A 70052-nucleotide genomic window follows, 5' to 3' on the forward strand; every position below is an offset into this window, starting at 1 on the left:
ATAAAAAAAAGGGAGTTAGTTACATGATATAAATTAAGTGCACAAGAAAAAATAGAAGAAGAGATAATTTAAATGGGGCCCAGCCCATTTTTAAGACAGGCTGTTGTGATCCGTTCACGCTATTGGGCTTTGGCCCAAAATTCATTTATTTCTTTTGAATATATGCTGCTGTATATTCTGTCCTTTGGGCCTTGGCCCATCATCGAATGCGGAAGAGGAATGAGTCCTCGGACTCGTACACGAGTTTCATGCATAAAAGAAAATGAAGGAAAAGGATTAGCATATGATCAATAAGGTTAAACATGTAGAAATATAAATTCAAACACCTCTATAGATCATATGTATATATTACATATACTCAAGTATAATCCATGCATACGCAAAATAGCCACTACATACATATAAACAAGCAATACTCAAACATGGGCAAAATCAAATGGTGTGGCATTCATTGTTCTTAGACGTTTATAGAATTTGGACATCTGCAAAGGCTGGCATACCTATAATATTCAGAGTATACTTGATATACCTGAAAGGTATACATTAATGTGCAACCCTGGTATACACTCAGTGTATACTAAGGCTCATGTAATATGTATACTTCGAGGTATATCACACCACAAACAAAAATGGATGAGGAATAGAAGGAAACAAGTCAACGTGGGCAGATTTCAAAGAGAGAGCACGAAGTGTATAAGATCACAGCAAACACAAAGGGAACATGTCTTGGATTCATTTCAGAGTATTTCAGATAGGCCTTAACCCAAATTGAAACAAATGTTCAATAAACACTACAAATATTTAGTAAGCAAAAGTGAATCATTTTAACTGTGACTAAAATAACATGACAGATCAATTTTTCAAGACAGAGTTTCAAACATACAAAGTGGGAACCAAATAGCCTTCTGTTAATAAAACCTCTACATCAATTAATTTTGAATAAAGCAAGGCTAGAGAACTAGTTCATGGAAGGCATAAAATCCTACAACAAACATAGAGGTGTAGCTAGTTATATTGAGATGCCAATAGTTATCAACTTATGCAGGAATTCCCATATTCGTTCAAGCTAACTAAACCAGGGACAACATTAACCTTTAAATGCCCTCAAACAAATGATGTTTCATGCTTATATCCAAATGAAAGTTAAAACAGCTACTTGACACAGACATTTTAATATTGATCCATACTAGAATTAGTTTTGAAGGCCTGAACAAAGGATCAAACATGATTAAAGTCATCTATAGTCACATCCTTAATGGCAAAAGGGGAAAAAAAAAGTTACAGAATGCAGACAGATTCAAACCAACAGAAGCAAAACAATTATCCAAACCTATATGTAGACTAGTATTAAATATCAACAAATCAGGACATTTGTTTTTGACGTTCATGATTTATTTACTTTTTTACATGCTGATTTTACATGATAAAACAAACCCTTAAGGGGTGCCACAAACAGATATTAAACAAGAAGCACTGCTATTTATGTATTCAGCAAGGTGAACGATCTTTTCTTTAAATGTTAATAGATTGCCACAACTATTTCATGCTTGTTTATAGCAAATAAAGTGTAGGCAGATTCAAACAAGCAAACTTCTACAACTGCTAAGAACAAGCAAACAACTACATTTTAATTCTGTAAACTGAGAATGAAACGAGGGGAAGTTTTCATACATGTCCAGATTCCAACTCAAAATATGCTCAACAAGAATTACCCCATCACCTCAAACATGATACATTATAAATTTCTGTGGAAAAGAAGCAGGACTTTTGTTTACTTGAACGTACCAAAAGACAACAACAAACAAATACTAAATCTGCATATAAGCACATATCATATTCTCACAAATCAGTAGATTCTTCCTTTTAAATTCATAGCTTCTATCGGTCATCCTTCATACTAATTTACATTAGAAATAGGAACATCGTACACTAAAGAAAATGACTAAAACAGAGGATTAGCCAAGCGACGAGGTTAAACACATATTTGATGAAATTAGTCGTTTTGCACTAGTTTATAACAAACAAAGAGAGAACACATTCCAGCCGACTAAACCAAATAAACGACGAGAAATACTTGAACGACTACCTTTCTACTTTTACAAAATTAAAGACGAAGTGAAGAGGAGTGTGATTACCTTCTTCGGGTGCAGCGAAGTGAAGCTTTGAGTTTCCGATCTTACCCTCGAATACTCGCTAAATCCAAATTTGCAATATTCAAATTCAAAACACGACCAACGCAAACGAAAACAAAACGACTGGATTTCGACTCGATATTCAGAAATAAGACCGACGAACTGATATTGCTTAGGTGATTTTACTACTGGAAAAACTTGTTATTTTTTAGAGAATTTCGGGGTTTTAGATCTGTTCTTGTAAGGGGATTTTTGGGTTTTCAATCCCCTCCCTTTTTTATTTCCGACCACAACTATTTATAGGGATTTTGTGTTGAAGAAGGAGAGAGAGGAGCGGGGGGGACAAGACGAATGTGGGGATGGCAGATGAGTGGAGAGAGAATCAATGGTGTGGCAGTGGGGGTGGTGTCAGAGATATGGTGGAGGCGACACAATGAAGTGGAACGGCAGTGAAGAGTGGAGGTGAGCGTGGGAGATGGCAGGTGAGCAGTGGGTGTAGGAATAATGGAGGTAACGTGGGGTGTCAGGGGTAACGTGGGGAACAGAGGAGGTATGGGTGTAGGTGATGGAGGCGACGGAGTGGAAGGTGGTGGTGCGGAGAAGGAAGGCGGGAAGCGATGGTGGAGATGACGATGAAAATGGGGAGGGAGACGAGGGAGTTGCGGCGGTGGTATGGAGGAAAGTGATGGGGAAACCCTAAAAGGGTTTCCTTATTCAGCTGAAAAATGAATTGGACCCGGTCCATTTGTGGACCGGGTCAAATTTTAGACTGGGTATTAAAAGAACGGACCAGTAAATTAAACATGGATTATTCTAAAAAATTGAGACAAGGGATACGGACTAGTCCTAAAATTACCAAGAGTCAATCGGGCTTTAATTTGGAGTCCGGTAAGTCAAAATGCGGACCGAGTGCAAGAAATAGTTTGGCTTTAAATTTGAATAAAAGACCCATTTAATTAATGAATATACCGAGGGTGACAAAATATTACTTAATACCAAAAAATGTGTGATTATTAGACTCGGGTAATAAGATCATATGGTGTTATGATAGCCGTGTAATAATATGTATTATTTTTTCTTCGAAAATCCGCACTAAAATAAATACTTTTTATTTAATTATGCAAAGATAAATGCGATGCGTGCGCGTAAGCTGGTAAAATGCCGAAATGATAAAAATTGTGAATTATAATAATAGTAATAAATAATGAATTATAATAATAGTAATAAATAATGATAATGATAATAATAATAATAATAATAATAATAATAATAATAATAATAATAATAATAAATGCGGTAATAGTAATAAGAATAATTGATAGAATAATGTAATAGCGGTATTGATAAGGGCTAATAATTATAGTAAACATAATATATATATTTTTTATTTTTCCAAAAATATTAGAAGCGCAAATAGGTATTTCGGAGGAGAGACGGGACAAAATTGGGTGTCAACAACTTGTCCCTCTTTGCCCGGTAATGATGAAAAGAGTTGTCGGGCGAAGACGTTGACTCAGTAGCCTATTTTGTCCCGGCTAAAGGAAACTTGAGAGGATTATGACCGGACTCCGGTCTCTGAGTTGCCTACATATCTCGGGCTATACGAGAATCAGGTCGAGTGTAGTTCTGGGACAATTACGACACTTGAACCCCAATTGGCGCGAAACTTGCAAAATATTGTCTCAGTGCTGAATTATGATAACACTGGGTATTGTGATAGAAACTTGAGAATTCTGAAAATTGAATTGTTGGAACGCAAGAGAATACTTGTAATTAGAGACGAGTGTTCGAGGTAGATCTTTGACCCGTGTTGGGAAGTCTGATTATCCTTCCCGACAAATTGCCCCAGTTCGCTGCTGAAGAAATAGTTCCACGATTTGATGTGTGATGCCAACTTTGATATTGTCAAAAGCCATCAGCTAAAAACAAGTGTTAGCAATAAAGAAATATATGTAAATAAGACAGGGTTGGAGAAGTTACACTTGCAACCCCTGCTTCGAAAGTTGAATCCACATTCGGAGGTGGATGCCGGAACTGAAATATAAGATTCCCGCATTCGGAGGTGGGTGCCTGAACTTGAATATAAAATACCCGCATTCGGAGGTGGGTGCCTGAACTGAAATATAAGATACCCGCATTCGGAGGTGGGCGCCTGAACTGAAATATAAAATTCCCGCATTCGGAGGTGGGTGCCTGAACTTGAAATATAAGATACCCGCATTCGGAGGTGGGTGCCTGAACTTGAAATATAATATACCCGCATTCGGAGGTGGGCGCCTGAACTGAAATATAAGATACCCGCATTCGGAGGTGGGTGCCTGAACTTGAAATATAAGATACCCGCATTCGGAGGTGGGTGCCTGAACTTGAAATATAAGATACCCGCATTCGGAGGTGGGCGCTTGAACTTGAAATATAAGATACCCGCATTCGGAGGTGGGTGCCTGAACTTGAAATATAAGATACCCGCATTCGGAGGTGGGTGCCTGAACTGAAATATAAGATACCCGCATTCGGAGGTGGGTGCCTGAACTTGAAATATAAGATACCCGCATTCTAAGGTGGGTGTCTGGATTGAAATTGACATACCCGCATTCTAAGGTGGGTGCCTGATTTGAACATTGAAATACCCGCATTCTAAGGTGGGTGCCTAAATTGGAAATTGACATACCCGCATTCTAAGGTGGGTGCCTAATTTGAACATTGAAATACCCGCATTCTAAGGTGGGTGCCTGAATTGAACATTGAAATACCCGCATTCTAAGGTGGGTGCCTTGATTGAAATTGACATACCCGCATTCTAAGGTGGGCGCCTAGATTGAAATTGACATACCCGCATTCTAAGGTGGGTGCCTGAATTGAACATTGAAATACCCGCATTCTAAGGTGGGTGCCTAATTTGAACATTGAAATACCCGCATTCTAAGGTGGGTGCCTAAATTGAAAATTGACATACCCGCATTCTAAGGTGGGTGCCTAATTTGAATTTTGAAATACCCGCATTTTAAGGTGGGTGCCTGAATTGAATATTGAAATACCCGCATTCTAAGGTGGGTGCCTGGATTGAAATTGACATACCCGCATTCTAAGGTGGGTGCCTGAATTGAACATTGAAATACCCGCATTCTAAGGTGGGTGCCTAATTTGAAAATTGACATACCCGCATTCTAAGGTGGGTGCCTAAATTAAATTTTGAAATACCCGCATTCTAAGGTGGGCGCCTAAATTAAAAATCGAAATACCCGCATTCTAAGGTGGGCGCCTAGATTGAAATTGACATACCCGCATTCTAAGGTGGGTGCCCAAATTAAATTTTGAAATACCCGCATTCTAAGGTGGGTGCCTAAATTAAAAATCGAAATACCCGCATTCTAAGGTGGGCGCCTAAATTAAAAATCGAAATACCCGCATTCTAAGGTGGGCGCCTAATCATGTCCACTTCCCATGGTGCAAAATGTAAATCCATGCCCATTTTTCACGGTACAAAATATAAATCCACGTCGACTTTCACGCCTGTATTATACGGTGCAAAACAAACCTATATCTACTTTCACATCCGTATTATACGGCGCAAAATAAATCCACTTTACTTTCGAAAACGTAAATCTGTATCCACTTTCTACAATTGTAGGTATATTTTCCGTAATATAATTCTATTTTCACTTCCATGCTCGCATCCACAATGTAAATGTAAATCCACGTCCACTTTAGAAATAGTATTGTAAAAAGATATCCACATCTTAATCCCTGTCCCGTTGTGACGGAAATTAAATCTATAATTAACCCCACAATTTGATATACGATGCAATATTTAGATCTTGCTATCTTATTAAAATACCTCATTTTAAAAGAATTTGATAATGATTTGAATATGTATGAAATGATGTCGAAATTGAGGAATTGTAACCGATAACAGGTGATCAAGGTCAGTGTCCATGATTATATGTATTCGACCCATCGATGAATGTCACGAGCTAAAACAATTGTTAGTGATAAGAATAAATAGTTGGGTCTGAAAGAATTATACTTACAACCCTTGGATGAAAAGATGAACTTGTGTCCCCTGTTGCAATCGAAATTTCGTGATGAGTGGAACGATGTCCGCCGTTCGGCATAAGCTACCTTTGCATCCACGTTGAAGAATATTTGCATTTTGAAGAAAGTTAACTTTTTGATCACGCTCATAATTTAATACATGCACCGTGTTCATGTTAATTGGACCTGTCTCAACAAAGAAAAATTGTGAGTTTAAAAGAAAATTGGTTGACTTGTGCATGTCGGGGAACTTGGCCCTTGAATTGACTTTTGTCTCGGTCGCGTCCACGTTCTTCGATGTCTCACCACATATCTTGCTTTGCCGGGGAGTTTCAGTTATAAAAAAATGTATTTTGAAAATAAAAGTAATAAGATTTGGATGACTTTGAAAGGAAATACTTAGTAGCTCTAATATGTAACATGATTAAGAAGACTCGATTTTTGAATTTACTCACATTTTAGAAATATGGATGGACTTTTGTTTAACACCACTTTTATGCTACTTCTAAAAATTTGTCCCAGTTTCAGTCTTAGAGATGCTTGATTCTGGACAATTGAAAAATAAGAACTTATAATGAAAGTTTTCGAAAGTGATTTGACCGACTTCGAAATTTGTCCCAGTTTCAAGTCCTGGAAACGCTTGGTTCTAAACGATCGAAAAGTGAGAAAATTGTAATGAAAATTTTTTTGAGAGTGATTTGACCGATTTCAAAAATTTGTCCCAGTTTCAAGATACTAAGACACATGAATTTAAGCGGTGGGAAGACCAAGTCTTGTATAAAAATCCTTATGTATTTTATAGGAACCAAAATGTTTGGACAAAATGAAGATAAAAATTTTAAGATAGAAGGGTCGAACCCGCCTCGGGTTGCCTACGTATCCCAAAGGAATCAGGCCAGACGTAGTTCGTGATGAACATAAAGATTTTTGAGTTTGTTTTGTTTTTTAATAAAGGGGGGGCCGAACCCGATATGGGTTGCCTACGTATCCAAAAGGAAATCAGGCCACACGTAGTTCCACCCATACAACAAAACACTGAAATATTTTGAAAAAGTGGCCGAACCCGATGTGGGCTGCCTACGTATCCAACAGGAAGTCAGGCCAAACGTAGTTCGTTCAAACAAAATGACAGAATCTTAATTTAAAAAGGCCGTAACAAAACATAGAGGCAACATGACAAAAGGAACTAAATGTTCTAGTTGATACCTCCGGCCTACTACAAAAGGAAATTTAAACTGAAAATACTGAAACTCCCGACGAACCGGGGCTAAGATAGAAGTTCAATTTTGCAACTCAGGTCCTGGCTCAGCAGCCTATAAAGTCAATATTTCAGCAAAGTCTTTGATTATCGCAGCATGATCATTTTCATCTTCCACGAACAGGTTCTTGACTCCCTCCACGATATAATCATAGGCAACTTCAACAATCAGATCTGAAGGTTTTGAGAAAGTTTGATCAATGGTAGGAATAGGTTTTGGCAATGCAATCTCCTTCCTTTTATTCTTTCGTGCTTTCTTCACTTCTTCCTCAGTTGGCTCATATCCCAAACCGAATGTAAATTGTTGCGTAGGGAGAACGACTGGCTCAACCCGCCCATTTAGTGTTTTCCCTAGCCCAAATCCAGGTTGGTACCCATTTCTCACCATTTCTTTTGCAACCATAATTGCGGCACATGATCTTTTGAACTCTTGAGTTTGACATACTTCACTCTCCTTAGTGACATTCACAACCTCCCAAGCGTGGTAAGCTGCTCCGTCGAACCCTCCTTCTGCCTCGACGAATGGGGTGGATTGCTCTAGATAGAAAGACGTGTCTCCTTCTCCGTGTATACATATTTGTTGCTGATCCCACTCGAATTTGACAGTTTGGTGCAAAGTAGATGGTACGGCCCCAGCCAAATGGATCCACGGTCTACCTAACAGCATGTTGTATGTCGTGGAAATATCAAGTACTTGAAAATCCATAATGAATTCAACAGGGCCAATCAACACTTTCAACTCTATTTCCCCAATAGGGCGCCTTTGAGCCCCATCAAATGCTCGAATATTCATATCACTGGTCTTGAGCTCACTAACATTATATCCGATCTTCTTCAGACTTGCTAATGGACAGATGTTGAGTCCAGAACCCCCATCAATCAATACTTTAGCCACAAACATGTTACGACACTTGACAGTTATATAGAGTGCTTTGTTATGCATACATCCTTCTGGCGGCAGTTCTTCATTATCGAAGCTGATTCGATGGCTGTCAAGTACGCGCTCAATCATCCCAGCTAACGCCTCACTAGTTGTTTCGCTTGGAACATACGCTTCATTCAAGATCTTCAACAATGCATTCCTGTGCATATCCGAACTCAAAAGCAAAGAGAGAATAGGAATTTGAGCATTGGTCTTTTTCAACTGATCCACAACTGAGTACTCACTAGCCTTGATCTTCCTCAAAAATTCTTCTGCTTCGGTTTCAGTCACGACCCTTTTGGGAGGTACATTGGTTTCCTTAACTTGCCCCAATCTAACTAGCTCTTCTGGAGAATAGCATCTTCCAGACCTTGTCATTCCTGATGTCTTAACCTTGTCAGTGATCGTGTCCTTTCCTCGACATTCCATCACAGTTTGTTGATAATTCCATGGTACGGCTTTTGTATCGAGCACTGGTAATTGATTTGGTGCTTGAACTACTTCCACAGGCGTTGATGAAGCTCCTAATATCTCGACAGGCACACAACCCCTTATCACTACAGCCGGAGAAGCAACGGCTACAAAATCATGATCCTCCACACGATCCACAGGCACTATAAATTCGGCTGGGTCGTCAACATTTTCATCTATTCCAATCATATTTATCGTGGCCCCATCATGGGTTGGGAGTGGATTGTTAACCACATTTGGTGTTGGTGGTTTGACCGTGATCTGTTTTGCTTCAATAAGATCCTCAACCTTATGCTTCAATGCGTAACAACGATCAGTGGAATGGCCTTTTACCCCCGAATGATATGCACATGTCTTAGTGGGATCAAAGCTTTTGGGTAATGGATCTGGAATTCTACCTTCCACAGGATATACTAAGCCTGAAGCTTGCAGCCTTTCGAAAACAACGCTCAGTGGTTCTCCCAATGGTGTGAAATTGCGAAACGGTTTATTTGGGCGAGGTGCGGATGCATTGTTTGGATGATGAGGTTGTGATGGTGGAGCTGGATATGTTGGTGGTCGTGGAGCTCGATATGCTGGTTGTGTGTTGTAAACGGGGTAAGATATTTGTGGTGATTGAGGTTGGTAAGATGACAAAGTTTGGTCGTATGGATATGGAGAATATTGGAAATACTGTGAGTGAGGAGCGTTAGGCTGGTATCGTGGTGGTTGTTGATGGCGGTACGAGGTGTTTCCCAAAGCCATCACCGATGCTGCTTCTTTCTCTTTTTTCTTTCCATTTCCGAGAGTACCAGTTTGTATAGACCTACTGGTAGACTGCAAAGCTGCTAGACTTGTTATTCTCCCTGTCTTAATGCCATCTTCGATCATGTCCCCAGCTTTGATCACTTCTGCAAAAGTTTTTCCACTCATTGTCACCAAACGTTCATAGTATTCCGGTTCTAGTGCTTGAATGAAGAAAGTAACCATTTCTGTATCCTCCATGGGTGAGTGTACCCTAGATGCTTCTTCCCTCCACCGTATAGCATATTCTCGAAATGATTCGGTGAACTTCTTCTTCAACTTTGTAATTGAGATTCTGTCAGGAGCGATCTCAACATGAAACTTGTAGTGATCCACAAAAGCATTTGCCAAATCATCCCAAGTACGCCATTTGGTTGTATCTTGCTTAGAATACCACTCCAAGGCTTTTCCATTCAAACTCTGATTGAATAGTTTGACTCTTATCCCTTCATTCTTCCCCACACCAATCAACTTTTCACAATAGACCTTCAAATGGAAGAAAGGGTTCCCCGACCCATCAAATTTCTCAAATTTTGGAATCTTGTAACCTGGTGGCAATTCTACCTCAGGAAATGCACATAATTCTTCATATCTCACGCTTTGGTTACTACCAAGTCCACGCAAACTTCTCATGGCATCTTCCAAACTTTTGAGCTTTCTATTTATCATTTCATCATTAACTGACCGTGCCTCATTTTCAACTTCGACATAATGATCAACATCTGTGCGACATTGTCCTTGAATATGTGTCATGGGTGGAGCTGTGGTATAAGCATACACCGGCGGAACTTGATGTGTGTCATGTGCTGGCGGTATGAATTGAGCTTTTGAAGAGGTGGTTGTAAATAAAAAGGGAGCATTTTGAGTGAGGTGTTCGGAACGAACTGGCTGAGAAGTGGTGAAATAATTTGCTTGGTTAAATTCGTCTAAATTTGGGAATGGATGTGGCACAGGCAAAGTTTGACGAACTCCCTGGGACGGAGTCATATGTGGCGGTGTTTGAGAAAATGACCGGTTATGAAGTACCATATGACTTAGTTCGGCAACTCGTCGCTCCAGACGAGCAATGGTCTCCAAATGTGTTTCTGGTTCATTAGAGGATGTGGGATCACTCGTGATTGGTAAACTAAGAGATGGCTCAGATGAAGTGGTTGCATTGATCAAACTTTGCTCCATTTTAGAACGAGTCCTTTTAGTTAACCAGGTGATTAGTGATGAGTCAGAATCTGATTTCTTGGCTTTAGACCGTGTGAAATATGGATGCTCCGCCAGTTCCCTTTTAGCACAAGTCAACCTTTTTTGTTTTGAAAATAAGTTTAAAAAGAAAAAAGATAAAAACAAGAAAAAGAAAAGGAAAATGAGTCAGTATACGGTAAGGATAATATTATTGCATATAAACACATTATTGCACATAATACATCGCGTTTTATAATGCAAGGGACCTCTTTATGCCAGAGGTAGGCCTAACGAACATTGAAGGACAAACCTGTCTTTTATGTATCATTCCATAACTCTTCTTACAACTAATTTACAAGAAAATAAAATTTATTACATGCTAGTTTAATAATACAATCTAAAGTTGATCTAGGATATCTAACGCTTTATCTCCACTAATTTCTTTTAATTGTCTTCAACCTCCGACATTAATTTTAGATGCTCCACGTCAACCTGCAACAAAAGGTCAGTTTTTCTTGAAATACTTATCTATAGAGTACTAGGTCTACATATTCCACATATTTGTCCTTCAAATAATGCACATAGATAGTGAGTAGTGTCACTTAGAGTCATGGACTCTTTTGGACATTTGGTAAGGTTGACTAATGAACTTAATACACCAAGGGTATTAAGCCTCCTAGGTTTAAAATGATGCATGTTCTTACAAGGTTTTGGCTTCGCTCTACCCTAAGTAGACTAAGAATGGGTTTGCTAGACACAAGGTTCCCGAGCGGACTGCTCGAGTGAGAAGGCTACGCGGTCCCCGTTATTCGGGCACCCCCGCGCATGCGCCAACTCCCTTAAAATTTGGATTCTATGAAGAAATTTGCGGGTGCGCTAAGCACACCTCGCGTGTACGTGTGATAGTGTGAATTTTCCAAAAGTGGAGGAAATATGAACGGAATGCCAGTTTAAGGAAAGCAGTAATAACATATTACACAGAAAATACATATAAGGAATAAAAATACTTAAAAGCATATAAAGCAACAATATAGACAAAATAAAGCAAAATAAACAAAGCATCCAACAAATGATTTATTAACCTAAGTTGTTATGGTTAAGAGCCTAAAATCCCCAGCAGAGTCGCCAAGCTGTCACACCCCATTTTAACCGGGTTGTTTTAAGGAGTATGACGTATTGGTGATTCCCGTTTATTTTGTTTTAAGGAGTCGCCACCTAATTAATTTAACGGTGAATTAGGACACCTAGAGGTTAACTAAGGCAAAGTTAAAACTAAACCTCAGTTAATAGTCTGCTTAACCAGTGTGATTCTAGGTAAGGGCTCTATATTATCCTAAAGGGAAGGGATTAGGCATCCTTTAGGATCCGTTAACTTACGGTTATCCGACCAAATTTAGGTTAATTAATTTAGATTAAATATAATGCTTAAATCGTAAGAAAAACAGGTCGTTAATGTTATTAAGGTTTTAAAGAAAGAAAAGAAAACATAATGATGTTATTTAAACTAACTTGAAGAAATATATAGTAATCCACCAAAAATGAGACTCATAAATGTTTTGTTAAGCTTTAAATAATAATTTTTATTTTAAAGTGATACTTGCAAAATATAATGATTTGTATATAAATAGACTTTTAAGAGAAAATCTAGCCAATTTAACTTAGAATAAAATGACAGTATATGAGTATAGTGATATAGAAAATCTAGACTTGTTATGAATGGAATGCAAAAAGATTTCAAAATAATGTAAATAAAGCTTTAAAATTCAATTGATTAGATATGCTTACTTAATCAAAACTATTTTATATATAGAATTGCAAAAGGTCATGGGTTTTCTCTCTCTCTTATGGACTTTATTTCACTATGTTCAGCTCAAGATATGCATAATCAAATTAATCTAAAATGTTTATAAAATATACTTGGATTAATATTTATATATCGACGACGTTTTGAAATGTTTAGGTAATAAGAATAAAATGATTCTCTTTACTTGATATACATACATACATATATACATATATACATATATATATATATATACATATATATATATATATATATATATATATATATATATATATATATATATATATATATATATATATATATAACCATCCTATTTTGTAAATTGATTTTTTAAATATAATAAATATTAGACATTGTAAGGGATTTTACGTGAAAAGGAAGGAGTGGTACTTATGAAACTAATGTTAATACCTCACTTAAATTTAACTACCCGCGACTAAAACTAAACCTACTAATTAATCACGATTTATCCAAACTAATAAAAAAAAGGGAGTTAGTTACATGATATAAATTAAGTGCACAAGAAAAAATAGAAGAAGAGATAATTTAAATGGGGCCCAGCCCATTTTTAAGACAGGCTGTTGTGATCCGTTCACGCTATTGGGCTTTGGCCCAAAATTCATTTATTTCTTTTGAATATATGCTGCTGTATATTCTGTCCTTTGGGCCTTGGCCCATCATCGAATGCGGAAGAGGAATGAGTCCTCGGACTCGTACACGAGTTTCATGCATAAAAGAAAATGAAGGAAAAGGATTAGCATATGATCAATAAGGTTAAACATGTAGAAATATAAATTCAAACACCTCTATAGATCATATGTATATATTACATATACTCAAGTATAATCCATGCATACGCAAAATAGCCACTACATACATATAAACAAGCAATACTCAAACATGGGCAAAATCAAATGGTGTGGCATTCATTGTTCTTAGACGTTTATAGAATTTGGACATCTGCAAAGGCTGGCATACCTATAATATTCAGAGTATACTTGATATACCTGAAAGGTATACATTAATGTGCAACCCTGGTATACACTCAGTGTATACTAAGGCTCATGTAATATGTATACTTCGAGGTATATCACACCACAAACAAAAATGGATGAGGAATAGAAGGAAACAAGTCAACGTGGGCAGATTTCAAAGAGAGAGCACGAAGTGTATAAGATCACAGCAAACACAAAGGGAACATGTCTTGGATTCATTTCAGAGTATTTCAGATAGGCCTTAACCCAAATTGAAACAAATGTTCAATAAACACTACAAATATTTAGTAAGCAAAAGTGAATCATTTTAACTGTGACTAAAATAACATGACAGATCAATTTTTCAAGACAGAGTTTCAAACATACAAAGTGGGAACCAAATAGCCTTCTGTTAATAAAACCTCTACATCAATTAATTTTGAATAAAGCAAGGCTAGAGAACTAGTTCATGGAAGGCATAAAATCCTACAACAAACATAGAGGTGTAGCTAGTTATATTGAGATGCCAATAGTTATCAACTTATGCAGGAATTCCCATATTCGTTCAAGCTAACTAAACCAGGGACAACATTAACCTTTAAATGCCCTCAAACAAATGATGTTTCATGCTTATATCCAAATGAAAGTTAAAACAGCTACTTGACACAGACATTTTAATATTGATCCATACTAGAATTAGTTTTGAAGGCCTGAACAAAGGATCAAACATGATTAAAGTCATCTATAGTCACATCCTTAATGGCAAAAGGGGAAAAAAAAAGTTACAGAATGCAGACAGATTCAAACCAACAGAAGCAAAACAATTATCCAAACCTATATGTAGACTAGTATTAAATATCAACAAATCAGGACATTTGTTTTTGACGTTCATGATTTATTTACTTTTTTACATGCTGATTTTACATGATAAAACAAACCCTTAAGGGGTGCCACAAACAGATATTAAACAAGAAGCACTGCTATTTATGTATTCAGCAAGGTGAACGATCTTTTCTTTAAATGTTAATAGATTGCCACAACTATTTCATGCTTGTTTATAGCAAATAAAGTGTAGGCAGATTCAAACAAGCAAACTTCTACAACTGCTAAGAACAAGCAAACAACTACATTTTAATTCTGTAAACTGAGAATGAAACGAGGGGAAGTTTTCATACATGTCCAGATTCCAACTCAAAATATGCTCAACAAGAATTACCCCATCACCTCAAACATGATACATTATAAATTTCTGTGGAAAAGAAGCAGGACTTTTGTTTACTTGAACGTACCAAAAGACAACAACAAACAAATACTAAATCTGCATATAAGCACATATCATATTCTCACAAATCAGTAGATTCTTCCTTTTAAATTCATAGCTTCTATCGGTCATCCTTCATACTAATTTACATTAGAAATAGGAACATCGTACACTAAAGAAAATGACTAAAACAGAGGATTAGCCAAGCGACGAGGTTAAACACATATTTGATGAAATTAGTCGTTTTGCACTAGTTTATAACAAACAAAGAGAGAACACATTCCAGCCGACTAAACCAAATAAACGACGAGAAATACTTGAACGACTACCTTTCTACTTTTACAAAATTAAAGACGAAGTGAAGAGGAGTGTGATTACCTTCTTCGGGTGCAGCGAAGTGAAGCTTTGAGTTTCCGATCTTACCCTCGAATACTCGCTAAATCCAAATTTGCAATATTCAAATTCAAAACACGACCAACGCAAACGAAAACAAAACGACTGGATTTCGACTCGATATTCAGAAATAAGACCGACGAACTGATATTGCTTAGGTGATTTTACTACTGGAAAAACTTGTTATTTTTTAGAGAATTTCGGGGTTTTAGATCTGTTCTTGTAAGGGGATTTTTGGGTTTTCAATCCCCTCCCTTTTTTATTTCCGACCACAACTATTTATAGGGATTTTGTGTTGAAGAAGGAGAGAGAGGAGCGGGGGGGACAAGACGAATGTGGGGATGGCAGATGAGTGGAGAGAGAATCAATGGTGTGGCAGTGGGGGTGGTGTCAGAGATATGGTGGAGGCGACACAATGAAGTGGAACGGCAGTGAAGAGTGGAGGTGAGCGTGGGAGATGGCAGGTGAGCAGTGGGTGTAGGAATAATGGAGGTAACGTGGGGTGTCAGGGGTAACGTGGGGAACAGAGGAGGTATGGGTGTAGGTGATGGAGGCGACGGAGTGGAAGGTGGTGGTGCGGAGAAGGAAGGCGGGAAGCGATGGTGGAGATGACGATGAAAATGGGGAGGGAGACGAGGGAGTTGCGGCGGTGGTATGGAGGAAAGTGATGGGGAAACCCTAAAAGGGTTTCCTTATTCAGCTGAAAAATGAATTGGACCCGGTCCATTTGTGGACCGGGTCAAATTTTAGACTGGGTATTAAAAGAACGGACCAGTAAATTAAACATGGATTATTCTAAAAAATTGAGACAAGGGATACGGACTAGTCCTAAAATTACCAAGAGTCAATCGGGCTTTAATTTGGAGTCCGGTAAGTCAAAATGCGGACCGAGTGCAAGAAATAGTTTGGCTTTAAATTTGAATAAAAGACCCATTTAATTAATGAATATACCGAGGGTGACAAAATATTACTTAATACCAAAAAATGTGTGATTATTAGACTCGGGTAATAAGATCATATGGTGTTATGATAGCCGTGTAATAATATGTATTATTTTTTCTTCGAAAATCCGCACTAAAATAAATACTTTTTATTTAATTATGCAAAGATAAATGCGATGCGTGCGCGTAAGCTGGTAAAATGCCGAAATGATAAAAATTGTGAATTATAATAATAGTAATAAATAATGAATTATAATAATAGTAATAAATAATGATAATGATAATAATAATAATAATAATAATAATAATAATAATAATAATAATAAATGCGGTAATAGTAATAAGAATAATTGATAGAATAATGTAATAGCGGTATTGATAAGGGCTAATAATTATAGTAAACATAATATATATATTTTTTATTTTTCCAAAAATATTAGAAGCGCAAATAGGTATTTCGGAGGAGAGACGGGACAAAATTGGGTGTCAACATTAGGATGCATTACTAAAACTATGTTGAGAGAATTTTTTAAAAGTGATAGTATTTCATGCAGTCTTGTTATTCGAAATGCTTTTGAAAATAAAGATTTGAGGAGATACCACATTATTTTTTATGATGAAATCAATTCTATTCTGGAAAAAATGATCTTCTAAGGTATCAAAATTATGATATTAAGTGCAGTGGATTTTCCATTGTATTATAGGGATACAGTGTTGAAAATTGGATCTATGATTCAGATGAGACAAAATCCAGCCGCGGTTATGTGTTCACCTTTGATGGGGCGTTGTATGAAAAACAGCTAAACAAACAATAATAACTAAATTTATAATGGAATCTGAGTTGGCTGGCAATGAGGCTGAAACTCTTGATGAGTATTCCACTAGGAATTAAACCGACACTTCTTTGTCGATGTATTGTGATTGTCAAGCGATAATAATCATTGCAAAAGATGAATCTTTTAATTGGAAGATTAATAGAAAACATTTGTTTGACACGCATTGTGATAAGAGCAGTTGTTGTGAGGTGTGATAATTTCTATATTTATGTGATGTCTGAGGTGAATTTGGCCAATTCACAAGACTAAAAGAAACATCGAGGGCAATGACACTTTTGTCATTTGAGAAGATTAACAATGATGGTAATCCAACCTATGTGATTGGAGATCCCATGAATTAGGTTTATATGGGTAGTTTAAGTCATTAGTTGATCAAAAGTGCACTATTAAATTATGTCCCTTCCTATGGTGTGTGAATATAGTGCAATACTGCAAGGCAAAGTGAGGTTGAGTTAAACTCTTAATCCAATTTATATCCTTTATAGGTGGTGTATTACTCTGCAAAATACATACCACCAGTTTGGGTAGTTTTGATAAAAAAAAAATTGCTCTGCAGAATACACTTGATGATTGGAACTATATGAGTGTGGAGTGGTGCTGCTCCTATGAAATTGTGACAGATTTCTAGAGCACTCGTGAAGTGAATTTTCCTTTTACTTTTACATCGATTTCCTGTTAGTGTCCAAATACGCAACAGCAGACATAGCCCAACGTGAGTCAGACTCGGTACGCTTTCAGCTCCTAACTACAGTCGGTTCAAAACGAAATATCATAATCCAATTTTAATGGAGAGAATACATGTGATATTTGAGGGGAAGATATTATGTCAGATGATAAAGGCGTAAACTGAACATCACTTTCCAATTTGCAGTGTCTTGAATTTTGGCCATTTCTTTCCCGAGCACTCTATAATTTAGATATCTAATCTTTTTTGTTAACATAAAGGTCGAGGAATACACATGGAAGAAAACAGAGTCCGGAGCCAAAATGACATATTTTTACAGCAATTAGACCAAAATAGGCTGTCTTTTTTTTTTATACCCAAATGGGTATTTTCGTTGATCATTCAACGAAATACCCCAGTTACTGTTCATAGCAGCAACTTTTTTTTTTTTTTTTTTTTGCTATTTCGTGGATTGTTCCACGAAATAGCTTTTTTTTTGCATTTCGTGGAACAATCCACGAAATAGCTTTTTTTTTTTTTTTTTTTAATTTCGTGAAAAAAATGATTTTTTTTTTACATATCATGACACAATCCACGAAATAGATGTTTTTTTATTTTATTTCGTGAATAAAAAAAGAAATAGGAAATTATAATTTTTTTTTTTGTTTTTGCATTTCGTGTATTAAAAAACGAAATAGGATAAAAAAAATTCTAATTTCGTTCGTATAAAAAGGAAATTGGAATATATATATATATTATATTTCGTGTATTAATGAAGGAAATTGATTTGTTTTTTTATTTTTTTTGCATTTCGTAATCTAATGAACGAAATAGGTTTTTTTTTTGTATTTAGTGAATAAAAAAACGAAATAGGAAATTATATACATATATATATATATATTTTGCATTTCGTGTATTAAAAAACGAAATAGGAAAATAATTTTATTTTCATTTCGTTTATATAAAAATGAAATAGGAATATATATATATATATATATATTTCATTCATGTACCAATGAAATATTTCGTGGATTGTTCCACGAAATGCAAAATAAAAAATAAAAAAAAAACATATTTCGTGGATTGTTCCACGAAATGCAAAAAAAAAAAACAGTTTTATTTATATTAACGAAACTGTTTTATTTTTTAATTTAAAACTGTTTTTTTTTTATTTTGCATTTCGTGGAACAATCCACGAAATATAACAAAAAAACAGTTTTTTTATATATTTTTGAAATTGATCTTATATATATATATATATTCCAAATTGATTAAAAGCCATTTTTTAATTTTTTTAAAATATATTTTTCAAAAAACTTAGTGTTTAACTGTAAGGTTATTTTAGTCAACTTTATATATCGAGAAAATTAGTCAGCTTTATTTTCAAAAATTGAAACCGCAGAAGTGAAATTGACATTCACAGATACATTATCCCTGGATTTTTACGTTGAAATCTATTGCGTATCATCATCTTATAAGTAAATAAAACTGAAAATTTCATGCCAATTTGGGGAAAAATTGAAATTGAATGTGATAAAAGGCGTTTTTTTAAAAATCGGCTCGGCCAAACCGCCTTGCGGCAGTTTGTGTGCATAGATCTCGGAAAAATACCCAAAATCAAAAAAAAAAATCGCGTAAATCGGACGTCCGAGCGCAAAGTTATGACCATCTAAAGTTTGACGATTTTACAACTAGGTTTTCTCCCTATATTTTTTAGAATTATATTTATATTTAAAATAAAGTTATGTCTTGACTTTACAACTATTTTTTTTTCGTTTATTAAAAAACGAAATAAGATTTTTTTTTATTTCGTGAATATATAAATGTTTTTATAAATGAAACACAAATATATATATATATATATATATATATTCATCCTATTTCATTGGTACACAATTTTTTTTTTATTTTCCTATTTCGTTTTTTAATACACGAAATGCAAAATATATATATATATGTATATAATTTCCTATTTCGTTTTTTTATTCACTAAATACAAAAAAAAAAAACCTATTTCGTTCATTAGATTACGAAATGCAAAAAAAATAAAAAAACAAATCAATTTCCTTCATTAATACACGAAATAATATATATATATATATATATATATATATATATATATATATATATATATATATATATATATATATATATATATATATATATATATATATATATATATATATATATATATATATATTCCAATTTCCTTTTTATACGAACGAAATTAGAAAAAAAATTATCCTATTTCGTTTTTTAATACACGAAATGCAAAAACAAAAAAAAATTATAATTTCCTATTTCTTTTTTTATTCACGAAATAAAATAAAAAAAACATCTATTTCGTGGATTGTGTCATGATATGTAAAAAAAAAATCATTTTTTCACGAAATAGCAAAAAAAAAAAAAAAAAAAAAGAGTTGCTGCTATGAACAGTAACTGGGGTATTTCGTTGAATGATCAACGAAATAGCCATTTGGGTATAAAAAAAAAAAGGACAGCCTATTTTGGTCTAATTGCTGTAAAAATATGTCATTTTGGCTCCGGACTCGAAGAAAACAGGATAAGTCGACCATAATTGTCGCACGTACACATACCATCATTGTCCATTAGAATTGAAGAAATATGTACCTGATGAGAGGTGAACTTGTTGTAGGACCTGCAAAAAAGACATCCAAACACGCTAATTTAGTTGTTTCAGGCATATAATCAAATACCTAGATGCATTTTGTGCATAATGATGTTATACTAAGTAACATAAATATCATATTACCGAAAGTACTCGCTAGGCTAAAATAGAGGAAAAAAATTTACTTTGCAGAAACATCTACTAAAAAACCAAGAAAAACACATGATATGAGGCAAATCATTATTCAAAAGGACTATAGACCTGGAAAATTCACCCGCACATCAGATTCGAACACTCACTTAAATGAACTATCACTTACCGGTTAACATAGAGAGAAAGAACACAACATCAATGAAAATTAAATAAAAATGCTAATTAGATTTACTTATCGGGAAAAACGAGATATTGATTCAGATACAAGTACTGATATGCACTCCTAAAAATTCAAGAAAGAATGAAAATAGCTACCATTGAATTGGACACATTAAAGAAGAGAGAGTGGTGAAATGTCAGAAAAAAGAAGAAGAAGGAAATCAATTTATAGTACCTCAGAAATACGGCAGCACCAAGGGCAAACTAGAACCAAAGCACGATAGTCTAAATTAAGAATCGAGGGCAGAAGCAGAGAAGGAGAAGGTATTGAAAAACAACTCTTTGATCGGGTAGATTCTAGAATGAGGAATAAAAGTGGAGAAAAGGCAATAAATAGTCCCTGAACTATGCGAGTAGGTCTAAAATGGTCCCTGAACTATATACTTATCGGATTTAATCCTTTAATTATTTAAAAACTTATCAAATTTGGTCTCCGTCTATTTTTTATACAAACAACGTACAAACTCATAAATCATCATGGGATTAGTTGTTAAACCATTTCTCAGACCTATATTTCTCTCTCCCTTCTTCATTTTCCTCAAGTTCGTTCTCTAACCTCAACTTTTTTCCTCAAGATCTTTCTCGCGTTTCGTAATCGACGGACTGCGTCAGTTAAAATCGACGAAAAACCGACCCAATAGATCGGCTTTTAAAAAAAAAAACGATGGTGTCATTTTAAAAAACCGACGGTCTCATAAACTCACGAAGGTTTATGAGTTTGTACGCTGTTTATATAAAAAAATAGACGGAGACCAAATTTGATAAGTTTTTAAATAGTTAAAGGACTAAATCCGATAAGTGTATAGTTCAGGGACCATTTTAGACCTACTCTCATAGTTCAGGGATTATTTATGGCCTTTTCTCAATAAAAGTGTATCTCCATGCTTCAGTTTTAAATTTGCCCAAAATAAATAATAAAAGTACACTTTTACCCTTGTTCGTTCTTGTTCGTCCTTCTGACTGCCGCTTTTAAATATTGGTAAAATTTCAGACATAAAAGTATAGTAGAAAAGTCCAGTTAAATTTGAGTTTGATATATCTGAATTTCATATGCTTGGATTTAAAAATATCTTAATGTCAGTTTAGTATTCAATTTGTTCAAAAAGAAAAATGCTATCCCCTTTTTTTATGAATACGCTTTTGGGATAGCAAATCCGTTCCTTTGGAACTATCATCTAGAAATTATAACATTTCTCATTATTATAGATGGTTTAAACTAATTTATTATTTATTTTTTATGCAAGTAATTAATCAAAAGCAGAGATTTTCCTTAATAAAAGTTCAGTAGTATTCTTTTCATAATATTATTGGTGATCATAGCTAATTGAAATATTATTTTAATATTAGAACAAAGTAAATTGTGCTCAAAGAACAAGACACTAATTTTATATAATTAATTTACGTAGATAAATTGCTAGATGTAAAAGCACCACATTAAGTCAAGTGACAGCATAACAAAAACCCACATGACATGTTGTATAAAGGCGCAAAACACTAGGGTAATGTTAAAAAAAATTGAAAATAAAATAAACTAATCCTGAATATTTAAACATTTTGAATTTTTAATTGAGAGTAGTTAAATTAATTAATTTATCCATTTTAATTTAAATATTTTGTTAGTATTGCAAAAAAAAAATTAATTTTTAAATTAATTTATTTATCCATTTTAATGCAAATGTTTTTTCTAGTGTTGTTGCATTTATTTTTTTAATTAGTGTGGTCAATTTTTAAATTTGTGCAGTTACAGTTATTTTTTGAATAGTAAGTAAGAGGATGGGCGGTGATAGAGGATTTGTAAGGAGAGTAGTGGAGTCAATTCTATCAAGCAGTTTCATTAAAAAACATGGTATATGAAATTGCTTCATGGAATGCTAAATGGACAAAATAACTAACTAAAATATCATAGTAGAGAAAATGTACACAAAAAGGAAGATGGAAATTATGTGAGGATATTAATACTGGATTTAATTTTGATAATTAAACAATAGAATAAAAGTATATAAAAAGTCAAGAGTAAGCAAATTATATAGTTATGTTATATTGCAATAAGAGTAGCGACTAGCGAGTAAGGATAGTAAGCCAATTGACAAGTTAAATCTTGGTGGGGGAGAGCTGCTAAGTTTTGAAGACGTAGGGTGAGGAAGTCAAGTGATAGAAGGGTTAGGTTTTATTGAAGACGTAGGGTGAGGAAGTCACGTGATAGAAGGGTTAGGTTTTATTAGATAAACATATTTCAAGGATTAATATATAGAGCCCGTTTGGATTGGCTTATAAGTTGCTTATAAGCTGTTTTCAGTTTTTTTGAGTGTTTGGCTGGTCAGCTTAAAGTCATTTTGTGCTTAAAATAAGCTCAAAAAAATAACTGGCCCATTTGACTTAACTTATTTAAAGCAGTTTATAAGCTGAAAACAGCTTATAAAACCAAAAAAAAATTAGACTACCCAACTTATTTTTTTTAACTAATAAGGTGATAGGCATAAGCCCATCCAAACAGGCTCCAAGTCTCATAAGCAGATCTCCCAAAACTTATTATTTTTAAGCTCACCAGCACATTTAGGTAGACCAAAACTTTTCCTATTGTGTCCCTAACATTACGAGCCTATTTGCATAGGCTCATGTGTATAAGCTGCAAGCTAAAAAAATAAGTTGTGGTAGTTTAACTTATTTTTTTGGCTTATAAGCTATTTTCAGCTTATAAACTGCTTTAAATAAGTTAAGTCAAATAGACTCAATTATTTTTTTGAGCTTATTTTAAGCACAAAATGACTTTAAGCTATACATAAAAAAAAAAAAACACTCAAAAAAAAGCTGAAAAGGCTCTTATTTTTGGCTTATAAGCACTTCTATCAGTAACAATTTTTGTACAAAATTAGGGCACACTTTGCACTTTATACTGACCGATTTCTTAGCCATCGAAGATGAGGAGAATTTCTCTCAATGGTATTAATCCCTTTATCTCTACTTTTCATTCTTGTTCGGCAATTTCAACTAGACCTTATTCTTCTTGCCATAGTATTACATCTATATCAGCAAAGGGTAAACATGGGTTAAATAGTAAGATTGAGAACTTCAAATGTTTAGATGATGCTCTTACTTTCTTCCATCAAATGGTTAGAAAGCAGCCTCTTCCTTCTGTTCCCGTCTTCTGTAAATTATTTAAGACTATGCTAAGTATGAAGCATTACTCTGCTGTTGTTTCTCTTTTTCGAGAAATGCAGAAATTGGGCATCCCAATTGATGAATTCATCTTGAATATCATGATTAACAATTATTGCCTGATGCATCGAGCTGATTGTGCATTTTCGGTGTTACCCATTTACTTGAAGATTGGCATTCCGTATAACGTTGTCACCTTTAACACCCTATTAAGGGGAATCTTTGCTGAAAATAAGGTTAAAGATGCAGTTGAATTGTTCAAAAAATTGGTGAGAGAGAAGATTTGTGAGCCCGACGAAGTCATTTATGCAACCGTAATGAATGGTCTTAGCAAAACGGGCCATACCCAAAAGACTTTAAGTTTGCTCAGGTTAATGGAAAAAGGGAATACTAAACCCAGAATAGATAACTACAACATTGTTATAGATGCGCTTTGCAAAGACAGAAACTTAGATGCTGCTATCAACCTTCTAAACGAAATGAAGCAGAAAGGCATTCCTCCAGACATAGTCACATACAATTCAATAATTGATGGTTTGTGTAAGTTCAGTCAATGGGAAAAGGTTAAGACTTTGTTCTCTGAGATGGTGAACTTTAATATTTATCCAGATGTGCGCACCTTCAACATGGTGATTGACGGACTATGCAAAGAAGGGAAAGTTGAAGATGCTAAGGAAGTGATGAAATACATGATCGGAAAAGGTGTAGAGCCTAATATAGTCACCTACAGTGCGATAATGGATGGATATTGTTTGCGTGGTCAATTGGATAGAGCGAGGAGAGTTTTTGATTTCATGATAGATAAGAACATTGAACCTAACATTATCAGCTATAGCATACTAATAAATGGATATTGTAGGAAAAAGAAACCGGCCGAGGCCATGCAATTGTTTTGTGAAATTTCTCAAAAGGGATCGAAACCTAATATAGTTGTCTACAATACTATCTTGCAAGGTCTATTTGAAGTTCGAAGAATAGGGGATGCAAAAAAGTTTTTTGATGAGATGCTATCTATAGGGCCCACACCCAATTTAATCACTTATGGCGCTTTGCTCAATGGTTATTTTAAGAACGGACTTGTTGAAGAAGCTATGTCACTCTTTCATAAGTTGGAACGAAGGAGAGAAAATAATAACACTATATTTTACAATATTATCATTAGTGGTTTGTGCAAAAATGGTAAATTTGACGAAGCTCGTGCTATTTTTGAGAAGCTTTCTTCAATTGGATTGCTTCCGGATGTGAGATTATACACTGTAATGATAAATGGATTTTGTCTTGAAGGGTTGTTAGATGAAGCTAAAGACATGCTAAGAAGAATGGAAGACAACAGTTGTTTTCCAAACAATGTCACTTACAATGTTATTGTGCAAGGATTTCTGAGGTGGTGCAAAATTAGTGAAATGGCATCTTTCATGAAGGAAATGGATGGAAGGGGCTTCTCATTTGATGCAACTACAGCTGAGTTTTTGGTAGACGTTATAAGGAAGAATCCTTCTGTCCTTGACATGATACCAGAGCTTCACTTGAAAAATAAGAAGTGAATATTTCTTTCACTTGGTTTGTTCGGCTATGCTATCACTGTGATACAATTTCATTTTTATCCTTGCAAAAGAAATGGCATTCAATGCAATTGCAGAAGCTGGTGGCAATTAGAACGTTGCTTGAGCTTTCTAGGCAGGCCTATTGAGGAGGTACATTAAATATATTTTGAGGTTTTTTTCATTCTTCTTTTTCTTAGAAATCAAATGTTTATGCACTCTTAATATGAGAAAATTAGCACTTTGATTTTTATTTTATTTTTTTAAAAAACGGAATATTAGTGAGTTTCCTTATGTGTAAACATTATAAGTCTAGTATTATAATTTTTAGTGCTATTTAGTTATCTTCAGGAACATCAAAATATTCATGTTTCTGAGCAAGCCCTCCCAAAGAGAAAAAAATATCTACTATATTTTCTTTTGCCGATTTCACCAGCATTAACTACTTATAGTTGTTTCATTTTTCTATTTTTTCCTTTTTTAATTATTTTCACATTATTCAGTGTTTGTCAATTTATGTGCAGGTTGCTGCAGGGCAATTTGCTAGTACTGGAATGGTTGTACTGAGTTAAGTTCAGAAAATTTCTGAAAAGTTTTAAGAGTCTGAGTCATTAGTTTCTTAACGACTGCATATGTGCAACTACATGTCTAGAGATGTTACAACAAGCTTTGGTTACGATTACATCCTTCAGCAGGTAACCTTTTGTTATAACTTCTTTCCGAAAATCTAACTTGATATCCTGCAGGCTAGCGTTGGTCTTGGCACTTCAAATATGTGCATTTCCAGTAGTTTTGCAGTTTCCTGTTGGCTTTGAAATCTTCTTTCCTAGTTTCTAACCTAGTGGTCTGATCTTGTCAACTGTACTGTTTGCTGCAACTGTGTAGATTCCAGTCAAAAATGAAAGCCCCAAATTTAATGCCTCAAAATTATCATTATCTTTTCCAAAATGATTGCATGCAGACTCCAATAGATCATTTCTTGCCCTTGAGTTTTGACAGCTTGATGGTAGAACAATGCTAAGCCTTATAATCCAGTTTAAGTTAAAAACTGACTACCGCCTCTTCCCTTTAGATTGCATGGACAGGCTTGGTCTGTGCCTGTGAGTCCACATATCTGTAAGCCCTTTGTTCTTGTTTCCTAATTTGCCACTCCTCTTCGTCACTTAAGATATATGTACTATCGGTTTTCATCTGTTTTCTCTTTCGAATCTTTCTGTTATGTGACATCTCATTTCTTTTTGCTGTGTGACAATCTTGTTTCTGTAGTGTTAGAGATTCAGTACCAAACTCTGGTAGGAACCTAATGTATCTAAGTGTGGTAAGGTAGATAATTGTTGCGTCTTTTGTAGAGAATCATATCTCTGCGTAGATTTTATACTTTATCTTGGATACCACCTGTGTACGGGGAGAAGTGGTACACAAGGTAAACTAACCTAAATGCCGTGACTCCCAATTATGATAGAACTAGGAAAAGTCTGTGCTATTAACCTAAAGATATAAAATGAATCTAGTATGTTCTAGCATATAACTAAAGTACTTCTCTCGACTTCTAATGTAGACATTAGAAACTTCTTTTTTCGTTTTTGGATAACTGTGGTGTCCGGGTCAGCTTGCGTGCACCTCGACTAATTCCACGGTGTACCTACTACCTCCAACCAACATAGATACCGGCTAATTTTGTCCACCAAGACTTAGACAATTGGAAAAGAATTCAACTAGTGTTTTTGTCTCCGTTGGGATTTGAACCAACACCTTCTCTTGTTGCTCAGGGAACCTATGGTACTGTTGACCGAGGTACCTATGACAATCAACAGGTTGCAGGTAACACATATTTCCCTCTGATTGCAGGAAATAGATTGTTTCATGGTTATGTATTACTGCATGTTTTCATAGAGAATTATAGGTATCATGTTACAGTTTGTAATTGTTGCATTTGGAGATACATCTGTTCCTTTAAAGTAGTATTTGACATTGGCTATTAACTAGAGTAAGCTCCATGTTTTTTTTTTTTTTTTAAATAGTTGAACCTTTTATGATACAATTTGCCAATTCTTCTAAATTTATTTGCTTGATGGCAATGACCAGATCCTTTCCAGTATCTTTTCTACAAAATCTGCATCTACAAATGACTAAATCACATTTTCCAAGATTTTAGTTGTTTTATCAAATATGAGTTGTCATTTGGAATGCCTAAGTAATAAGAAGTTCGTCCTGATGGATGAGTTTTTTCTTTTGGTTGCATCAATGGAATTTCTTGGAGTTCGTTCCAATTGGAGTATAATTTATGGAGATCTCACCAGAAACTTGAAGCATTGAACAAGATATTTGGCATGCAATATGCATTAACTAATCTCTTTAATTCATGGTTACTTTACACCACTGTTTATTAGGATCTATGGTTCACAATCCACTTCATTGACTACTAGGCCACATCCTTGAGTGCAGTAGACATATAGAAACTCCTTGGGGGCTGCTATTATGTGTATGCAAAGGTCTATGAAAGCTCATTAAGCTGATCTTGTTTTTGTGACTGCATCTCGCCAATGTTGGATATCTAATCAGCCTTGCTCATCATGACTTTGATGTTTACTGAATCAATATTATGCATGCATTACAGTGTTGTCTCAGAGGGAAGATTGATTCCAATGGATGTGCTGCTGCTTTCTTGGAAGAGCGCTTGAACAGGGGTCTTAATTTCCTTCTTTCAGCAGGTAGGTGGCATATGGACTTTTTAATCTTGTCGTAGCTCCTTCACAAAACACATGTTCCCACTCGCCTTTCCTTCTGAGTTGAGGTCTTCACAGAGGATACACTTGTTGCGGACTATCTTGGTAAATTGTATTGGAGTCGATCATTTCTCTCTTGCCCAGCCATTTGAAGCATTTAACCTTGTAAGGGTCTGCGTTTCTTCATATCATTTTCCTAGGCCATATACGGTATTGCCTACTACTTTGGGAGAACACCGTGTAATCTAATTTTACCGGGAAAACGCCGAATTTGTGTTCCTTCTATTCGATCTTGTCTGGTTCTGCTTGCAGCCCTTGACATCCTCAATCACTCGCAAAAATTGGCTCATTTCCTCCATTTTGCAGTCATTACACCCCTTTTTCAGAAGTACGTTCTATCCTTGTGGAGACTAATACACTTCTCCTGTTGTTGCACGGTGATTAGTTGCAGAGCTGAAAATCCTGGTAAATTGCACTGTGAGTGGTCTATTCCATATCCGTCCTTTTTCTACCATTTCCCAGTTTAATTCGAATGTGCTTTGGGAATTTGCTCATTAAGTTCTCTTTTTGAAATGCTAAATATTATAGATTTCAAATCCAACACTAAGAAAGTGTTGTTGGTACATCCAAAAAAGAACAAAAGAAAAGTAAACCCTGATTGTCTATACAAAAGAGTCTATGAACTGTAACAGGTTTCTGCCTCCTCAGCTATTATCCATTTTACACCAAAAAGATACCATAAAAATACAATCAGAGTTTATAGATACCATAAAAATACAATCAGAGTTTATAGATACCATAAAAATACAATCAGAGTTTATCTTCAAGATTGAGTTCTTTTGTCCATCAAAACATCTTCTATTCATCTCCTCTCCATCATATTCCAGCAGGAGTGGTGATCCAGGCTTTCTTTAAATGCTTAGGCAATGCTTTTCTGTCCCAGCAGAGAAGTAAATCTATTGTTGACCTTGGCATAACCCATTTCATCCCCAGGAAGTTGAAGAACATGTGCCAAACTTGAGTAGTAACAGAGCAATGTAGAAAGCGACTGTTGCTTTCTACTTTTTTCTCACACAAAAAGCATCTGTTGACGAACTGTATAGCCCTTCTTTGTAATTTCTCTTGGGTTAGACAAGCTTCTTTTATGACAAGCCATTCAAAGCACATCACTTCCACAGGAGGTTTGGAATTTTATATCTGTTTCGAGGGGCCAGCATTAGGTTGGTTGGCAGCATCCAGAAAAACCTTGTAGCATGATTGAACATAGAAACAACCACTTGAAAGACCCTTCCACACCACTTCATCTTCACCATTCTTTAATCCATTAAAAGGAGACAATACAGTAAAGAGTTCTCCAATCCTCTCAAGCTCTGAATCATTAAAATAACTTAGTTTGTGCTTAGTTTGTGTTCTCCTAAATAGTATGCACCCAATTTTTGTTTAACGCCAATGATTTTTGACGCTTCAAAGTTTTATTTCAATTTTGTCTTTTTGCTTTCCTGACAGGATGTTTCACTTGCCAGATAACCGCATCAGAGCACATTCTTGTTGTTGATCAGATTGGTATTATAGGAGTGGTGTCTGTTGGAGATGGTGTTCGTGTTCGTGTTCCTGTTTAGTGTTAGCAATTGTTTAAGATGACAGTTTCTTTTGAACAAACTAAAAGGTGTTTCATCTTTGTTTTTAGGGATTAATTTTTTACTTTGTGGTTCTTTACATTGTTTGAAAGATTTAAATCTATTCCCACAGCAGGAAATAAAAGAGTAATTACAGTGCTCCTCGGAGTATTTCATTATCTATATCTTGTTCTTTACACCAAAAATCTAAAGCTACATTATAATTCCATTTATGTTATACGATACACATGTCTATATAAGTATATAATTCTAATCTAAAAGTAATGTGACATCTCTCGTAAATTAAATTGCCTATTTATTCATTTATTATATTGTTGTGTTTCTCCTTAATTTTAATTTTATGCTATATATTAAGAAGCTGAAAAGTCACCTTCTTAATTTTGAACTCAAATACACACTTTTTCACTAAACTCCTTCCACGTCAAGCACTCCATACCAGGGCTGGGCATATATATCGAAAATTGAAAAATTGGACTGAACTGAACTTCAAGAAACTGAAAACGAAAAAATCGAACCGAACTAGTTGGGTTCGGTGTTCGGTGTCTGCCTTTAAAAAACCGAAATCGAATTAGCCGAACCGAACTTTGATGAAACCGAACCGAAGAACCGAAATTTAATACATTATCCAAAAAAATTAAAATAGTCCAGGCTCATTAAGTTTAAGCCCAAAAAATATCCAATAGTAACAAGCTTTCTTTTGCTTTTGTATCCCTAATTTTTCACTTCAATTGAGAAAATCAAATATCCTTAACAAAGAAAGGTGACTAGGATATGTCTTTAGGATTAATGTATGTCCTTTATGTGTTTTCTTAATTATTCCTACTTTGTGTATATAACACTTAGTAATCCTATATTATGGTTATGGTTTTCTATTTTTGTGTATCCTGTTTGTTTGATTTTGATTTCAATTTGTCAATTTTATGTTTTATTGCTTTTGAGAATATGAATTAGTGTAAATGGAATCGCTTCTAATATCATATCAAAAAAATCGAATTGAAAAAACCGAAACCGAACCGAAAGAACCGAACCGAACTAATTTGGTTCGGCGTTCGGTGTCCACCTTCAAAAAATCGAAACCAAAATAGCCAAACTAAAGTTTGATAAAACCAAACCGAAGAACCGAACGCCCACCCTACTCCATACCTCTCTGCCCTTTAGGTAGTCAAGGAACACATGTTACTATTATTTTCCACAGAGTCATAAAATTTACCTCCCCATTTGAAGATAAGACGCCTCTGGGAGTCTGGGGGACTAAAAACTTTCACCCATTTGCTCCTGAGAAAATGACAAAAATGGTCCCACATGTTTGAGAGTAGGTTTAAAATAGTTCCCTAAGTATGCACTTGACAATTTTAGTCATTTAAATTTGCCAAAAGTTAACATTTTTAGTCTTCATAAAATATTTACCAAACTCTGTCCGTTAGATTTGACGTAAACAGTGAAAAAAACTATAAAAACCAAGAAAATTCTATCAAATCCTAAAATATGCAACACAAAAAACTATACTAGACGCTATTACTAGGTGAAAAATACACCTCAAAAAGCCGCATCAAACTTTCGAAATAAATAAAAATAGGAAAAAAAAAAAAAACTAGTATAAGAGCTGTATCTCTAAATGTTAGTTGTCGCTGCTTTTTTTTTTTTTTTAAAGTTCCTATCAAATGTAAAGGACAGAGTTTGGTAAATGTTTGACGGAAACTAAAAAATTAATTGGAAAACTTAAAGCACCAAAACTATTAAATGCATACTCAAGGGACTATTTTGAACCTACCGTCAAACATAAGGACTACTGTTGTTATCTTCTCATGTGCTCCGAGTACACAATCCCTCTGTCAAAATTATTCCTAAAATTAGGGTAACACTCTCTCACTCACAGAAATTGTTCAGTTCTAAGTTAGCCATTGAAGATGAAGTTAATTTCTGTTCGCAATGGTACTATTCCCTTTATCTATCATTCTTGTTCAGCCATTAGAGCTTATTCTTCACGCCATAGTCATAAATCCATTTCGGTGAAGGGTAAGGTTGGGTTAACCATCAATTTTGAGAATGTTAAGTGTTTGGATGATGCTGTTACTCTCTTCCATCAAATGGTCAAAACACAACCTCTTCCTTCTGTTGTAGACTTCTCTAAATTATTTAAGACTATGCTCAATATGAGGCATTATTCTGCTGTCATTTCTCTTTTTCGAGAAATGCAGACATTGGGCATCCCAATTGATGGATTCATCTTGAGTATCGTGATTAACAGTTATTGCTTGATGCATCATGCTGATTGTGCATTTTCGGTGTTACCCATTTACTTGAAGAATGGCATTCCACTTAATGTTGTCACCCTTAACACCCTAATAAGAGGGATATTTGCTGAAAATAGGGTCAAAGATGCAGTTGAATTGTTCAAAAAATTGGTTAGAGCTAACATTTGTGAGCCCGACGAAGTCATGTATGCAACCGTAATGAATGGTCTCAGCAAAAGGGGCCATACCCAAAAAATTTTAAGTTTGCTCAGGTTAATGGAACACGGTAACACTAAGCCCGACATATTCATCTACAGCATTGTTATAGATGCCCTTTGCAAAGATGGAAACTTAGATGCTGCTATCAACCTTTTGAACGAGATGAAATTGAAAGGCATTCCTCCAGACATAGTCACATACAATTCAATAATTGATGACTTTATTCTCTGAGATGGTAAATCATAATATTTATCCAAATGTGCGCACCTTCACCATAGTGATAGATGGACTGATGTGATCACCTACAGTGCAATAATGGATGGATATTGCCTGCGTGGTCAAGTGGATAGTGCGAGAAGAATTTTTGATTTCATGATAGATAAGAGCATTGAACCTGACAGTATCAGCTATAGCATACTAATAAATGGATACTGTAAGAAAAAGAAATTTGCCGAGGCCATGCAATTGTTTCATGAAATTTCTCAAAAGGGATCAAAACCTAATATTGTTACATACAATACTATCTTGCAAGGGTTTTTTGAAGTTGGAAGAATAGGCGATGCAAAAAGATTCTTTGATGAGATGCTATCTGTTGGGCCCATCCCTGATATATACACTCATGTCACTTTGCTCAATGGTTATTTTAAGCACGGATTTGTTGAAGAAGCTATGTCACTCTTTAATAAGTTGGAAAGAAAGAGAGAAGATACTGACATTGCATTTTACAATGTTGTCATTAATGGATTGTGCAAAAATGGTAAACTCGACAAAGCTCATGCTATTTTTGTGAAGCTTTCTTCGATGGGATTGCTTTTAAATGCTAAAACGTACAATGCAATGATAACTGGATTTTGTCTACAAGGGTTGTTAGATGAAGCTAAAGATATTCTAAGAAAAATGGAAGAAAACGGTTGTTTACCAAACAATGTGACTTACAATGTTATTGTACAAGGATTTCTCAGGTGCGGCAAAATTAGCGAACTGTCAACTTTCATGAAGGAAATGGCTGGAAAGGGCTTCTCATTTGATGCAACTACAACTGAGTTTTTGGTAGACGTTATAAGGGAGAATCCTCCCGTCCTTGACATGATACCAGAGCTTCACTCGAAAGATAAGAAGTGAATATTTCTTTCGCTTGGTTTATTCGCCTATACTATTGTACCTGTAGGTCACAGAGAGAGAAGTTTACTGCTGCTCCAAGGTTCCCCTTCTACTATCTCCAGATAACTTTGACGAAATTGTGCTGGAGGAGACGAAGGATGTCTTGGTTGAATTTTTTCCTCCATGGTAAGTTTGAAGTGGCTCACCGCAGGTCATTCACTTGATTTTGAATTGATCAGTAAGTTCTATTTCTAAAGTCTCGGTAATATCAACATCCCGAGATTGCTATCTCCGGTAGGAAAATCAAATTCTAGCTGTGGCACCTCTTTAAAAAGTGAAAAGTTTTGATGGTCAATAACTGCATACTTAAGACCATCAAACAGATCATATAGCTCGACGCAACCATCTTATTTTGGTCTATCCCTGTAGAATTTTAGTGCCATGTGATGTTAATTTTATCCCTTGTTTGTGGATCTGGAAGTTTTGTGCACTGCTGAGATTTCTGTGTCTCATTGGCAGAGTTTCAGCCTTAAGTTAGAAGCTGGTAGTTAGAAGTTGTAGCTCGTGTGCTTCCTAAGGAGCAATATAGCTGTCCCAAAGTAACAAGAGTTGCATCTATATCTAATTGAAACTAATTTCTGAGTCTGGCCTAATGCCTAGCTGGACTTCTATTTCAAGATTGCATATGTGTAACTCCATATGTCTTCAAATGTGTTTTGTTACCTTTATTGAGGCAAAACATCTCGATATGCAAGAGCTTTGAGTAATTAAGAGTTTTTTTCCTCAGGGCTGATCATCTTGTTCTCGGTAGCAGTTAATGGTTAAACCGTCGTACAGGGCTGTTTGTAACAGAGATAAGCTGAGATGAGCCAGGTTTGCATTTTATACCAGAGCTTGGGAGTACTGGAGTATAGGAATATAATTCAGATAGTGGGAATTTAGCTGTGGAAATTTGAATTCATGTTCCTAAAATGGAAAACTGGTAGCGAATTAATCAGATCATAAGAACATTTTTCCATGTCTTCAGTTTATTTTTTTTCATAAAAAGAATATATCACTAACTCACCTATTCTTCAATAAAAATGCATAAAGAGGAACAACACTCATAAGGTGTTTGTAATGGCAGGGAGATGTACAACTGCAGATAGGTCAACCTCATCCTTCTGTCTGAAACATATAGTATGAGTGTTTGTGATTTTCCTGAAGTTGAAATAGAACCTGTTCAACATTGATATTCTACACTATAGATGAACGGTAAACACCATATTTATGAATATATTTTTGAGGTTTATTTTTTTGGATGAAGATATATTTTGGAAGTTTATATATGATCCAAGAGTACCAGATACCTTGTTGAAATAGAACTTGTTCAAAATTGATAGGTTATACATGTATATAGTTATTCGAAAAGGGTCATACTCCATACAGTTATTGTCAACTATCTTAGAACATGGAGGGAAGGAATTTTTTTAAAGACAGCTCTGTTTGAAATTCTCTACTGTAATTATTAGAATATGGATTAGCCTGTCTGCTTTGGAACTGATTTGTCATCTGCTTCCCCTCTGCATTTTCAGATAGCAACAAAAGTTCTAGCACATTGGTTAATCAGGCTTAGACATCAAATAGCCAACTTGCAAGGTGGTCATGCTCAAATGAGAGGTATACCGACTCACACTAGGTACTCTGCCAAGTCATGTTACATGCTTACTGATTTCAGTTCTTCATTCCCCTTTATACGATTCATTTGAAAAGCGCCCTTTGCAGGCAAAGTCTGCCCAATCTTCGGTTGCTGCAGGCGTGAAAGGAGCTACTAAGGCTATGACTACTACAAATAAGGTTTGACGGCTTCGCGACATCTAATTTTTACTTTTCTATTTGTTTGCATGAGAGAATGAAATATAAAAAGGACTCTTCCTCATCTATGTTGCATGGACTCTTCAAAGTAGCTACCGCACCAATGTCAACACAACATGGGTTTGGGCGTGGGTGTGGAATCCATAGTCCATACCTTTCTTGGTCAACTTATCTTGGGTACTTTGACCACATTCTATGACTGAGAAGTACAAAATGATAGGGTATTTGGTTTGCTTTTGGGGTTTATGTCACATATATATGTATGTATGTATGCATGCATGTACAGTGATATGAAGTATGAGAGTTCTTTTCTATTACCAAGGTAAGAATAGAATATTGTTGTTTATAAAAGAACGAAGTTTTATTTAGTTCTAAAACTTTAACTAATCAAAATATACTCTTTATATATGTCGTAATATACATTTATTGGCTGTATCCCAGCACCCGTATCCGCACTCGGATCCATACCCCAACGTTGTGACATCTGCACTCTTCACTAGTTGGTGGGATTCCAATTAACTTCTCGTTCTCTCGAAACCTTTTAGCTCCTTGCAGATAAATTAAAGACGTGCGTATGTCGGGTCTAGCAGCTCGATTCTCTCGTGTTTATTTACTCCTCTTTCCGCTGTTCCTTTTTCTTCCTTTTATTCTGTCACCTCCCTTATTTGGTTTATTTTCATACGGGTCAATAGCACTTTTGGTCCCTGAATTATCAGTTAATTCTTCTTTTAGTACCTATGTTATTTGACTTAGCATATTAAACTTTCAATTAATTGAACTATGAATTTTTAATCCCTTTACTTGTGAACATTCACAAATTTATCATGATTATTAACTATTTCACCGCTTAATTACTCATGTATTACATTAAATTTGTATTGTTACTTCATATTTGACGGTAATATAATTTTATAAATACTCAATATAACATATTTCCTATACGAAAGAACCAAAAACACGCATTTCAATTAACTAAAGGTTAGATATGTTGAGTCGTATATCTACCACAAGGACCAAAATCAGAATTTACCAATATATCTATCACAAGGACCAAAATCAGAACTTACAAATAACTTAGGGACCGAAAGTGCTATTATCCATTTCATAGGGTCAAGATTTCCAGAGGCATTATAAGCTCAATTGGATATGACGGTAAGACTGATTGCACGTTGTCTGTTGGATCTTAAATAAAATCATATCTCCTCAGATTATTAGAAGTCAACTTAATAAAATGGTGTTTGTATTTGTAGACTGAAATGATGTCAGACGCCATAGATGATGCTATAGATAATAACGAAGAGGAAGAGGAAACTGAAGATTTGACAAATCAGGTGTGCTTTTAAAAGCTTTTTTCAATAATGACTGAAAATTATTTGTAGGCGTGCACCTAGCAAGTATTCGTTTACTTTATGCTACTCCCTCCGCCCCATAATAAGTGTCACCTTAGAAAAAAAACATGCAGATTAAGAAATGAATAATGCAATGTGAAGTATACTAAATTACCCCTACAAAATAAAAATAAATTACTTTTTCCTCTTGATTAGAGCATGCATGAGCAGTAGTCCTTTTGATATTGGAATCTAACAATACCCAGTTACTATATGGTTTGTCCAATCATCAGTTAGATGTTACTTTAACTTTTCAGTTTTTGTCCAAGGTTTGATTTGGAAAAAAACTAGCCAATTTTCCTTGGTTTCCTAAGTTGATACTTATTATGGGACAATTTTTTTTTTTGGCTAAGGTGACACTTATTACGGGATGGAGGGAGTATCTTAGTAGTTGATTTAATTGGAAATATTTATCACTCCTTCCGTTTCAATTGTTTGTATTAGTTTGATTAGGCACGGAATTTAAGAAAGTAAAGGAGACTTTTGAATCTTGTGCTCTTAAATTAAAGATATATCATGCCAACATGCCCTTTAATCTTGTGTTCTTAAACATGTCATGTGAGATGTTGAAATTAAAGAGTTTCCAAATTAGGAAAGAGACATTTTCTGAAACATACTAAATATGAAAGTAAGACGAACAATTAAAAATGAAGTGAGTACTTTTGATTGCTCAGATTGCATGTTGGGTTTCTTCAGGATCTTTGTCTTCTTAATAGAATGTATTAATCTGGATTCTTTTTACGGAAAAGGGCAAAAAATGCCCCTAACGTCTGTGATTTTCTTATATATGTACTTCGTCAACCTATCAGCTCATAGAAACCCCCACCGTTATTTTCTGTCTCAAATATACGCCTGAAATTAAAAACGTCTAAATAAATATGTTCCCCGCATTAATGGTGGAAGCCACGTTGGGGTTTGTTTGGACCTTTTTAATTGTTTAGGAATATATTTGGACATTTTCAATTGCAAAATGGGCGACCCCCAGTATCTCAGATTCAAACGGAGATGAAGTTTTGTACCATATTTTGTCTTTGGATCTTCATCGAAAATGGAGCTAAGATTGAACGTGGAATTTTCTTTTTAGTAACCAAACAATTATTGAAGTGCATTTAAATGTGTATCTACACATAAATTTGATCGTTTTCTTGCAAGTAAATTTGTCTTATTTTTGCAGGTCCTTGATGAAATTGGAGTTGATGTTGCCTCACAGGTTAGTTTTAAATTTTTGTTCACAATGAAAGTCTTCTTACTTACGAGAAGAAAACGTGTTACGTGCAAATACTCTGTTAAATTGAAGATCCCATGTTGTAATCTTGATAGTTGTCGGCAGCTCCCAAGGGCAAAGCTGCTGGTAAAAGGACCGAGGAATCAAGCAGGTTCATTCTCATTTTCTTTTGATATATAGTCAACTTGTTACTTTATTGCCCTTTTCCTTTACTCGCATGCTTGTTCAAGAGATTAAACCTATGGAGCCAAAACAAAACAAAACAAAAAAAAACAAAAAAAAAGCCTAGGCATTGGTTTAACAATAAAGGTAGTGTAACGGGGAAGGATGTGTAGTAGGCGCACATCATGAGTTTGAATTCTATTGGTGAATTAAGTTTGGTACTCCCTCCGTCCCAATTTATGTGAAGGTGTTTGACTAGGCACAGAGTCTTTAGAATGAAATGAAGACTTTTGAAACGTGTGGTTTAAATATAAATCTCAAGTTGCGCAGACTCTTCAATTTTGGTGATCTCATTAACTCGCTCACATACATTTGTTGTGGTGTCTTTATGCTTGCAGTTCGGGGATCGATGAATTGGAGAAGAGATTGGCTGTGCTTAGAAATCCTTGATCTCGATGTTTTGGACTAGTCCTTATGGAGTTTCATCACACATGAAACATGATTCCTTTAAGTTGTATGTACTTCATTTTTCTCCAAGATGTGATGCATTAATCCTTAGTCTTCGTTGAGGTGAAATGTGATAAAAGGTTGTCCAAAAGCTACAAACAATATATTAGTTGCTTGATAAAATCTTGGCATAACTTTCATTCATCTCGTCATTAAATTCTTTACTCTCTCGAGTGTTGGTGTGTATGCATTTGTTTTAATCAACTTGTGCACACTTCCACTGTTTTACCAGGTACTTGCTACCTACCGCCAGTACATATTTGGGTAACTGTGCCCTGGGGCAAATTTACCTTCGCCCGAGGGGTGTCACGTGACACTGCTTCGTCAATTTTTTTACTAGATATACATACATAAAAAATAAATATAAAAAATAAATAAAACGAAAATTCAATGCTATATTAAAAGGACACTACTTGCAACAAAGTTGCGTGCTGGCCTCGTGGTCAGGTACTATAGTTTCGTGTTCGGAGGTTGTGGGTTCAAACCCAATTAGCTTCACATCTATTTATCATACACTCCCATTTGATTCCTAAAAGCAACTAGTTTTTTATTAATATGATTTGAGTAGCAACTGGTTTTTTATTAATATGATTTGAGTTGTCTTTTTATAATTTGATATATGGTTGCTTATTCAGTTGTTCATTGTTTACATGGTGACACTACTTATGAAATTTTTTGCGTACGCCACTGATATGTTATATGGTTATTAATATGATACTGCTTTTTATTAATATGATTTGAGTGGTCTTTTTATAATATGAGACATAGTTATTTATTCAGTTGTTCACTGTTTTATATGATGACACTGCTTATAAAAAATTATGCTTAACTATACCACCAATGTTTTGGAAGATGGAAAGTTAGTACCTATTGTAAAATAATCTGTTATAATTATTTGTGTTGTTGGCTGTACCTATTGGAAAATAATTTGTTATAATTATTTGTGTTGTTGGCCCTCCACGTGCACTTCCATCAGGCAAAAATAGAAACTTCCATCGGTTGTTTCTTATATGGATATAGTTATTTTGGTGAATGATCATTTTTTATATCTCTCACGATTTATGGACCTTTTAAGTCACGGTCTAAAAAATCTCTTTTTTGAGCAAACTGAAAATCTTATCTAGATCTTAGTTTATAATTTTGTAAATTATGGGAAACATTAGACAACAATCTAATGTTTTTGTCTATAAGGTCGAGCATACATGAATAAACATTAGACATGAGTTTAAAGTTGTTTGAAATGGTAACTTGCAAGGACATATTTGCATAACTTATAAAATAGGAACAAAATATAAACGGTGAATTGAGAAAAGGAAATTTGCATAAGTCAGCCGGTCAACAGCCATGGGCTAAGTGCACAGGTACCGGATTTTGATGCCACCATTTAATCTGTGCTGCTTTTTATTTTTATGTTATTTTATTTTGCACATGTATCTCCTTCGGATAACTTAATACATATGGTGTCTGAAGTTAGTCTTTATAAAGTCTAACTTCGAAAAAAATATGTTTGAACTCTAGCCATATATACATTAATTTCGAACAAAAATGGCTGAACCAAGCAAACATGCGTCTCAAGTTTAGTTTTATCAAACCTAACTTCAAACAATGCAGGTTTAGAGCAGGAAATAACCTTCTTCCTTTTTTTGTTATGATAGGCAAAAATCAAAGATCAACACAAAATAGGGGCAAAAGTGAAAATGACCCTTTTTTGTCCTTTGAAGAAATAATTTAGCATGAGTCGATTAACTTTGTATTCATGTTTTTATAATATTATTACTATAGATAGGTAGAAATAAACGTAAATATAGGTTAGGATTTTGGGTGAAAGTTTTGAATTTCTTAAAATGTGAAAAAGAAAAATTACAATAGGAGTATTTGTTGAGAAAATGTTCAAAATGGTCCTGGAGGTTTGATTATTTTAATCATTCGTATACATCACATGATCGAATTAGTCCTTAATGTATGGGAAAAGTGATCATTTTAGTCCTTCATATATACAACGTAATCGAAATAGTTCTTAATGTATGAAAAAGTGATCATTTTAATCCTTTATATATACCATATAATTGAAATAGTCCTTAATGTATGAAAAAAATGATTATTTTAATCTTAAACCGTAAAAGTAACATCTCAAGTAAGAAAGAGGTTAAGTTTAACCAGCAACTTAACTGATGTGAGGGAAGAAAAACTACCATTTCCCTTTTGCCACCACCGTGTATGCTGCTACAATGGAGCATACATGCTTCTTGTAACCTTTAATTATTGGCATGAGAGCTTCAGTTGAAGGTAACAAAAGTTGACCTTTCTTCTCATTTGGTTATGGGCGAAAGGTTTCACTCTCGTTATTTTATATTTTTCTGCAACTCACGTGAATTACGTTGCTAGTTAAACTTAATAATTTTTTTAACTTGTACGGTTACTTTTAAGGTTTAAGACTAAACTAATAACTTTTTCATACATAAGCACTATTTTGAACAAGTGATATTTATGAAGAACTAAATTAATCACTTTTCCCATTTATTAAGGACTATTTTGATCATGTGTTATATACGAAGGATTAAAATAGTTCAACCCCACGTATTAAGAACCATTTTGATAGTTTTCTCAGTATCTCTGTGCTCCACTTTACCATTTTACTTTAGTCTGAGCTAGCACAAAAGTGGTGAGTCACTTATCAGTAACAATTTTGCACAAAATTAGGGCACACCGAATCACACTGACTGATTTCTTAGCCATCGAAGATGAGGAAAATTTCTCTCAATGATATTATTATTCCCTTTATTTCTAGTTTCCATTCTTGTTCTGCAATTTCAGCAAGACCTTATTCTTCTTGCCATAATAATAAATCCATTTCAGTGAAGGGTAAACTGGGGTTAAATAGCAAGATTGATAACTTCAAATGTTTAGATGATGCTGTTACTTTCTTCCATCAAATGGTTAGAATGAAGCCTCTTCCTTCTGTTGTCTGTTGTCGACTTCTCTAAATTATTTAAAACTATGCTCAATATGAAGCACTACTCTTCTGTGATTTCTCTTTTTCGAGAAATGCAGAAATCGGGTATCCCAATTGATGATTTCATCTTGAATATCGTGATTAATAGTTATTGTCTGATGCATCGTGTTGAGTTTGAATTTTCGGTGTAACCCATTTACTTGAAGAATGATATTTCATTTAGTTATGTCACCTTTAACACCCTATTAAGGGGGTTCTTGGCTGAGAATAAGGTCAAAGATGCAGTTGACTTGTTCAAAAAATTGGTGAGAGAGAATATTTGTGAGCCTAATGACGTCATGTATGGAACCGTCATGAATGAGCTCAGGAAAAGGGGTCATACTCAAAAAGCTTTAAGTCTGCTCCGGTTAATGGAACAAGGGAACACTAAGCCCAACATATTTAACTACAGCATCGTCATAGATGCCCTTTGCAAAGATAGAAACTCGGATGCTGCCATCAACCTTTTGAACGAGATGAAGCATAAAGGTTTTCCTCCGGACATATTCACATATAGTTCGTTAATTGATGGTTTGTGTAAGCTTGGTCAGTGGGAAAAAGTTAAGACTTTGTTCTCTGAGATGGTGAACCTTAACATTTATCCAGATGTGCGCACCTTCACCATACTAATAGATGGACTATGCAAAGAAGGGAAAGTTGAAGATGCCAAGGAAGTAATGGAACACATGATCGAAAAAGGTGTAGCGCCTAATATAATCACCTACAATGCGATAATGGATGGATATTGTTTGCGTGGTCAACTGGATAGAGCGAGGAGTGTTTTTGATTCCATGATAGATAAGAATATTCAACCTAATATAATTAGCTATAATAAACTTATAAATGGATACTGTAAGGAAAAGAAAATGGTCGAGGCCTTGCAATTGTTTCATGAAATTTTTGAAAAAAGATTAAAGCCTACTGTTATTACCTGCAATACTATCTTGCACGGTTTGTTTGACGTTGGAAGAATTGTCAATGCAAAACAAATTTATGCTGTGATGCTATTTGCGGGACCCATACCTGATATATACACTCATGTCACTTTGCTCAATGGTTATTTTAAGCACGGACTTGTTGAAGAAGCTATGCCGCTCTTTAATAAGTTGGAAAGAAAGAGAGAAGATATTTGTATTGCATTTTACAATGTTGTCATTAATGGATTGTGCAAAAATGGTAAACTCGACGAAGCTCGTGCCATATTTGAGAAGCTTTCTTCAATTGGATTGCTTCCAAATGTGAGAACATACAATTCAATGATAAATGGATTTTGTCGAGAAGGGTTGATAGATGAAGCTAATGATATGCTAAGAAAAATAGAGGAGAACGGTTATTGGCCAAATGACATCACTTATAATGTTATTGTGCGAGGATTTCTCAGGTGCAGAAAAATTAGTGAAATGGTAATATTTATGAAGGAAATGGCGGGAAGGGGCTTCTCTTTTGATGCAACAACAACTAGGTTTTTGGTAAATGTTGTAAAGGAGGATCCTTCTGTCCTTAACATGATACCAGAGCTTCACTTGAAAAATAAGTAGTGAATATTTCTTTTGCTTGGTTTACTCAGCTGTACAGAGGAAATAAACATTGCATCATCACATCCGATGCAATATCTTGAGCTTTCCGGGCAGGCTTATTGAGGAGGTACACCACTTTTGATATTTGATTGTTTCTCCACTCTTCTTTATCTTGGATATCATATCTTACTACTCTTAATATGATAAATGATGTGAGTTCCCTTATGTGTACAAATAATAAGTCTAGGGTTATAATTTTCAGTGCTTTTTAGTAATGTTTAGGTATTATCGTTTTCTATCTTTTTGAGAATCTATCACAACTGCCTGCAATTTATAAGTTGCTAAGGAAATCGGAAACAATTTTTTCAATATCAACCATAATTGGGACACCAGATCTGACAAGATCAACCCCATCGTTCTGTCCCTAAACCATATAGTATGAGTATTTGTGATTTTCCTGAATTGAATTAGAACTTATTCAAATTTGATGGGGTATACTATTGGTGAACGATCAACACCATAGAGTACTGGATGCTTTACTGGGAATTTACATTTTCATAGAACAATAGTTAGTTTTGTCTAAGATAATCTCATGCATTTGATAATGCATTGCTATTCGAAAAGGGTTGTACTTCATATCGTCATTGACAACTAACTTAGAAGATGGAGGGAAGGGATTTCTTATTTCAGATGTAAAAATCTGTTTGCAATTCTCTACTATAATTGTTTATTTCCTTATTTTATGCATTCTTACTTTTAAGTGTATACTCTACTTGTTATTTCTAGAATTTAGGGGAAAACGGACTTATGTTTTATCTTATACTTCAGGACTGTGTTATAATACTGGGAACTTTTAAGTGTATACTCTTGTTATTTTAAGAATTTAGGGGAAAAGAGACTCATGTCTTCTATTATACTTCAGCACTGTGTTATAATACTTATAACTTTTAAGTGTATACTCTTAAAATTATTTTAAGAATTTAGGGGAAAAGAGACTCATGTCTTATATTATACTTCAGCACTGGGTTATAATACTGGTAACTTCATTTAGAGAAGAGATTCATTGAAGATGAAGAAAATTTTGCTGCATCACTTACGCAATGGTAATCCCTTTTTCTCTGCTTTCCATTGGTTCGGCAGCTACTATCAGAGCTTATGCTTCGTGTCATAGTAATACATCCATTTCCATCGAGAGCAGAGGCAGAAAGAATTAAGACGGGGACCGGGCATATAACAAAATGGAGTTTCATATAACTTGCATTTAACTACTGGTACCAAGTGCTGAATGCGAGAATTTACCTTTGTTGGAGACTCATTTTAGTGATTCCAACTGTAATCCAGCAAACTGCTACAGGATATGTGGTATATATTCTTTTTCCTGTTCTTTAATACAGCCATCAAATTGAATAAAATTTCATTTTGAGAATACCGTGAATACCTTTCTCTAAGTTCCTGAAGGGGCAAGTGCAGATATAACTAGGGATGGCAACGGGGCGCGGCGGGTTTGACATTTAGGAGGAGTGGAGCAGTGCGGGTTGAAACAACTTTTTTTTTGAAAATCTAATGTGGGGCGCGTTGCAGTTCCGTTTCCAGTTTTATAAAAATTATGCGGGTTTTTTGTATAGTATCTTTCTACTTTTGGTGTAAAGAAATAGAATTAGAAGATATAGATCATTTTGTAGACTTATTGAAATCCCTGTAAGTATCTTTTTCCTATTTCTGTTTTTAGACTAACACTTTTGAAGGTCTCCAGCATATCCTTAATGCTGAGGAATACAAATTTACCAGTTTAAAAAAAAAAAAAAAAAAAAAATTATGCGGGTTTCCTCTCCAGTTTTCAAAAAATCAGTGTACAAAGCAATCCTTCCTCTTATTCTTTCTATCTTTGATCTTTCTGCTCTTACTTCTTATTCTTTCTATCTTTGATCTTTCTGCTCTTACTTTTCAGCTGCAAATCATTTTCTTTGTTTCATTATTTCTTTTTAAAAAATTTCAACGCTACAGTCCACAACTCTTTCATGTTTGGATCAGTTCAAGATACATGACTTATCTAAAATGAATGAAAACTGAAGATGAAAATTAAATTTTCAGATTTAAATAAAAAAATTGTACCTATTTCTTTTGTTTTTTAATTTTCATACTTTTAAATTTGCTCGTTTACAGTGATTAACTAAAACTTCACAAAGTTCTTATTATTATCCCGTGTTAGATTCTAAAACAACTATAAGAAAACTATAGAAATATAATGCAGTCTATAGAAAATATATTTTTCCCATTTTATCTAGTGCAGTCTTCTGTAATATTTCACTGTCTACCATATAAGTCTTCAGACCTTAATTAAACTTGTGTTTATTTAGCAACTTAAAAACAAAAACACTATTAAACTTGTGATTTTTAGCAAAAATGAAAAAGAAAAACATTTGCGGGGCGGGGCGGATTGAAAATAGCAAATTATGCTATGAAGGGGGGGGGGGGGGGGGGGAGGGTTGAAGTCTTCGCGGGTTTTCCCTGCAACCCTCCCCGCCCCGCCCCACACCATTTTCCATTCCTATCTAATGCTTGGAGGACTCCTATTTAAAGAATATCCAAAGTAGATAAATAATTTAAGTTTAGCCGCTCCAAATACTTTAGACTAGCTAGCGGGTGTGGTTTCAAAAACTTTAGACATACAGGTTGGAAATTGGACTTGCCTAACTATCTGATGTTGGCATGTTGCTTGTGTTGTTGGAATTTCAGACATACAGGTCTGAAATTAGGCTTGGCAGTCCCCAACTTCAGACCTGTATGTCTGAAGTTTGAATTACAAACCTTAACTTCAGGCCCAAATAGCTGAAGCTGGTTCAAAAAGGGTGTAAAATAGCTTATTGTATAGTGTAAATATTTTGCAGATAATGCAATTGAATCCTTCATGTGTCCATACTCATTCCTTAATAACTCTTTCTTAATAAATTGGTATAGCTTGGTAAAAAAATAAAAATTGGTATATCTATCAGCTTTTTATCGTGATAGTTGTTTATCAATTCAATTATGATTGTCTTGCATTGTCTTGGTGCTTTGTTTACCCCAGAAATGTACTGTTACATTTTGAAAAAAAAGAAAGAGAAGATACTACACAGTGTAATGGAAAAATATACAAACTTTATGCAGCATCACTGAAGCACGATATACCCATATTTTGAGGTCAAAGCATCTAAAATAGTTCTCTATCGTCTTTTCAGGAATGGCTTTGATAACACTTTTGTCTGAAGTAATATTAGTTACACGTTAAATTATTTGAAAAAATTGAATTTAAATAATAGGGTGAAAATTGGCCATCCGATGATATTTTTACGTGACTTAAAAACATAATTAAAGTATTTCATAATAAATATTCAATTATCGTTTTTCTATTTTAATAAGACTAATTGTAAAGTGAATCTTTAAGTCTTCTTTCAATTTTTAAGGGATTAAACTTCTCATAAACACATAAACATACTTGAGAAAAAAGGAGTTAATGGTCACTTATACTACTATGAGAGATACTATATTGTAACTTATAAAAGTAAGATTTTATCTATCAACAGTACTACCGTGAAGTTAAAGGTATTAGTGGAGAACCATCAGTTATGAATTCTCGTACTTTCATAATTTTATCTCGTAAACATCACAACTAACGAGTTGATGAGGGTTCAAATATCTTTCCAAGAGGTAATTAAGCCATCAAGTGTCAAGATTTCCAAGTTGGTTGCAAGCCCAAATACCAAACGATCGGGGTTAACAGAGTTCGACAACTTGAGAGATGAAGTCTTGTTCTTGTGTAACCATAGCCTCATGTTTGTTTTGAAAAAAAAATGCATTTTTGCCCTTCAAATTGGCTGGTCTTTAATTTTTACCCTTCAAGATCGAACTTATGCCTAGCGATAGGGGTATTCATGGACCGAGTTGATTTGGGTTTTTCAAATACCAAACTAATTTTGTCTCTAAAATAATTACTTACAACAACAACTCAATAATTCACAAATTAAAATCAATCAGAGAATGTGTCATGCAATGACATGAATAGCAATTCAAATGGAGTGTCTTGCAATACAATATCGTGCTATGTAAATATTATGCAATGCAGTAGACACCTCTTACGCTCTACTCTCGTACACACATGCTATGGCAATGCCTCATAGTCATGACCCATGGGGGACCCACGAAGTCCATGTACCACTCGTGTTCTCCGGCAGAAACCTCGGAGGCTATCAATTTCTCTCAATCTCCGGCAAAGACCTCAGAGTCTCTCTGTCACTCTCAATCTCCGGCAAAGACCTCGGAGTATCTCTGTCACTCTCAATCTCCGGCAAAGACCTCGGAGTCTCTCAATCACTCTCCTCACCATTAGGAAAACATAAAAGTAATATGGAAGCATGTCATACATGATATCAGTCTCAACTATATCACCAATATGCAATAAACAAGTACAAGTCATATTATTGTCCATGGCTCAATAATCAATATTACCCTTCCCTTTCATAAGGTGAGTGAGCTAGTATGTGATAAAGATACAACTAGGTGATAATTACATCAAATAACACATAAAATATGGGATGCATGCCTCGCATGAAATCAACCTCAATAATCACCGCAGTCATAGGTTTCATAGATTCATACTAGGAAGTGTAATTCAATAATCATTTTCTCAGTAATAACCTTCCTCTTCCATATGACCAGTGAGATCACAAGAGAGAGGAAATTATATCAAGTACATGAAATCACAATACAGTGACAAGCTCATATAACGATATCACAATAATGATGACAAGCCCACGTAACAGCTGGCATTATCAACCTAGATGAAATTTACCTCCACACCATGCCTGAAGACCTATCATGCTTTCCCCGTCAATCACTACTATCTACATACGTTTTGCTAACCAGAGTCTAGACATAAAGTAAACCGTAACCTACCTCAATGTCGAACAGGTGTCACGAACTTTCACACCAAAGCTTTTTCCTTCTGAAGTGCTTCCGAACGGACAAGGTCTTATGTGCCAAGAAATATTCTTCTTCCACCTTACTTCACTTCGAAGAAAGCCCGAACTCAACAACACGACAAAACAAACGACGAGATCGAAGCGGTGAGCGAAACCCGTCATAAAATTATATAACGTTGTTGCTTGCTTAATCTTTTAAGTACTGAGCCTAATGTTTATGGAGTAGTACGTTGCTGCTCACTTCTTTTTCATTTGCTGCTCAAGAGAAAGAAAATTGAAATAAAGTCACTGCTATTTTCTAGTGTGGCCGACGTTAGAATGTTTGGAAAAGGAAGTTGTGGCATATTTCCTTCTCAAATCTTTGGTTCAGCCAAAGTGAGATATATGTGTATATTTTCCATTAATGGGTAGTGGGGACCGCACATGTGAAACATAATTAGTTTCCCCCAAGGTTCCACACAAGACTAATAATGATCCTAGTTAAAAGTTGCCTCATTTTTATTTAAATGGTGCTACTCTCTTTTTTTTAATTGTTTATTCCTCCACTCTTAGTACTACTAAATATTTAAACAACTTCCTTTGCCTTCTCTGGAAAAGCAAACACCAGAATTCACATTCCTCTACTCAATAATCCTCTTACCAATGAATTTGAAGGACCATGAAAGAGATGACTTGTCTCTAATCTTTTGCTAGCCACCAAAGCAACGGTGCACCCACACTAAAATCATTATCCAAAATAATCTTTTTACTCAACCATTTTGTTTTATTTAAAAATTATCCACTCCGTCAAATACCATATTTACCCACTTACGCCTTATATGTGTGCAAATAATATTTCTATGAATAAACTATTCTCACACATTAAATACATATGTTCTAAAATTTACTCGTCAATTAAATAACCGAATCACCCGTTATCGTAAGCTATAGACAGCAAGATTAGACCACGAAAAGGGTGTTTTAGGGATATTAGGCCTAAAAGTGCTAAACGACTAAATGGGTCGTTACATCAGATACCAATTAAACAATCACTCGTCCTCGAGCGACAAGAGAGAATGAACGCTGACGGTAACTAAAGAATCTTTAATAGGACAATGCGGGAAATCTCTATGGAATGCATCATAAACATTTCTCTCTCGCCTTACTAGCTGGAACTCCCTCTAACTTAGATAAAAGACCTAATTTTCATATTTCCAAATTCAAATTTTCCCCCATCCTCGGTTTCTGAATATAAGCACTGCTTTTTGTCAAAATGTTCTAATCCTATATAACCAAACCTATGAACGTTATCGATAGGCCCCACAATTTTCCTTAGAACCACACCAACCTTAGACTAAGACACAAATCTTGCCCACTCTGAACTGGTAAAGTATTCTGATTCCACTAACCCTTCTTTCATGGATAAACCCCAATTACATATGTTTTGAAATCTGTATAGATATAAATACCAACGTGCAGCACCCATGTTTTTCCTAGAAGTAGAAAGAAAAGAAAATGAATTCTTGAAAAAGAGAAAGAGCAGGGACGTTAGTTGCTGCTATGGGAAATTGGCTTGGCAGGTCATATTAATTTTTTCCCTATAGATAGAAATATATCATTCAACCATGTATTTTTTTTTTTTTTTTTGCTGCTCTCCTTTACCTTAGTAGAAAGTGGTCCCCATTGGTGGAACTTTGTTCCATTAAAATGAAGACAAAACGTTGCTCCATATTCCTTTCATAAGTAAATGACCTTTCTTTTATAAATATGAATCCTTTCATAGTGGACCTTGGGGTCCACTTCCATAATTTACTTCAATAATAACCCTCTCATCTAAATATGTCACCTACATGAATATGACACATATGCCACTAGTTGATGCCACCAGATTCGTACATATATATGAGTCATTTGTCATCCTACTACAATTATTAAATAATTCCTTGTTCACAATCTCTGAAATTATGATCACTTAAGGCTGCCAACAAAACACAACAACAAGTTGTGGCTCTTTTTTTTTTCTTTTTTTTTTTTTAAATACAAGCTGGCCACTTTTCCTCTCATTATGCCTAAAAACGTGGAAATAAAGATAATGATGGAATCCACTTTACATTTGGCTTTATTTGGCCCATGTCCACCACTTAGTCAATTACTCAATCAAAATGGTAAATTAGAACACTTATTTTATGTCATTCATGGAAATATTAAAGTTGACCTGTAGCACATGACGTAATTACAAAATGAAAAATTCTACCAAGGCTTAATACTATATTAATGGTTATATGAAAAGATAAATGGACAAGAAAAGGGAGTTATCCGCTTTGCCAAGAAAAGCTATGAACAGATGCTGCAATTCTCCATATTCATAAAAAGCAAATTGAACCCACAATCATTACTAATATCATCTTTGACATGAACACTATAACCTAACCACTAAGCACATGGAGGATTAATTATATTACACCAAGAATCAATAATTGGAAGAAATCCTTACTTGCACAGTTGAGTTCCTAGAATTCTTGTTGGAACGTTTCTGCTCTAAAAAAAAAAAGAATTATTCCAAAGCTAAAGATGTTGCTGCCAACGTATTGCTTTTCAATTTCATTCTCAAAGTTAAAGTTGCTGCCAACATTTCTACTCCTCTTAAAATAAATAACTCCCATTTGTTAGATAAAGAATTGGACTCCATATAATGGACCGTGAGCTGTACATCATAGCTATTACTTTACTATACTCTATTCCTATCCTAATGATGCCTACTTGTATATATTTACATAATGACTTGTAATCACGGCCACCACACCACTATAAGTACATAGTCCCACTTTGTTGCCCATTTCCTATAATTTCACGTGTAGGTGTGGTTGACAACAAGTCACCATTCTAGTTATAATTATTTAAGTTCCTTCTACTTTTTCATCTTTCTTTTGGAACATAACGTGCACAAAACAAAGGGTAGTGAGCTTAGCCCACTTACTTACTCCACTAATTCATACAAAATTTCATATATTAAATCCTTAATTAAATTTCCATACGTTGCAGTTAATCTCTAAGAAGATAAAACAACGTTGCCTTAAATATAGATATATAAGTACTGTACGTTTTCCTTGGTATTCTTTGTTTTGTTTGCTGAAAATTATTCATCATCCATAGTGATATGTATTCCAAAGTTCAACAAAGTGTAGTGGCCAACCTCTTCCTTTTTACACATGAATATCATAGGGAGACACACTTATACTTGTCCATGATATTTCACCACTACCACTTAATATCATAATTAGTCACCAAATAATATACTTGTCTTAATAATGCCAAGAACTACTCCTCCCTTCACACGTTGAGAAGGGAGTAGATATATATATATATATATATATATATATATATATAAAACGTGGCTGCTTACTCAATTAAAGCTACTGCCCAACTTCTTATAATGTTTCATCCACTAATTGTTGTCCAACAATTTAGAATTAATTTGTTTGTTAAATGACCACTCCACTATATCTATACCCTATTCCCACCTTTTCATAATTATGTTCCACTTCCACCAACCTTTAGAAAGGAAAAGTCATAGCACTAATCCATTAATCAAATTATTTTTATCCTTTATCCCCACTACAATCCAACATTAATAACAAAAATGCCCAGCTGTTTCATCTCGTTTCTCGTTCCAACTGATCCCAAAACTCGCTTTTGATGCTTCCAACGGATTCCTTGTGAAATTTCACTCAAGTTAGGCTTTTGAATCACTCAATTTGACCTTATAATGAATGAGATATGGTGGTTTCAAGTTTTGGAAAGAATGTTTGACAACAAGTGGTATCAGAGCTTAAAGAACTTCACTCTATACCGACTTGTTTGACAACAAGTGGTATCAGAGCATAAATGAGAGCAGAAGGTGAATGTTATATCCCGAAATTTCGTACATTTAGTAAATCAAAAAAATTGTGACTAATAAGAAATAAGGTAATATTTTGATTTTATTTAATATATATGTTGTTCATGAAAAATATTGACGCGAAAATATGGAGGAAGGCCAAGGGCGAAATTGGAATTTCGGAAATTAGTTTCGTGAATTACAAAATATGATCCATAACTAATTGGGCTCAAAAAAAAAATAGAAGCCCAAAACCAAGAAGTGGCCGGCCAAGGGAACAAAAAAAAAGGCCCAAGTCCATGTTCTAATTTAATTGATCAATAAATAGATAAAAAGGCCACCATTTTTCTTCATTTTAGAAGTTTCAAGAACAAAAAAATTGAGAGCACAAAGATAAGGGGTCATTCGGCCAACACAAAGAAAACAAAAGAGAAAAATTTTAGCCCATCAATCTTGAGTCCAAAAATTGTAATTTTCTTGTATTCCTACTAAGCTCAAGACCCTCTTCAATGTGGGATAATTGGTTTTGGCAAGAAAATCACTTTGGTGGCAAGTGGAGAATTTGAAGAAAAGGTAAAATTTTTATTCTTTTGTGTTATGGAAAACTTATATATATATATTGTAGCATGTGAAAATGAATAAAAGTATGAAATTGGTGTGTCATGGGTATGTATGTGTGTGGCCGTGTGTTGTTGATTGATGGAGAAGGATGAACAAATTTTATTTATTATGTTAATTGTGTTGTTGTAGCTTTGTGGTGTAAATGGAAGAATATTAGCCCAAATTGGCATGAAAATTTGTTGTTCAGTTGTTGTAGGAAGTTTTGTGATTTTATTGTAAATTTATGTAATTATGGAAATGGACGTGTTAGGGTGCAAATTGTGATTGTTGTTAATGAAATTGGAAGATAAAAATATGTTGTGAATATTTATGTCGAAGGTTGGAGGTTTCGGGTGAATTATGGTTTCGGTGGAATTTTTGTATATTTGGTAGAATGATATGAAATGCTTTCGGATTGCATTTGAATGATCTTGAGTTAGTAAATGAATATGAAAACGTTGATATTGGTCTGAAAGTGTGAAGTTGGAGTAGAAGTTGTTGTGTTATGTAGAAAGGGAGACTATTTATGTTAGAATGTGTTTTGTAATGATTGTTGAAGTTGTTGGTATAGCTGTGGGTGTTGTTGTTGACATTTTGGTCGAGTTAAATTCTCGGGGATGTTGAATTTATAGGGGAGGTGCTGCCCAAATTTCTGTAGACAAGTATGGATTTAAGATTAAATTTCTAAAGGCTTATAATTTATATTTGGTAATTGTGACCAATTGTAGATTTTGGAGGAAACGGGATTTGAGTTTGGACAAGCGAAAAAGGGAAATAAGGTATGTAAAGCTTTACCTTTCCTTCTTTTGGCATGTCTTAGACATAATAGGTTTGGATACGAGCCTCGGGGATAACTCTATTTCTAGAAATCCGAGTTTGAATTTGACCCTTTTTCATTCAATAGAATTGAATCAAGTACTTCGTGCCTTGTTGAGACAACTGCCCAAACATCTAAAATTTGCCCAAATGGAACCGGATTACACTAAAACTTTCATAAGTGGCTCCATAAAGCTTTATGTACGTAATTTGTGTACGCCACCTCGATTCGACCCGAGGTGGGCCCATAATTCCCGAGACCGTCTGGTATTGTTCTATTTGACTTATTTTCGCACGGCAATTAAGGGAAACTTTTGGCTGTTGTTCCGATTACTAAGCGATGGTTGTTTTAACTATTCTGTTGAGTTCTGTGATCTATCTGGATATGTACAAACGATCTCAGAAGCTTTGCTTGACATAATTTGTCGTAACATCCGAAAAGTACGTACTATGACTATCGTTTGGTTCCTTCTCTAAATGATTTACCGTTTGGATTACTTTATCAAATCCTTGTAAATATTTTATGATGTATATGGTTTCGCACTACTCTGCTCGTGCGTACCCCTATTATGTCGTTTGCCAAGTCCCGGTCGTATGTTATTATTCGTACTATGTTAAATTTGGTCCTAATATGTATGTCATGAATATGATATGAATATTATATGTTATATATTATATTATGGATCGGGCCAAACGTTCCTCGGCAGTATATATATTATATTATGGATCGGGCCGAACGTTCCTCGGCAGTATATATTATATTATGGATCGGGCCGAACGTTCCTCAGTAGTATATATTATATTATGGATCGGGCCGAACGTTCCTCGGCAGTATATATTATATTATGGATCGGGCCGAACGTTCCTCCGCAGTATATATTATATTATGGATCGGGCCGAACGTTCCTCGGCAGTATATATTATATTATGGATCGGGCCGAACGTTCCTCGGCAGTATATATTACATTATGGATGGGGTCGTACGTTCCTCGGCACTGCTATGTTAAATATGGATCGGTTATATGTATATGTGTATGGTGACATATGACGTCAGCCCGTATGATCTGCGTTTAGAAAGTAAGTATTTTGGCATTCCAGATGATTCACTCATTTTTGATACTTTGTTTGACACATGGCATCGGTAAGCATGATTCAAGTATTGTAATAAGCACCTGGGTATTTTGACTAATGTACTTACTTCCTTGTACTGTTGTTCAGCTTATGTTTCTATTTTCTATATTTCATGTCTTACATACTCAGTACATATTCCGTACTGACCCCCTCTTCTTCGGGGGCTGTGTTTCATGCCCGCAGGTACAGACGCTTGTGTGAGAGACCCGACGGCTTAGGTCATCTGTTCTGCTGCTCTGGAGTGCTCCCTTGTTCTGGAGCCCATCTTTTGGTACATACTCTTCCGTTATGTATATGTATGTGTATATTCAGGGGTACGGCGGGGCCCTGTCCCGTCATATGATTCTGTTATGTCTGTTAGAGGCCCGTAGACATATTTGTGGGTCGTGGGTCGTGTTTGTTTGGTTTTGTCCGTGATCTGTGCCTTAAGCGGCCCTGTTTGCTATTATGGCCGAAATGGCCCATATGTTTGCATATGTATGTATATTCAGGCGATGTGTATTCCGCCAGCCTACGGGCTTTGGTATGATATTTCTGATCTACGTGGCCGCTTAAGACGACGTCTGTTCTTAGTATCTGTGTAAATTAACGTATGCTAAAATATGAATAAGTCTTTGATATGTCGATTTGGTATGTGAATGTGTATGAGTGTCTAACTAGGGCACCAGTCACGGTCCACGGGGTTGGGTCGTGACAAAAGTGGTATCAGAGCGGTTGGTCCTCGGAATGTCTGCAGGTCGTGTCTAGTAGAGTCTTGTTTATCGGTGTGTGGTGCACCACATCTATAAACAGGAGGCTACAGGACATTTAGGATGTTACCCTTCCTTCGATCTTAGATCGTGCGATAGAGCTGTATTATTAGGATGGTTCCTTTCTAACGAATTGTTACGTTTTCAGCGATGCCTCCGAGGAAAGCAACAGCCACCCAGAAGGGCAAGTCAGTGGCAGTTAGAGAGACCAGCGAGGCCCAGAGGGTTACCAGGGCCCGTACCTAGCCTGTACTTGAGGACGTGCCCCCGTCAGCCGGTTCTGCTGCACTATCATTATCAGAGGAGCCTGGAGCAGCAGCAGCAGCCGCTGCCGCTGTGGATCAGGAGGCGGCTCCACCAGTAGCTCCAGAGGCTCCAGCGCCCGAGCCACCAGCTCCTCAGCTAGGAGCAGAGTATAGGGCAATGAGAGATGTTGTACAGTTACTGACGAGGTTAGTAGCAGCGCAGGCTCACGGGCCTGGACCGGGGGGTGATTATGTTGATAGACGTGACAGCTTAAGAGTTCGCCACTTTCTGACCTGTAACCCTCCGGAGTTCTATGGGTCAAAGCCCGACGAGGACCCCCAGGTCTTTATTCGACAGATGCAGCGTACGCTGAGATTAATCAGAGCTTCTGAGACTGAGTCTGTCGAGCTGGCTTCATATAGATTGCGTGATGTAGCGATTAATTGGTATAAATCCTGGGAGCTGTCCAGAGGCGAAGATGCCCCTCCGGCTGTATGGGATGAGTTTACAGCCGCTTTTCTCGGCCATTTTCTGCTGCCCGAGTTGCGGCGAGCGAGGGCTGACAGATTCTTACGGCTGAGACAGTCGGGCAGGAGTGTCCGGGAGTACAGCCTAGAGTTTAACTCTTTGGCTAGATATGCGCCCACCATCGTGGCTGATATGACTGACAGGATGCACCGATATGTGATGGGGTTGGATGACTACCTGATTGATAGTTGTATGGTGATGGCATCTCAGTCCGGGATGGATATTGCACGGCTGCAGGCATATGCCCAGGGGATGGAGGATAGACGCAGAGAGCGCCAGCCCGATAGAGATTATGACCGGAGCCAGCCCAAGAGGGCTAGATCAGTTGGTTATCCTGGGGAGTTCCGAGGCGGCCAGCCTCAGCAGCAGTATAGTGGGCACCCTTCCCGGTCAGTACGGAGTACACCCCTACAGTCTACGGGCAGGAGACCAGATGGTGCAGAGTATTCAGGAACGGGTCAGAGCTCCAGGGCCTCGGGCTCGCAGGTGGTCAGAGGTTCCGGTACCACGGGTGCTTGTTTTACTTGTGGCCATCAGGGCCATTTTATGAGGGATTGTCCGCTTAGAAGGGGTTCAGCTAGTGCAGCCCAGCCTACCGGATCGGTTGCTGGCCCATCTTCCCGTTCTGCAGCCATGCGCCCTACGGGGTAAGATATGCCGACACCAGCAGGTCGCGGTAGAGGTCGAGGCGGAGCTCCCGGTTCTAGCGGTCCTTCGAACCGCTTATATGCTTTGGCCAGCCGACAGGACCGGGAGGCGTCACCAGACGTGATTACAAGTATACTGTTAATTTTCTACAGAAATGTATATGCATTGATAGATTCAGACTTTATTTTATTATGTATTCCCCCCCCCCCCCCCTCCCCCCGATTGTCATGGGAACTGGAATAAAAACCCGAAATTGATAGGACCGCTTGAGGTAACTACATATACAGATAAAAAGTGTATGTTGAGAATTTAAAAGTCTAACTCGGTAATTACATAGACAGAAAAATGAAAGACCCTCTTTAGATCGGAGTGGGACCCGCTACGAGAACTTTTCGAAAATTGTCAAGACCCCCGACTTGTCTTAAATTACGTGATAAAGGTCGTACGGGGTAGCGGATGCAACTATATCGGCATTAACGCATCAAAATGCACTAAAGTTTCAAGGTTAAGCGTGCTAGGGCCAGAGCAATTTTGGGATGGGTGACCCTCTGGGAAATGTGCTAAAATTTTCACAAGTATAGATATAAGAGACAAATAGGAATTTGGGGTAATCTAAGGGAAATTAGAATATGTGGAGTGATTGGAAACCTTAAAGAAGTCGGGTAGGTTAAGGTAGAATAGGCCGGTAAAGCAGAAGAAAGCGCAACGCAGCTTTGAAATGAGAGTAAGTTTGAGTAAGCATTTGAGAAATGTTTGGTAAGTGAAATGGTAGTAAATGTATGTGTATGCATATGACATCCCATTCATGACCACACCGATCGACCGGTGAACCATAACAACCAGTGTTGTAACGTATGGAAGACGTTAACCGGACAGAATGCAAGAGACAAGACGAAAGGTGTGGTACAGATGTATGAGATGAACTGACATTGATTTCACTACAGGTCAAGATTAGCAGATTCTAATACAATGATATTTGGAAAGGAAAGAGAGTAAGTGAATGGAAGACAAGAGAAGAAGCTACTCCCTAAGAAAGGACTTCAATTGTAAGAAGATCACGGAAAGCGATGGTTATCTAAAGGGCCTAGACGTATATAGACCCTCTTAATAAAGGGGGGAGAACATATTAGATTTGAAACGAATTATAACAATCTGAGTTCCAGAAGGAAGCAATAAAGCGAGTAGGAACAACTAACATGAAATAATGCCTAATTATAAGGAGTATACGTTGGGGAGCCAACAAAGAATGACGACTGATGGAACGATCACCAATCCAAGGAAGTTACAGACAGGTACACTAGCGTTAAGGGACGCAAGAAAAAGGAGATAAGGAAAGATCGCGGCAGTAACCCCAAAGGTGTTGCAAGTTAAGGAATTAACTGAATTCGAATCATAAGTTGTCATGGGTATAGTCGAACGGTGAAGGACGAGAAATGGTAAAATAATGGCATGTGTATACGTTCTGAATACTGATATGACTGACCTTGGAAAGGAATACAACCATTATGCTCATCAGCGACAAAGTCATTATTGGATAAACACTTAGAATGTAACAGTTGGAGGGAGGCTGGAAGGGGTACCGAAGCGATGAACGTAAAGAATATGGGATATGCTACACATGAATCAGAGATATCATAAAATTAGAAACGGTACATCCAGTCTTCCACGTACCTATACTTCGCAAATATGTCAGCGATTCTTCCCAAGTGTTCCTATAAATGATATCTAAATGACAGGGAAACTACCACATAAGGAATGATCTGTGTCTATAACGGATGGTCAGGTAAGAAAGCTATATATCAAAAACATGGTTCCGGTTAAAGTATTGCGGCCAAACAATAATAAAGAGGAGACGATCTGGGAAGTCGAAAGAAGAACTAAAGAAGAAGTATTCCTAAATGTTTTCTACGCCACAGGCAATCTAAGCTTCTTGAAAGGATATGTTAAATGATCATATAAGACGACTATAAAGGAAACCTCCCCGAAGTATTACAACACCCCATGAGGTCAGTTTAATATTCGAGGACGAATGTTCTAAAGGGGGAGAGGATGTTATATCCCGAAATTTCGTACATTTGGTAAATCAAAAAAATTGTGACTAATAAGAAATAAGGTAATATTTTGATTTTATTTAATATATATGTTGTTCATGAAAAATATTGACGCGAAAATATGGAGGAAGGCCAAGGGCGAAATTGAAATTTCGGAAATTAGTTTCGTGAATTACAAAATATGATCCATAACTAATTGGGCTCAAAAAAAAAAATAGAGGCCCAAAACCAAGAAGTGGCCGGCCAAGGGAACAAAAAAAAAGGCCCAAGTCCATGTTCTAATTTAATTGATCAATAAATAGATAAAAAGGCCACCATTTTTCTTCATTTTAGAAGTTTCAAGAACAAAAAAATTGAGAGCACAAAGATAAGGGGCAATTCGGCCAACACAAAGAAAACAAAAGAGAAAAATTTTAGCCCATCAATATGGAGTCCAAAAATTATAATTTTCTTGTATTCCTACTAAGCTCAAGACCCTCTTCAACGTGGTATAATTACTTTTGGCAAGAAAATCACTTTGGTGGCAAGTGGAGAATTTGAAGAAAAGGTAAAAATTTTATTCTTTTGTGTTATGGAAAACTTATATATATATTGTAGCATGTGAAAATGAATAAAAGTATGAAATTGGTGTGTCATGGGTATGTATGTGTGTGGCCGTGTGTTGTTGATTGATGGAGAAGGATGAACAAATTTTATTTATTATGTTAATTGTGTTGTTGTAGCTTTGTGGTGTAAATGGAAGAATATTAGCCCAAATTGGCATGAAAATTTGTTGTTAAGTTGTTATAGGAAGTTTTGTGATTTTATTGTAAATTTATGTAATTATGGAAATGGAAGTGTTAGGGTGCAAATTGTGATTGTTGTTAATGAAATTGGAAGATAAAAATATGTTGTGAATATTTATGTCGAAGGTTGGAGGTTTTGGGTGAATAATGGTTTCGGTGGAATTTTTGTATATTTGGTAGAATGATATGAAATGCTTTCGGATTGCATTTGAATGATCTTGAGTTAGTAAATGAATATGAAAACGTTGATATTGGTTTGAAAGTGTGAAGTTGGAGTAGAAGTTGTTGCGTTACGTAGAAAGGGAGACTATTTATGTTAGAATGTGTTTTGTAATGATTGTTGAAGTTGTTGGTATTGCTGTGGGTGTTGTTGTTGACATTTTGGCCGAGTTAAATTCTCGGGGATGTTGAATTTATAGGGGAGGTGCTGCCCAAATTTCTGTAGACAAGTATGGATTTAAGATTAAATTTCTAAAGGCTTATAATTTATATTTGGTAATTGTGACCAATTGTAGATTTTGGAGGAAACGGGATTTGAGTTTGGACAAGCGAAAAAGGGAAATAAGGTATGTAAAGCTTTATCTTTCCTTCTTTTGGCATGTCTTAGACATAATAGGTTTGGATACGAGCCTCGGGGATAACTCTATTTCTAGAAATCCGAGTTTGAATTTGACCCTTTTTCATTCAATAGAATTGAATCAAGTACTTCGTGCCTTGTTGAGACAACTGCCCAAACATCCAAAATTTGCCCAAATGGAACCGGATTACACTAAAACTTTCATAAGTGGCTCCATAAAGCTTTATGTACGTAATTTGTGTACGCCACCTCGATTCGACCCGAGGTGGGCCCCTAATTCCCGAGACCGTCTGGTATTGTTCTATTTGACTTATTTTCGCACGGCAATTAAGGGAAACTTTTGGCTGTTGTTCCGATTACTAAGCGATGGTTGTTTTAACTATTCCGTTGAGTCCTGTGATCTATCTGGATATGTACAAACGATCTCAGAAGCTTTGCTTGACATAATTTGTCGTAACATCCGAAAAGTACATACTATGACTATCGTTTGGTTCCTTCTCTAAATGATTTACCGTTTGGATTACTTTATCGAATCCTTGTAAATATTTTATGATGTATATGGTTTCGCACTACTCTGCTCGTGCGTACCCCTATTATGTCGTTTGCCAAGTACCGGCCGTATGTTATTATTCGTACTATGTTAAATTTGGTCCTAATAAGTATGTCATGAATATGATATGAGTATTATATGTTATATATTATATTATGGATCGGGCCGAACGTTCCTCGGCAGTATATATTATATTATGGATCGGGCCGAACGTTCCTCGGCAGTATATATTATATTATGGATCGGGCCGAACGTTCCTCCGCAGTATATATTATATTATGGATCGGGCCGAACGTTCCTCGGCAGTATATATTATATTATGGATCGGGCCGAACGTTCCTCGGCAGTATATATTACATTATGGATGGGGCCGTACGTTCCTCGGCACTGCTATGTTAAATATGGATCGGTTATATGTATATGTGTATGGTGACATATGACGTCAGCCCGTATGATCTGCGTTTAGAAAGTAAGTATTTTGGCATTCCAAATGATTCACTTATTTTTGATACTTTGTTTGACACATGGCATCGGTAAGCATGATTCAAGTATTGTAATAAGCACCTGGGTATTTTGAAAATAATGTACTTACTTCCTTGTACCGTTGTTCCGCTTATGTTTCTATTTTCTATATTTCATGCCTTACATACTCAGTACATATTCCGTACTGACCCCCTCTTCTTCGGGGGCTGCGTTTCATGCCCGCAGGTACAGACGCTTGTGTGAGAGACCCGACGGCTTAGGTCATCTGTTCTGCTGCTCTGGAGTGCTCCCTTGTTCTGGAGCCCATCTTTTGGTACATACTCTTCCGTTATGTATATTTATGTGTATATTCAGGGGTACGGCGGGGCCCTGTCCCGTCATATGATTCTGTTATGTCTGTTAGAGGCCCGTAGACATATTTGTGGGTCGTGGGTCGTGTTTGTTTGGTTTTGTCCGTGATCTGTGCCTTAAGCGGCCCTGTTTGCTATTATGGCCGAAATGGCCCATATGTTTGCATATGTATGTATATTCAGGCGATGTGTATTCCGCCAGCCTACGAGCTTTGGTATGATATTTCTGATCTACGTGGCCGCTTAAGACGACGTCTGTTCTTAGTATCTGTGTAAATTAACGTATGCTAAAATATGAATAAGTCTTTGATATGTCGATTTGGTATGTGAATGTGTATGAGTGTCTAACTAGGGCACCAGTCACGGTCCACGGGGTTGGGTCGTGACAGTGAATGTCAGTGCAGAGATCACGTCAAAGCCATGATTGATGTTCTATGCTCAACGAATCGGTGAACCCGATACTACTGTCTAAAGGGGATTGGTTTTGTGCAGTTATGCTAGAGTTAGCTATGTCAACCATGACCCATGACTTTCAGAATCATTCGCAGTCGTTGATTTCGCCTTCGTCTGTGTGAGGTGATTCGTTTTCGAAGCGTCCGAAAGTGATTGGAGTATGCTTAGGGGATGTCTTCCATCAGTGAGTGTCCTTCGAGACGGAAGGACTTGAGCACCGCCTGAGGGCGTTGGAGTGTGTCCTCCCTAGATGGAGCTTGTCCTTACCTGAGGGTGTTGGAAAACGTCTATATTGAGGGGGCGGACGTTAAGCTTGGTAGCCGAAGAGATGCAGGACAAATAGGCTTAGAGCCTATAGCATGGAGCAAGTTAGGCTTCCAGTTGAGAGGCTACGCAAGGTCAGAACCGAGCTAGTACAAGATGTACCAAGGTGAGGAATCAGATCAGAGTGGGATTAGCGAAAGCCACAGAGTTGGACAAGGGTTCTCAAACTTGAGAAGGTAGTCTTTCAAAAGCTTGAACGTACCGAGGTACGCCAGAACGGAGCCGCGAGATGGTAGAACCAAAAGGGTTCTAGCCATAGGCCATGGGTACCGCGAGATGGTAGAACTAAGAGAGAGTTCTGACCATGGGCCATGAGTATTGAGATACTACCGGGAGTCGGAGGACGGCAGGAGAAAGATGCAGTTTTTGGGTAAAGAGCCTGGTTCAGAATTGTTGGCAAAGCCAGCACTTTGAGATAGAAAGTACTTACCAAAAGTATGTCGAGTGGAAAAAGGACCATGCGAGCGCGGTTCACAAAAGGATGTCACATCGAGGGATGCCTACCTATGGATGGTCATCAGGACCGAAAGTGCGAATAGCGAGTCCTGAAGGGATTGATTGTCTTCCAAAGTGGTATTCAGATCCTTGACCTAGCTAAAGATGCGAAGGACAAACTGCGGTTGTGTGCCAATGCTTTAGTCTAATGGGGTTAGAAGGAGTTGCCAGGAAGAAATAGAATCCTAGACGGTTGACAGCCATGAGGGACATGGTGTGGTTGGCTTGAGTGTCACCACAAAGTTAGACACCGAGAAGATGCAAGTGCGGAGGCACTTTCCAAGTAGACACCAAGAAGGTGCAGTGCAGGAGGCGCGCTTGGAAGAACGCCATGAGGGCCATGGTGTGGTTGACTTGAGTGTCACCACAGAGTTAGACACCAGAGAGTGCCAGTGCAGAGACACTGTCCAAGCGAACACCGAGAGGGTGGAATGCAGAAGGCACGCTTGAAGACTATGAGGGCCATGGTGTGGTTGACTCGAGTGTCACCACGAAGTTAGACACCAGAGGGTGAAAGTGCGGAGGCACTTTCCAAGTGAACAGCGGAGCTGAAGTGCAGGAGGCACGCTTGGAAGAAACTTGGGAGGAGGAGTGCAAGGGGCATGACTCCATTTTGAGAGGAGCTTGGAGAAGGGTTCCGACCCATAGGATTTGGGAGCCGCGATATAAATCCCTAAGGGGGAAAACTTCGGGTAGTCGTCGGTGTTGTATGTCATCGAGGACAATGACGATTTCGAGTGGGTGAGAGTGTAGCGCCCCAGAATTTGGGGCATGGCAACGTGCATCCCTGATGGGCTGCATGAGTGTCAGCAGTGCAGGTGGCTGTGCTGACATGGGGCAAAGTAGGCAAGATAAGGCAAAAGGGCATGGCAAGAGGCAACAACCATCTAGAGATGTTTCATGACATGGCCCATGAATGCCAAGGATGTTTGACAAGGACTTGGAAGGCTTTGACCACTGAAGGTCGGCCGCGTGCGGTGACGAATGTCAGTGCCGTGCGTTCTAGAGCTAAAGATGGAATCTAGGGATTTCGGGTGAAAGCCTTATTCCTAGAAGGGCCTTATATATTCTCACCAAGTTTGGGGTCATTTGGCGTTGGTTTACCTAAGGGCTTGACTTAGCCAAGGAAGCAGTGGCATTGTCATAATTAACTGAAGCTTCCGAAGGCTATAACTCGTTCCGTGATTATGGGAATGGGATGAAACTTCATGTAAGTGTGAAGGAAGTCAAGAGGAGTAATTGAGAACAAACGGCACCTCATTTGGAGTTCGGATGACTGAGAAACACCCGCCATGATTCTCTGGCAAAATCATATCTACTAGATCCAGATGGGTGTTTTTCTTTAAAGCATATATAAGGGGGGTATACATGGTAACAGCCTACCAGCCCTCCCCGGGTGTGTCGACAGCAGACCGCCCCAAGTGTGCTGCCTTGGGGGACAACCTCAAGGGCCTACCTTGGCATCTCAAAGGAGTGTCAAAGGTATCCATAGGAGTTTGGGAACTCTATGGACGGCGTGTGGCCTTGGGCCAGCATTGGGCGCCCCAATGGTGCCGGAGGCTCGATATATGGAACGATTATGCCCCGCGGGCTGACCTCATGATGGAATGAGACCTCCGTGCCGAATGAGTGATCGAGAGACTCTCTCAGGAGCCTCGTGAGCTGACTTGTGAGCTTGGCGAGGGTTCAGCCAAGCGAGCAAGGGTCAGGGGCCTAAAATCTAAGGCGTCGTGGGGCAGCTTTGATGGTCTTTAATTACCGCTCAAGGCTTCAGCCCAACTCTCAGTCACTGGCGGAAGGCAGTGAATAACTCTCAGGCAAAACACACACAAGAAACAGAAAGTAAGGGGAACACGGTTTTGGGAGGCAAGTGCCCTTTTTGATATATCTCCTAAATGTATCTTTACAAGTATACAAGGTGAATTGAATGAATGAATCTGCCCTCAAGGCATACACGTTTTATAGCTGGAAAATATGCCCTAGGCTGGACAGTGGGCCCTAGGCTGGCATATTTGGTGCTTGCCTTAGCTGGCTAGTGGCCCACGAGCAGAAAGGCGTGCGGCTGGTCTCCCACTCCTGTCTTGCAAGCTGGCCTCCCATTATTGTGCAGACAGGTGGGTCTCCCGCTCTTGTCTTGCAAGTTGGCGTCCCACTCTTGTGGACCCTTTTGCCTGCTGATTTTGACTAGCGCCTGGCGCTTGTTGCGGCCTGTCTTGTACGAACGGTGGCGAGGGGTTTTTAAATCTATAAACCAAACCAACCAACAAAAGTCAGGTTTTTCAACCTCGATTTTTCTCTGTTTTCTCGGAGTCTTTTCGGTGAAGTCTTCATACAAAACATATAACTTGTGCTTCAAATGTTTCTTTAGTCCTAGTAAGACTATCTAATTAAGATATTTTCCCAGATGTTATCTTAATCCACTAGGACCACTGCTTAGCTTTGAAATTTGGTGGATCTTTTGTGGGATACTTGAAATAAAGGTGCTTTGTGTTGTTGAGACTCTCTTCAATACGATATATGTAGTTTTAGTCTTTAGAGCAAGACCTTAAGCTGCTATTGTAGCCAAATTTGAGCTGTTATCTGTCTAAATCCAAATATGGTCTTCATTGAAAAATGCATGGAGGAACTCAAGCAATCATATTTCATGGATAAGTACTCAAGTAATGTTGTTCTACAACTTGTCTGCTTAGTTACCACCTATGTTTTCACATCATGAATCGACTTCAGCTGCTCGTATGGAAAACATGGTTTTGAAAGCACTACAATATCTGACATTTGAGAGACAAGGGTAAAAGCTCTGGTGAACTACAGATGATACTGTGTATGATGTTGTGCAGTCGGCTAGTATCTTCATGCTCTGTCTAAACTGACTTTTCATCTCATCATTGACATTCCACATATAGTAAATTCACATTTATGTATTTATATGCACACTTATGTAATATTGCTTCTGTAGAGAGTTTTCAGATAACTGATTGGTTGCTTCAATGCAGACAACCCAGCAAAATGTTGGAGTTTGGTGGTTGTGAAACAAATAAATCAATCGTCTGGAATTATTTGAGATATAGGTATCAACCACTTCTAAAATATATCACCTTTTGGTGATGGTACCTCTTTGTTTTTTCTGTACTTAGTTTTGAATTTTTGGAAGTGTTCTATGATCATGTCTCCATGTGTAGGCTTGTCATAGTTGCTGTTTTAAGATATTCTGTTGTCTATGAAAATATTGAATCTTGTGGACACTATAAGATAGGAGTAACCTATATCTAATTTCTTCTATGTTTAGTTTTTCAAATGTGATCTTGTTTTCTCATAAAATTAACCCAACCCCCTCTAAAATCATTTGAGTTCAGCTGTGGTCTTCTGTTTATGAATTCATGTTGATATTTTCTTGTTGTGTTCTCTTGTGGTAGGGATGGCAATAGGGCAGGGCGGGGATACGGCAGGGAAGGGCGGAGCCTTAACAGGGTAGGGCAGGGCGGAGCCTTAACAGGGCGGGGCAAGGGAGGACAAAATTCATTTTATGAAAATAGTTAGTAGGGCGGACAGGTAGTAGGTCTGGGCTTTGGCAAGAAAAAAAGTTAAAAGTAACTGTAAGTTTAGAAGTGCAAGATGTCATTAGCAATTCGTTTGCTATGTAATTTCTTACTGTAAAAAATGTAAGATTGTTCGATTATTTGACTTCTTTCAAAATTTTAGTTTCAAAAGTAGAATATTTTAGAATTTTTACAGAGGGAAAAAGTAGTATTTCGATATAAAGGATCCAGCTATATGATGTCATTGGAGACTTTTGTTTTTCCTTAAAGTGTCACAGTCCTTTTTCTTTGCATATTTTCATGAGTTATTGAACCAGGCCTGATGTTTTTACTTCCAAAAAAAAACAGTTTAGAAAACTAAAGCCCCAGTGAAATTGCTATTTTCTAGTGGTAGCTACTCAAAAGGACTTCTTAACTGGTGATAACCAAGTGCTGTGACTTTTGCTCAAAGTTACGAACAACGAGCTGATCATTGTTTCTTGGATTGTCCACTGAGTAAACAGTTCTGAGCTATTTTTTGGTTTCTAATAGCTAACGTATTAAATTGGTCATGCTTTTCCAATTAGTATCATCGCAGTTCAATTAAGGATGTTGGCGAGCAAATATACTCAAAGCATTTTCTTTTTGGGCAAATATTCAGACAAATAAATGAATGAAATACTGTAACGGGGCAGGGCAGACTGCAGAGCAGGGTAGAACGGGGCGGGCTGGGACAAAATTTAAAAAACATGCTAAACAGGGCAGGGCAGGTTAACATTTAAGTAGGTCAAGGTTCGCCCGCCTTGCCCTGCCCTATTGCCATCCCTGGTCATCTTGCCTTGACTTGGCCATCTAAACATTCATAGATAAGGTGAGTTTTCCGTGACCGAGAGGTATAGCAAGAGGGGTCTTCCCAACATAAAAAAAAAAAAAAAAAAAAAGTACCAAGACCGGAGAATCAAAAAGATAGGTCTTAATCTTCTCGAAAGCACTCTGCATAGTCAGTCTAGGGCATCATTCTACTTCTTTTCTTCTTCCCCAAGAGCTTGAAAATGGGCTCGCAAAAGGGAGTGAGTTTGAGCTTCTTTTTTTGGTTGACTTTTAGGTACCGGCCAGCGGCTATGCGCATGTGTCTCAAAGTGACGTATAATTTTTGGTAATGGGTATACTCGAGAGAAAAGATTTTGAATTCGACCTTCCCTTTATATGCTTCAAAAAGGGGTCATGGATTGAAACTAGACGATTACTGGTATTCAGTGGCTTTCATTTGTGCTAAACTTAACAGCCTCTTCTTGTCTTAAAAGATATATGAAGCATCATAATGTGCTTCCTCTCAAAAGCTATTCCAGTAGCTAGATCTGTAGTCAGACTGCAAGATATTTTATTACAAGAAGTCAAATTTGTGTATGTTTGCAAAAGCGGCTTATCGTTTCGTAGTATATGTTCTGTTGTGTCCTGAAAAAACTTGTTTGATCCTAAATGCTATACAAGCAGTATTTCTTAAAAGACCGCGATTTTTCATGCTGCAAAGCTGTCTATCAATTCTTTCTATATTCTGACACAATATGTCACTTGCCAGATAACCACATCAGGTACATTCTAGTAGTTGATCAGAGTCGTATGATAGATATGGTGTCCATTGGAGATATTGTTTTGAGCTGTTCTGGAAGATCATAGGGATGAGCTGAATCGTTTAAATGCCTTCATATATGCAAGGACGTTTCTAGATGATAACGACGATAAATAAATCGACCATGCCCTTTATCTTGTAAATATTGGTGTGCTTGGGTCTTCTAGAATGATGTGCCTGTGGATGTGGTTGTACTATAAATAATTCAATTATTTTTTGGTCATAATTCTTTTCGTATATTATGATCTGACTGATTTGCCCTTTTGATGTAGTCTTTGTTTAATTTATTTTGTAAATATCTTTGTTTAAATATGCAACTTTAAAATCATAATCGTGAATAATTCTACCACTCAAGCACGAGAAGAGTGATAGCTACCTTGTTGGATTCGTCTTATTTTGCCTTGCAGAATATCGATGGAGTGCAGCGGATAGGACTGCTTCTCTTTTAACCAAAGATGAATCCAGATATAGTGTATTTGCTTTCAAACACAAGAAGATAAAAGCTTAAATACATCGCGCCAAGTTTCCTTATATGTAGTTGACATATTTTTTTTGATAAGTATCAAAAACATAAAGCACCTAGTGGGTTGCTTAGGATGTGCAATTACCAAAAAAAAAAAAAAAAAAAACGATTTGTTGAAATGAAATTGGAAAATTATCATCCTCTCAGATTCCTGTACATTTTCGTTCTTGCATCTATATTTAAGTTACAAATATTCTCTTTTTCACCTTCGTATCTTTGTTTCCGTTCATTCCAAACCATCCTCTAAACAATTGCTGGTAACAGTAATCCAAAGTGTCCTGGAGCTATTTGAAGTCATACGTTTTTCCAACTCGGCAGTAGCTCTTTCCGAGTTTCTGACATGCACCATTTCAGCTCAAATAGGTTCAAAAACATGTACCAAATCTGAGCTGTAAACTTTCAATGTATGACTATAAGTGCCTTGCATCTTCATAACCTTCTTCACAGAGGATGCACCTGTTCTTTGTACATATCTCTCTTGCCACCAGCCATGTGAAGCATTAAACCTTGCAAGGGGCTTTGTTTCGGAAAAACGCCGGATTTCTGTCCCTTCTATTCGATTTTGTCTGCTTCTGCTTTCAGCCCTTGACATCCTTCAATCACTTGCAAAAATCTCATTACCTCACGTTCAGTCATTACACCTTCTTTCCAAACGTATGTTCTATCCTTGTGGAGACTAATACACTTCCAACTGTTGCAAAGCTGAAAATCCTGTGAAATTGCTCCTTCAGTGTTCTGTTCCATATCCATCTGTCTTGCCATTTTTGTACCATATCTCTGTTTAATGTGAATGTGCTCTAGGAATTTGCCCGTAAGTTTATGACGAATTATATATGGTCTTCACCTTTTTGTTTGTGCCATATTACATTGTAAACAGAGACTACTGGTGCCTTCTCTCATAATGTCTTTAGTTTTGGGTCTTGTTTGAATTCTTAGAACTTGCCTACATTATTTATAAAGATTATAGAATGTCAAGATTAGTCTTCCTTCTATTGCTTGGATTAGGGATGACTCATATTCGGTGTTCTGCTGCTTCTCCACGTTTGAATTTCATGCGCCAATGTTCAGTTCTCCGGTTCTGAATTTGTCACGGAAACCAATGGCTCGTCTTAGTTACTAGGTTCGCACTTAAATATTTATACATATTTAATAAAATTCCTGACACAAGTACATGGTCTAAGCAAAAGCTACTGGGTTCGTCCGAATCCGTAGCTAATATTCTCCCTCCGCCCCTGTAACCTCCGGAAAACTAATTGACCTATTTGTTATATGGCAGGTTCATATATTTGCTTGTTGGCAGTGGAGCAGTTGTTGTATCTTGCTGTGGTTGCACTGGAGTCGTGTATCCTTATCAATTTTACAGTCCTCATGATTAATTATGTATTTGTTTTTTAAGATTCTTTCATCAATATGTTGAAATGATAGACATTATGATGCTGGAGAACTTATGATTTGGATCAATAGGAACATTTTAAGTCAGTCTTGAAATCTTACTTTTATATTATAGCTTCTTATTTTGAAAATTTACCTGGATGAGTTTTGGATCATTTTGGGCTTAATGCATACTCGGGTCACATCTCACTTGCCAGGGGTTGATTTACAAGAATGGCCTGGCTGGTCATGAACTTTTGACCTCACTTGCCCTATAGACAAAATTATGCAACTAAGTTTTGACTTTTGATTTGGACGGTTTGCTCATGGAGCAAGCAGGGGTCAAACGTTCAAGACCACGTATTTTCGAGGTCATTGGGTGCAATTTACTGCATGTCTCCGAGGGAGATGGATTGGATTACATTTCCTATTAATTGCCTTTTCAGTTTCTCCTCTTGCCCTGGTTGCACTACACTCGTTTTCAAAAGTTTGGAATTTTACAA

The 70052-nt window shown here is 36.5% G+C and overlaps 4 protein-coding genes, 1 long non-coding RNA gene and 1 pseudogene across 14 annotated transcripts; 5 read left to right on the forward strand and 1 right to left on the reverse strand.

Annotated features, from left to right (window-relative positions):
* Nucleotides 1-19950: 19950 nt before the first annotated feature.
* On the reverse strand, nt 19951-20952 carry LOC132605730 (uncharacterized). Its single transcript, XR_009569419.1, has 2 exons — nt 20827-20952; nt 19951-20309 (listed from the first exon to the last, which is right to left on the reverse strand). It is a non-coding gene; the product is annotated as an uncharacterized LOC132605730 (long non-coding RNA).
* Nucleotides 20953-23510: 2558 nt separating this feature from the next.
* LOC132605728 (putative pentatricopeptide repeat-containing protein At1g12700, mitochondrial) lies at nt 23511-29873 on the forward strand. 8 transcript variants are annotated; one of them, XM_060318936.1, is made up of 6 exons: nt 25360-25501; nt 25873-26043; nt 27118-27169; nt 27966-28059; nt 28441-28539; nt 29581-29873. In XM_060318936.1, exons 2-6 carry the CDS (start codon nt 26003-26005, stop codon nt 29691-29693), a joined length of 399 nt encoding a protein of 132 aa, XP_060174919.1. In that variant the 5' UTR covers nt 25360-25501; nt 25873-26002; the 3' UTR covers nt 29694-29873. The 8 variants fall into 8 exon arrangements, with proteins under 8 accessions (XP_060174915.1, XP_060174916.1, XP_060174912.1 ...); XM_060318932.1 differs by lacking the exon at nt 27118-27169 and having other exon boundaries at nt 23511-25501; nt 27966-28239; nt 28441-28551; XM_060318933.1 differs by lacking the exon at nt 27118-27169 and having other exon boundaries at nt 23511-25501; nt 28441-28551.
* A 1638-nt stretch (nt 29874-31511) lies between these two features.
* LOC132605731 (putative pentatricopeptide repeat-containing protein At1g12700, mitochondrial) lies at nt 31512-32550 on the forward strand. Its single transcript, XM_060318937.1, has one exon. The coding sequence runs from the start codon at nt 31619-31621 to the stop codon at nt 32393-32395; it is 777 nt and encodes a 258-aa protein (XP_060174920.1). The 5' UTR covers nt 31512-31618; the 3' UTR covers nt 32396-32550.
* Nucleotides 32480-34083, forward strand: LOC132606090 (pentatricopeptide repeat-containing protein At3g22470, mitochondrial-like). Its single transcript, XM_060319427.1, has 3 exons — nt 32480-33214; nt 33333-33451; nt 34053-34083. Exons 1-3 carry the CDS (start codon nt 32480-32482, stop codon nt 34081-34083), a joined length of 885 nt encoding a protein of 294 aa, XP_060175410.1.
* LOC132605732 (vacuolar protein sorting-associated protein 2 homolog 3-like) lies at nt 33293-38587 on the forward strand. 3 transcript variants are annotated; one of them, XM_060318940.1, is made up of 9 exons: nt 33293-33451; nt 34053-34138; nt 34392-34519; nt 34840-34943; nt 35030-36271; nt 36370-36450; nt 37682-37717; nt 37828-37883; nt 38293-38587. In XM_060318940.1, exons 5-9 carry the CDS (start codon nt 36266-36268, stop codon nt 38342-38344), a joined length of 231 nt encoding a protein of 76 aa, XP_060174923.1. In that variant the 5' UTR covers nt 33293-33451; nt 34053-34138; nt 34392-34519; nt 34840-34943; nt 35030-36265; the 3' UTR covers nt 38345-38587. The 3 variants fall into 3 exon arrangements, with proteins under 3 accessions (XP_060174923.1, XP_060174921.1, XP_060174922.1); XM_060318938.1 differs by having other exon boundaries at nt 35030-35101; XM_060318939.1 differs by having other exon boundaries at nt 34840-34924; nt 35030-35101.
* A 2441-nt stretch (nt 38588-41028) lies between these two features.
* LOC132604945 (putative pentatricopeptide repeat-containing protein At1g12700, mitochondrial) lies at nt 41029-43031 on the forward strand (annotated as a pseudogene).
* The last annotated feature ends 27021 nt before the right edge of the window (nt 43032-70052 follow it).

The sequence above is a fragment of the Lycium barbarum genome, chromosome 8, assembly GCF_019175385.1.
Source record: "Lycium barbarum isolate Lr01 chromosome 8, ASM1917538v2, whole genome shotgun sequence".
In the NCBI taxonomy this organism is placed as follows: domain Eukaryota; kingdom Viridiplantae; phylum Streptophyta; class Magnoliopsida; order Solanales; family Solanaceae; genus Lycium; species Lycium barbarum.

Excerpts from the sequence above, each read along its gene's own strand:
- LOC132605731 (XM_060318937.1), top strand. The coding sequence starts at position 31,619 with ATGAAGTTAATTTCTGTTCGCAATGGTACTATTCCCTTTATCTATCAT.
- LOC132605728 (XM_060318929.1), top strand. The coding sequence starts at position 23,570 with ATGAGGAGAATTTCTCTCAATGGTATTAATCCCTTTATCTCTACTTTT.
- LOC132605732 (XM_060318938.1), top strand. Across the intron at positions 36,451-37,681 it reads CTGAAGATTTGACAAATCAG|GTCCTTGATGAAATTGGAGT; the intron begins GTGTGCTTTTAA and ends TTATTTTTGCAG. Across the intron at positions 37,718-37,827 it reads GAGTTGATGTTGCCTCACAG|TTGTCGGCAGCTCCCAAGGG; the intron begins GTTAGTTTTAAA and ends TAATCTTGATAG.
- LOC132606090 (XM_060319427.1), top strand. The coding sequence starts at position 32,480 with ATGGATGGATATTGCCTGCGTGGTCAAGTGGATAGTGCGAGAAGAATT. Across the intron at positions 33,215-33,332 it reads CAACTACAACTGAGTTTTTG|GTCACAGAGAGAGAAGTTTA; the intron begins GTAGACGTTATA and ends TTGTACCTGTAG. Across the intron at positions 33,452-34,052 it reads GTTGAATTTTTTCCTCCATG|GGCTGATCATCTTGTTCTCG; the intron begins GTAAGTTTGAAG and ends TTTTTTCCTCAG.